Here is a 72,089-nt window from a genome sequence, read left to right as displayed (position 1 = left end):
CTAGGCTGCTGGTATAAACATGAATTTTAGGAGTCAATTTGGCTCCATTTAGTAAAATATCAGTAGATTACTTGTAGGGCCTGTGTGCCTTTTTCCACGGACTTTTGAACAGCTTTATGGTATCAGCTATGAATTCTGTTCAATGGAGCAGACCTCAAATCCAATTAGAAAGCTGTTGATTTCTCCCCCAAATAGCTATTCTACTACTGCACCAGTGGGCACATTTCTGTCTGGCAGGTCAGTATTGTAGCACACAAGGTCCACAGCTGGGGAAGGCTGCTGATTTCTTCTCTTTTCTTCCCTAGTAACCTACTTAGCAACTTCTGGTACTATAAAAGCAAGTCGGCAGAAAGTAACCTGCCAGCTTAGTTCCAGCTTGATTTCTCTATTTAAAGAACTTGAACTGTACTGCAGGATGTGCTGTGGGATAATGTTCTTGTACACTGGTTTAATATAATGCTAATTGGCCAGTAGTCAGGCAGGAAGTGGAGGCGGGATGAGCAGACTAGAAGAATGCTGGGAGGAGGAAGGGTGGAGTGAGGAATCACCAGCCAGACACAGAGGTAGCAAGATGTCAAGGCAGAACTGAGAAAAGATACCAAACCACAGGGCTAAACATAGATAAGAATTGTGGGTTAATTTAAGCGTAAGAGCTAGTCAGTTCTTACTTTAGCCTGAGCTAATGGCTGAGTAGTTATAATTAATTTAAGCCTCTGAATGATTATTTTATAAAGTGGCTGCAGGACTGTGGGGCTGGGTGGGACCAGAGAAACCTTTGACTACATGGGGCTACCCAACATGTTGGCTTGACTTTCGTCCTAAAACTTGAGAGAACTTAAAAAGAGATTCTAAAACTGAGCTAAAAACAGCTTCCTACCATGTCTCATACTGGCTGTGAGACACCGCAGCATTTTGGCTTAAGTGCAGCACAGCCAATTCCTGCCTCGGTACAAAGAGGTCTCTCCAAGCTGCACAGCATGCTACATGGCAGATTTAGCTTTTACTCACAAGGACAAAACAGGTTTGTTGGCTAGCTGTATGCTATCTGATGGCAGCATGGACCCAAGAGTTGGCGGGGTAAATATGACTCTCCTAGGTACCTCTGCCATCTTGGGAAGCTGAGATAGGTGGAGTCAGCAGCCAAGGCTGCTGCTTTTCATTCTAGCCAGGGAATTTAATAGATTCACAAAAGACAGATTCAGATGGAATAAACCTCTAAATGGTTTACAATATATGTAAAAATGTAGGTAGATTTGGAAGAGAGAATAAAAGAATATATGTATTTATATAAAGAAATAGGTAGTTTTAAAAAATAAAGTCTTTATAGAGACAGTAAAAGCAATTTAAAGGTTAAGTAATATAAAAATGAAAATTACAGAGTCTGGATTATATTGTCTTTGTGATTTTTAACTGCAGAAAGATATTTGATTGTAAATGCTACACAGTTAAACCAATATGTATATTTTAAAAGTATCTTGACTTCAAAATTTGTGTTTAAGGATATGTTGCTCTGGAAAAGAGGTTCTGCTTTTGTTTCCACAGAAGATGAGAACCTGTGGATTGCTTCCAGGCTAATGTGGTTTGATCATCAAAGACTCCCTAAAAGGTCTCCAATGACACCATGGTCCATAAGATCCAACATCCAAAATCAGCTTCAAAGCAACTGGCTGAGAAGATCCATTCTCACAGACTATGACAGCCATGATTTAATTATAATTCTTAATTTTTTCAGGATCCCCATAAGATTGCCAGCACCCCCAACCAGCAGGAAGTAGTATGAGAAGCTACTCCCAAATCCCCAAAATATTGTTTATAAATGTTTATTTTTGTTTAAAGGAGGTAGATTATAAATGCAATATAATTCTAAAAAAGAAAAGGGATAATATAGATATGCTAGGATAAAAGGATAGATTATTGAATCTACTTTAAAGAGCAACTTGTTTAAAATGTTTCAGAATGCTATGGATTTTAGTTTACTGATACAAATTTAAAGTTAATTTTGTTATATTGTATGTATATTTCTACTCTTGTTTAAGATATTATTTTTGTACAGCTCATTTGAAATTGTAATGTATAATTAAGAAATACAGATTAATAATTAGTCATCTATGATAAACTTATAGCCATGTTAGTTACATTTTCTAGGTATATATAGATATATTTCAATTAGGTAAGTAATCTTCAAACACTTCAAAAACCTACAGAACCGAAACCTATGGCATTTAAAATATTTTAAAAACTTAGACTTTCTAGACAGTGACACACATCTGCTCCTGGCAGCACTGATTTTCTTCAAAGAAGATGATGGGGATCAAAGAAACTCCATATTGAGTTTGCTTTCTTTACAGCAAAAGTTAGCCATTTGGTCAAGAAACTGCTCTTTCCTGGACTGCTAGACAGTATGTTATATAAACTGGAAATGCAAGACCCATACAAAGGTGACCATTAAATTTTTTCAAAACAAGAAAAGTTGGTCCTTCAGGTTCCTGCTTCACAGAGGAGACCAACAGACATTCTATAGAACACAGGGAGAAGCAACTGAAAGACTCTAAGCCTATAGGCTAAAGATGATGCCTCAATGTTGCAGAGGAACCTCCAGGTAGCCAGCTATCTCTGTTATTTCCAGAATTTTGGAAGTTGTTTACAACACTCCTCCTGTTTGCTTAGGTAATATTATATCCTTCTAGGGTCTTTGATGTAATTGAAAACTATATAATTATAATTTTCCTTGGTTGAAACAAAAGATAAATTAGATATGAAAATTTAGACTCACAAATATATGATAGATAATAGAATATTATCTTTAATTTTGCGAGCAGTTATAATTCATTTAAGCCTCTGAATGATTATTTTATAAGCAGCTGTAGGACTGCAAAGTTGGGTAGGACTGGAGAAACTTTCAACTACAAGGCTGAGGTTACCATACTGAGAAGGTAAAGAAGGGAAGTTCATGAGGTTATATAGTGAAACCCTGTCACACAAAAGAAAGACAAATAAAAATGTGTGTGTGTGTGTGTGTGTGTGTGTGTGTGTGTGTGTGTGTGTGGTTGCGTGGAACATCATCCTATTTTTATGTTTTAAAACATCAGTCTGATATGCCAGATGAACCATCTGCTGTTATACTACATAGTTAAAGAATTAGCATAAAGGGCAGAGAAATAGCACAAATCCCCAAAGTGTAAGTTGTTATATATATATATACATATATATGCAGTAATTTCATTTTCATTATAAATTAATGTCTAGTAGAAATGTTAGTATAGTTTAGAGTAAAAAAAACATTTTTCAGTGCCCATTTGGTCATTCATACTCACCTGTGAATTCAAATGCTATCTAGAAAGGGGTATGTAATATTTTCTTTGTTCAGATATCAAATCCCTTAATTGATATGTGTATTCTTTCTCATAGTAGCATAGCATATTAGTGCTTCCTTAAGCCGCTTTATTGCATATTTTCCTGTCCAAATGTACTTACTGTAAAGAAAGCAAATGCAATCACTCCTGTCTTAACTATTTTAGCAAGGAACCAAGGCACAGTGATTTTTTTTTGTTTTGTTTTGTTTTTTTTGAGACAGGGTTTCTCTGTGTAGCTTTGCGCCTTTCCTGGAACTCGCTTTGGAGACCAGGCTGGCCTTGAACTCACAGAGATCCGCCTGCCTCTGCCTCCCTAGTGCTAGGATTAAAGGCATGTGCCACCATCTCCCGGCGGCACAGTGATTTCAAATGCAGCATGAAGGTTCACAAACAGTAGGATGTCATGATGGTTTTGTTGTTGCTTTTGTTTAATTGTAAGGAGTCTACTGTTTGCTTTTCTTCTGGGCTATTGAAACATCAATCTGAGAAGGTACTGTATTCATTTAATAAACACCATGCTTCAAATTCTATTGAGATGACTCAATTTCTCCTTTTCTATCATGTTTTCTTGTTGACTTTCCTTCACAGCTTCAGCGTTAGCATTATGCCTGTCTCCTAGACTTGACCTTGGTAGAATGAATAAAGTACTATTTAAGTTTCTACACAATGTTTATTAGCACAAACACAATATGAGTCCTCTGTAGAATTCCTAATATCTACTAGCCACACATAAAAAGTGAAAAAAGAGGTAAACATAATTTTCTTAATCTAATACACCTGGGGCTGGAGAGTCAGCTCAGTGGTATAGCATGTCTAGCAAGTGGAAGATCCTGAGTTCAACGCCCAGCTCTAAAAAAACAAATATCAACATATCCAAAATATGATAATTTCTACTTAATAAATAGAAATTTATTTACATAGAAAATACTGTAAGCAATAGTATTACAAATATATAATTAATTACATAAAAATAATAATACAGAAATTATAAAAATTTTACATTTTGATACTAATCTTTAATACTCTATGTATATTTTATGATTATAGGATCCCTCATTTTGGCAGTCTATTTAAAGTACTTGAAGACCCATGGATGGCCATAATGTTGGAGAGTAATTGACACTACTGTGTTTTAATTCTTGGTTTCAGAAAATCTGAAGAATTTCCAGGCTTTAAGTGGACTCTTGGGACTATGTCTGCTTGAAGAATTAACATGAAGGTTCTGCTAATTAACCTCTGTTAACACAATTGCTGTATAATTTTTCCCCACTTGAAATCTGGGTTCCTTTTAACAGACTCTGATTTCTTAATTCCCTGTTCTATTCTGACCTTATTTTACTTTACAATTTTTTTTTGTTAACTGTATGTGTGTTTGTATGTGTGGTAGAGACCTGAATTCTACTTCTGATTCTGGCACTTGAACATCAATTTCTTTGAATCTATTTCCTTCCACAGGAGGCTGTTGAAGACTATGACAGAAATTGAAATTCTTTGTCTTCAAAACATTATTCTTGTATTCTTTGTAAAGAGAAACTCCAATTTTCTTTGATGAATATTTAACAGTTTACTCAAAGAAAAACTATATATTCCATGTTGAGCTAAAAATATAACTTATTAGATTTCTTGACCAATGACAAGATTAGTAATTCATTATTCCTGTTAATATTTTTCTCTCATTTTTGAGATTATAATATAATTTAACCATTTCTCCCTTCAGTTTCATCCCTCTAAACACTTCTATATACCACTCTCCTTGCTCTTTCAAAGTCATGTTCTAATTTTTATTAATTCTTGCTACATGCATATTTGAATATGTATGTCCATGTATCTTTAAATATAACCTGTTTAGTCTGCATAATGTTATTTTATATGTGTTTTCAGGGCTGACTACTTGATATTGGATGACGAATTGGTTTGCACTCCCCTGAGAAAGATGAGTCTTCCCACTTTCAGTATTTTTTGGTTACCTGTAGTGCTTTGTGTGGCACTGAGGCCTCCAGAGCTTCTGCTCATCCATTGGCATGGCTTTTGTTTTTGTTGTTGTTCAGGTAATATTTGGGCATCCATGTAGCCTAAAATTTATGGATGCAGTTTCTGACATTGCTAGGAGACACAGTGTCACAGCAAAATCCCTGATTCTCTGCCTCTTACAATCCTAGATGTGGAAGTCGATTTAGATGTATCCGTTGGGGCTGGGCTCCACAACTCTGCAGTTAGATTGGTTGTAGTTTTTTTGCAATGGCCTCTATCTTTTGCAAAGAGACATTTCCTTGGTGAAGGATGAGGACTATACTTAATCAGTGATTTAGGGTTTCATTATTTATTCGTGTTTCTACATCAGCTTATTAGAGTATTTGGTTCCAGGTACTTTCTTAGGGCCAATAAACAGATCATAGGAAATAGATATACATCTACTGAACTTTCAAGAGTTGTACAGCTGTGTTCTAAGTAGGATGGACTATATCACCATGCAATAATGAATAGAATCAAATTTTTTTATGGCTTATCTGAGGGGGGACTCCTTGATGCCTCATACATCTACTGTCAATCAGTGAGACTTCCATGAAAACTTTTCTTTAGTCAGTAAGTGAGTAAATGAGCATCAAAGGCTGAGGTGTACTTTCTGTTGCTCAGGTTCAGAGAGTATCAGATGAGCAGCACAGAGACTTCAGTAATGTGCTCTATATCTAAAATATACAAATAGTAACTATTGCTGCAGAAGTAGTAACTGTCTGCCTCTGTTAATATGTTCATAGCTTCCTTTTTAGTTCTGTATACTGTTTCCCAATTTCTTGATACATCATGCATCATAAAAATCTTCCTTGAGAATCTTTAAGTGATTACGAATAAGTTGCTTTTGTTTCAAGACACAGAGAACACAATTACTCACACTCTTTCCCTTCAACACTATTTCAGTTCACAAGAAATGGTCATCTCTTAATAGCTTCTCTACAAGCATGTATCAAATCACTGTTTTTTGAAAGCCACCAGTTACAGGCTGTTTTGTCATGGTAGACTCATGGAAGACAAATGCTAGGCAACCTCCTTTGTGAAAACCAGTGTAGAAGCTTTGAGCTTTGTTTTAGTAGGTGGCCACATGCCCATTTGTACATAAGAAAGGTGGAAATAAACTTATATTTCAAGTAAATGACCCACTGATTCTGCAATTAACTGATTGTCATAGGTATTCAATTATCTAATTAGCTGCTAAAATTCTTTGCCAGATGTTCCCTGTGTCCAAATTTCCATCACAGTTCTTTTATTATGAGATCTGCTTTGCTTTGAGTATTTTCACATGAGATACACAAGCTTGAACAAAGTTCTTTCTCTCATCGTTTTCATATTTAATGTCTCATATTTGCAGTTGAAGGTATACTGAATAATACATGGAAGGTATGCATGGATTCAAGCTCCTTTGTCTATAAAATTGTGATGGTTTGTTCTGGTGTAACTGCTTATTATGTGTGCAGATGTAAAATGTGTGTCCCAGATCATTAGTTTGTAATGCAAAATGACAGGTTGACTTCACTTTATGTAGCCAAAATAACTCAGGTATCCACTTTGCTAAATTTGACCAGAAGATGATGAATGTACAGTGACATCTATGGCTAAATTGAAATGCATCTGTGCATTGCAATATCTGAGTATGCATGTGTATATTCATTGCATAGCATTTAAAACACAGAGAATCTTTTCAAAAGCCTCAAATGAAGACTTTTCTACTTAGTATCAAGATAGTATAAACTGTTGTTTTTCTTCATTGCCTCCAAAAATACTGTATCTGTGAGGGATATGTTCAAGATTATGAGATATACTTTAGTAGATGTGAAAAAAGTACTCTTTGAAATTTGGATGGAAACACAAGTTGTCCTTAAGTTCATTCTATAACCAATGCAGACCTCAAACTATGACATTTTGCCTCAGCCACAAAAGTAGCCAGGATGATAGACCCTGCACACTTTTTACAGATCTACCATAAGAATTTATTACTGTTTTATGGCTTACTTATATATTAAATTTTCATCCACCATAAGTATTTATAGCTGGTAATAAAACTCACTTATAAGCCTTTTCATAATACAAACTGTATATTTAACTTTACTCTGTCTTCATAACAATGACTAAGAAAGACACTTAGTAGAGGTAAGTTAGATGTTCATTAAAATTGATTGGATGATTTATTCAACAACTATTTATTGGCCACTTGTTATATACTTTGTGTAGGCCTAAGAATGTTAATATATGAAATCCAGAAAAATAAAATACAATGTGCAAGACAGTAAACAACTCTGTTGGCCAAGAGATATTCTGTTAAATCTCCAAGTTTAACGTGGGAATATTATAAAGGAGGAATTTTAAGTACAAGTAATAGTATTAAAAATATCTTTGCATATGTGATATCTGGGTTAGAGTTTAACATGATTCCAATAATCTCAGAAGTTGGATACAGGCTCCTTTTGTTCTCAAATTCTAAGGCTAACCCTGAAATTTTTTCTGGAATGTTTTCAAAACTTATGTTCAATTATTAGAGAAGGGAAAATCTGAATTCCCCTTCCTGTGGCTGTCCTTTAAGCACAGTAAGAAATATAACTCAGCACTGCCTTGTTTGTTTCTGTAAGGATTATGGGGAAGAATTTGTTGCTTGGTTCTTGGCCTAATACAAAGGAACAATTGAAAACACACTGGTTTAAGTCTTTGACCATGATTGTGTAAATTTGTAATAACTAGGCTAGTGAAACTTTCACTTACCATTCTCTTTCTCTCCCTGCCCCCACCTCACCCCACCCCCACCCCCACGCCACCCCACCCCACCCGTGCACACAAGCAGAGTGAAGCATTGCATTGGGAAACTCATAGATTCCTGATGACACTCTTGATGTAATTAAGCTTAAAGAAATCTGCTTGTGAAGTTGTTAATGGTTCCTGGATGGAAGAGCAGCTCTCTCTAAAATGTCTCAAAGTAGTTTATTTGACAGATATGTAGATGTAACCAACCTTCTTTTTAAATAAGAAACACAGAACCAATGCAAAGAAGAAAGCCAAGAGGTCAAAGCTAAGAGCTAAAAACCTTACCCTTCCTCCTGCAGTGGTCCTACCTCTCCGAACTAACTACCCCTGTGTTAAAATCTTTATATAGTGTTCCTGTTCTGCCTTCTCATTGGTTGTAAACCCAACCACATGACCGCCTCATTACGGCCTGTCTGTATAGTCCTCCAGGTTTTCCTTGCTTGGTATTGAGATTAAAGGCATGTGTCCAATAATGGCTGTATCCCTGACACACAGACTTACCCAGCTCTGCCTACCAAGTGCTGGGATTACAAGTGTATGCCACCACTGCCCAGCTTTCCTATGGCTTGCTAATAGCTCTGACCCCCGGGCAACTTTATTTATTAACATACAAATAACATTTTAATACAAATAAAATATCACCATAGATATATAGCGAGAAAGAATGTCTTAGATAGAGATATTTATAGTTAGATTTATTTTATGTTTTTATTAACAGCTAATTGAGCTTGAGTGGGTTCAAATCTGTATCATGAGACCAATGGATGGGATAAAGTAGAAGAGTAAGAGATTAGAAAATAACTTTGTAAACATCACTGAGCATGTTGAGAGAAAGATCTTAAGGGAGAAGGATAGACTTGAATAGAAGTGTTTTATAATACAATTCTTCAAAGATAATGGGAAGGAAATAACCAGAACATATGTTAGAATAACTGTGCTATATAGGATGCTAGATTTGAAGAGGATTTACAGATATCAAGCCTAAGAGTCCAGAGATCAAATAATAACTTGAAATGACATCAAGATACATGAATGTAAGCAAGCTCTGTTCTGCTAAAATGCAACATATGCTCTTCAGTGGGTGAGTGAGTGACAACTTTCCTTTTCATTGTGGAACAGCTCTCCCTAGAAATGTGATGGAAAAGCTAGGACTTGGATCATGTCTTTTTGGTATAACCACCAGAAGGAGTTGTAACATTATAGCTATCAAAAATTGACTTGAGTTTCTGCCTTGCATGGGGAGATAGTGATGGTATTCTCTGTTGAGACAAATTTTTTTTTAGGGAAAGGAACATAAATTCATCCTTGGACCTGCTTTAGTTTCCATGATCCATAGAGCCTCCAAAGTTCACAATTTTCCACTAGATATGCAAGTTGCAATTAGTCTTAAGAGCATAAAAAATATTTTAAATTGATTTTTTTCAGTATATATGATATGGTACTTCCTTTCTGTCTAACTAGGACACTGGAGGCTTGGGAAGCTTCCTTTGTAAATAGAATTGGAAAAGTGGTTGCCAGTGAAATGTAGCAAAGCACCAGGACAATGAAGCACCATTGCCACATATACTTCTAAGTTGAATTTATAAGAAGCTGAGGCAGGAATAATGTAAGTTCAAGGTTAGCCTCTGCTAAATAGTGAGATTCTCAGTCAATAAATATAATTAAGTAAATAAATAAACTAAAATAAACTAATAGAGAGATAAAGGATTAGTATAGTTAAAAAACTCTAACAATTTTTTTTATCTTATAACTTCTAACTATATTGAAAAAAATGATCTTTGAAAAGCATGTATACACTACATAGAGCTTAGAGGTGGGAAATGAATGTTACTCTTTGTGGGTAAGCTGTGTCTACCTTTGGCTTATAATATAGAATCCTTATGTTACTTTTAGTTTTGAGTCAGACATGGCTGTTATTAACTTCAGCTGAACTTGAAGGTGTAATCTAGATATGGGAAATTTTCAGTGGTCCTTTTATGTTCTCTGAGGTACAAAATTCTACAACTATAATCACTCTATAATTTAAGGTGGCCAAAAATTCAAAGAGTTTGTACTTTTGCTAAAAGAGTATGAGTATTATCTTGGACTCATTAAGACCCCTCAGAGAACATAATTTTTTGAAACCTAAATGCCATTTGAATGTTCATCCCTCTAGCATTCTAACGCCCAATGTTGCTCTGAGCTCTCCCATTTCTTGCACAGTTTCTATACTCTAATCTTGTCATATATGAAGAAAGAGCTGCCCAATGTGTTGGATCGAGTTTCCACCTAAAACCTGAGAGAACTTAATAAAAGATTATAAAACAGAGCCAAAACCAGCTTTATACTTCATGTCTCACACAGTTCGTGAGACACCACAACATTTGGGCTTGATTTCTGCCTCAGTACATAGAGGGGTCTCAGCTGTGCAGCATGCTGCATGGTAGATTTAGTTTTATACATACAGACCAAAAGGGTTTATGGGACAGCTGCATGCTACCTGATGGCACCATGGACTCCACAGTTGGCAGAATAAGCATGACTCTCCTTGGTACCTCCACCATCTTGAAAAGCAGAGGTGGGTGGCATCAGCAGCTAGGGCTGCTTCTTCAATCTTAGCCACACTGCAGTTTGCAATGATCAGAAAAAGTTTATAGATATAGAAAAGACAGATTCAGATGGAATAAACCTCTAAATGGTTTATATTATGTTTAAAAATGTACACAGACTTAGAAGAGAGATGAAAAGGAGGATAGACAGTTACATAAAGAAATAGATAATTTTAAAACATAAAGTCTTTAAAGAGACAGTAAAAGTAATATAAAATATAAGCAACATAAAGATGGAAATCACACAGAGTATGGATTATATTGTCTTTGTGATTTTTAACTGCAGAAAGACATTCGATTGTAAAGGCTACTAAGATAAACCAATATGTATATTTTAAAGGTATCTTGACTTCAAACTTTGTGTCTAAAGTTATGTTGCTTTGGAAAAGAGGTTCTGCTTTTGTTTCCACAGAATATGAAAACCTATTGCTTCCAGGATAATATAGTTCCATCAAGGAAGACCCCTTGAAAGGTCTCCAGATGATGCAACATCCAAAACAACTTCAAGGCAACTGGCTCAGAGAATCCATCCTCACATACTATAGACAAGATTTAACCAAAAATTATTAATTTTCTCAGGATCTCCATAATTTATCAGTTCCTCCAATCAGCAGGAAGTAGCAAGAGAATCTATGCCCAAATTCCAAAAATATTGTTTATAAATATTTATTTTTATTTAAAGGGGGTTGATTATAAATATAGTCTCTAAAGAATTATAATAAAAATAAATTAATAGAAATGGGTTAATTTAAGATATAAGAGCTAACTAGCAAGAGGCCTGCCATAGGGCATACAGTTTGTAAATAATATTAATCCTCTGAGTGATTATTTTAAAAGTGGCTCAGTGATCCTGGACCAGGTGGGACAGGAGGAAGGCAGGACCATGGGACTGGGTGGGACGAGAGAAAATTTCTGACTGCACCCACATGATTTTTGATAAAGGATCCAAAAAAATAATATCTTCAATAAATGATACTGGTCAAACTGGATAGTTGCATGTAAATGAATGAAACTAGATCCATATGTCTTTTGTGCTATACAAAACTCAATTACAATTCAATCAAGGACCTCAACATAAGACATGTGTAAAATATGTGTAAAACATGTGTAAAATGTGAAAATATCCCAAATCTGTTGGAAGAGAAAGTATGGAGTATGCTCGAACTCATGAAGACAAGACAGGGTTTTTTAACAGGATCCTCATAGCACAGACATTAAGACCATATAAACACATTTTACATTATATTTTCAGCTTATAATGTGCTTATGACATTTCATATACCAAGGAATATCTCTGCTGGGAAAAGCATAGTTTTTTTTTTAAGATTAACCATATATTAAAAAACATATTGTCCAATTAAGTATGGGGGTATATTTTGCTTAAGTGGACTTTGATTTCACTGGCCAGTATTGACAGTTTTGGGCCTAAATTGTCCACTACAAGTCACAAATACATTTTCATATTTTACACATAAATAAGACTTTGGGTAGTGCTAGTTAGTGTTTTTAAATATTTGTAACCAGTACTATAAATAAGTCAAATTCTTAGGTTTATCAAAAATGTGGAATAAGAGCATTTTGGCTCCACCCATGCTTTGCCTTTCTATTAATAGTTAAGCTTGTGAACAGATGCTAAGAAGAGCTGAAAAGCACATGAATTACAACTACATTTCTGAAGTTGCTGAAATGAATAAGATAATGCATTTAATGATGCAAAGGTATTTTCCAATGTGTGCTGGTTGAGTCATGGAAGACATAAAAAATGATTTACTGTTCTGTTAATTTCAATTGAAAGCTTTCTTAAAATAAAAGATGCATTTGCTAATTATTGAATAACCAAAGAGAACAGGATTTTTGATTGAGGGTATGGACAGTGTATATAAACAAGCTAAGTTTAAAATTTCATTGTAAAAAATGGTTTTGGAAAGACTAAAAGTGCAATAGAAACTATTTTTAAATTAGTTTTTTAAGTATAGCATAAACATTACTTTTTAAGTATTTTGCTAACATGAGCCAATGCTGTCTAGATTAGTTGAAAAACTACAAGAAAATAATTGAAAGGCTTTACTCATATAGCAAATTTGAAATTTCCTTATATTTATGAGTTTCCTTTTGAATTCAATATCAACAATTCTAAGTTGACTTTAGAGACTTAGAGGATTTACTTTAAATGTGTATATGAGAGGTGCACTCCTGCCAGGGAAGCAGAGAGGCTGATTACAGTACTTTACCATGCCTTTTGCTCTTTCATTTCCAATTCCCTGAGTATCATCCCCAGCTCTGTGTCAGAACACCAGTTGTGGTATCTCTTTCCTCTCTTAACTAATCCCCAATGGATTACAATGATCTTCTTTTCCAATCTTCCTTCTGCCAATTCACTCCATTATGTCATTACCGGAGCCTCCAAGATCATCAGACATTCATTGAAAACACACTAGCTGTGCAGTCCAGGGAAACATAAACTAACTGAAGACCTTCACCACTCCATCCTCTCCTCCAACCCCCAGTCTCATTCCTACCTCTGACACAGAACACCTGAAACAGACTTCCTTTGCCCCTCATCCCCCAACATACCCACATCTTTTGTGGATCCCACATTCTCTTCCTAATCTCCCTCCCACCACATAGTGTTTTATCACAGTGACCAAATCCAAGAGCAGCCACTGATAACCCACAAGTAACTCTTACCAGGGAAGCAGGGAGACTGACTGCAGATCTTCATCTTTCCTTCTATTCCTCTAGACCCAATTCCTTAGTCTTACTACAAGCATTGTAGCAGAACACCAACTGTACCAATCCCTACCCCCCTATGCTCATCTGCTGTGGATCCCACAGATCTTCCATTCCAAAACTCCTTTTTACAACTTATTGTTTTTCCCAGCCCCCTACTCCAGCAGACACACACTGCTAAACCAAAAGCCTCTTCTGCCAGGGAAACAGATAAGTTGACTATAGATATTTACTTCTTCTTTTGCTTCTCCAGTCACAGTCTTAGGAGTCTCACCTTGAGTCCTGTAGTAGAATACCTACTGCAGTCTCTCTTATCTCTCTGACCTCATCCACAAGGGATCACAAAGATCTTCTTGAACCTTCCATCCCCAAACTCATCCTATTATCCTAGTCTCCAAGACTAGCAGGCATCCTCTAGGAATACATGTAGTTGGAAGTTTCCTGTGCCCCGGCTGGCCCGCTGGCCAGCCGGCAGTCTGGACAAATCTCTCACCTACAGTCCCATAGCCTTTAATAAAATAATCACACAGAGGCATAATATTAATTATAACTGCTAGGCCATTGGCTCAGGCTTATTACTGACTAGCCCTTACACTTAAATTAACCCATAATACTTATCTATGTTTAGCCATGTGGCTTAGTGCCTTTTCTGAGTTCTGCCTTATCATCTTACTTCCTCTATGTCTGGCTGGTGACTCCTCACTCAGCCCTTCCTCTTCCCAGAATTCTCCTTGTCCACTTGCCCCACCTATACTTCCTGTCTGGCCAACTGGCCAATCAATGTTTTATTAAACCAGTGTACAAGAGCATTATCCTAAAGCATTTTCCCTTTTCTGTGTAATCAAAGAGGAAAGTTTTAATTTTAACATAGTAAAATTACATATAATCAGACAGTTATCAAGCAATAATTACAGTTACAATATCTAGTCTATTGTATTTGGCAAAATTAAAGAAAATATTCTATCTATCCTATATTAGTGAGTCTAAAGTTTCATATTTATCTTTTATCATAACCATAACTAAGGAAAATTATAACTATCTAATCTTCAACTACATCAAAGACACTAGTAGGATATAATATTACCTAAGTAAACAGGAAGTACATTGTAAACAACTCCCAAAAATCTAGAGTGACAGAGACAGCTGGCTGCCTAAACAGTTACCCAAAGATTGTCTGCAATGTTGGGGCATCATCTTCAGCCTATAGGCCTAGAGTCTCTCAGTTGCTTCTCTCTGTGCCCTGTAGAATGTCTGGCACTTTTTTTCCTGCAAAGCAAGAACCTGCAAGACCATCTTGCCTTGCTATGGGTCCTGTGTGTCCAGTTTATATGACATTTTGTCAAGCAATCCAGGCAAGAAGAGTTTCTTGCCCAAATGGCTAACTTTTGCCATGAAGAAGATAAACTCCATATGGAATGTCTTTGGTGTCCATCATCGTCCTTGTAGCAATTGGGGTTGATAAGAGCAGATGTGTCTCATTGTCCAGAAAAGTCTAAGTTTTTAAAATATTTTAAATGCCATATTCTGTAGATCTTTGAAGTGTTTGAAGATTACCTAATTGAATATCTATGTATACCTAGAAAACTCAACATGACTATTAGTTTGACTATCATAGAAGACTAATTATTAATCTGTATTTCTTAATTATCCATTACAATTTCAAATGAGTTGCACAAACATAATACTTTAAACACGAGTAGAAATATACATACAGTATAATGAAATTAACTTTAAATTTGTATCAATAAACTAAAATCTATAGCAATTTAAAACAAGTTGACCTTTAAAAGCAGATTCAATAATCTATTCTTTAATTCTAACATATCTATATCATATCCCCCTTTTTTCTTTTAGAAAGATATTGACTATGACCAATAACAGTTTGTAAACAATCTCTAACAAAGACAAATAGCTATAATCAATTTTGGGGGAATGTGGGTGTAGTGTTCTAGGCTACTTCCTGCTGATTGTGGGCACTGATAGTTTTATGGGGATCCTGAGAAAATTCAAGATAATGGTCAAGTTCTGGGAAAACCAGTATAACCTTTGTTGATAGGTACCACCTGTTAAAGTTTAGGAGGTCTGGCTTGATCAAATCTGATCCATCTTAACCTGGAACAAACTCATAGCCTCTTGCTTCCTGTGGAAACAAAACAGCCTCCTTTCCAAAGCATCATTAGATATAAATTTTGAAATCAAGACACCTTTAAAATATACATATTGATTTAACTCAGCAGCTTTTCAAATCAAATGTCTCTCTGCAGTTAAATATCCCAAAAACAACACAATCCAGATTCTCTGTATAATATCCATCTTTATGTGGCTTATTTTTATATTACTTTTACTGTCCCTTTAAAGATTTTATTTTTTAAAACTATTTCTTTATATAACCATCTATATTCATTTTCCTCTCTGTTTCAAGCCTATGTATATTTTTATATTATAAACCATTTAGAGGTTTATTTCACCTGAATCTCTTTTATTGTAAATCTATTGCTTAAAACTGTAGAGTAGTTAGGACAGACATGACAGCCTTGGCTGTTGACTCTACCCACCTCAGCTTTTCAACATGGTGGTGATAAATTTACAGCCAGCTCTGGAAGCCAAGAGCTGTACTGTACTGGTAGTGTACTACCAACCCTTGGAAGCAGTGATTCTATGCTTCCATTAAAGTAGCATGTAGCCCAGAAACCTCTTTTTATTTATTTATTTTTGTCTGTACTAGCACAGACTAAATCCACCATGCACCACACTACATGGCTTGGAGATGCCTCTGTATACTGCAGCAGGAATCCACAGCCATGCCACTTAGCTCATGGTGGCTGGCAGCCAACTCCATCTTGCAAGCAGCTGTCAGGAGATGAGTCTGCACTGCTGCTGGCATGAGACTGTGAGACTAAGAAGCCTAGTGTGGCTGCATTTCTGTGTGTTCAGAATCTTTAAGCTTTCTTAGGTCTGTGTGGATCAATGCCCAATGGTGAGGCACTAACTGTAGTTGGATGTTTTACTGTGTGCTAGCCGGCCAGCAGTCTGGACAAATCTCTCACCCATAGTCCTGCAGCCTTTTATAAAATAATCACACAGAGGGTTAATATTAATTACGACTGCTAGGCCATTAGCTTAGGCTTATTACTGACTGGCTCTTACACTTAAATTAGCCCATAATTCTTATCTATGTTTAGCCATGTGGCTTAGTCCCTTTTCTCAGTTTTGCCTTGTCATCTTGCTTCCTCTGTGTCTGGCTAGGGACACCTCACTCAGCCCATCCTCTTCCCAGAATTCTCCTTTTCTACTTGCCCTACCTATGCTTTCTGTCTGGCAATCAGCCAATCAGTGTTTTATTAAACCAGTGTAAAAGGGCATTATCCCACAGCAAATACACCAGCTGAAAAGGTCAGAAAAACAGAGGAAACAGAAACCAAGAAACAAAATACCCATCCAACAAAAACCAAACCTAGACCTGTCATCATCCCAATCCCTGATGCATAGACATCAGAAAAAAAAAATCTGTAACAGCCATGACAATGTATTTCTACTTTAGCTAAGCAGCCTTATCACAGCAGGCTGTGAATATTACAACATAGCTGAAGCAGAAGAAAAAGATCTTAAAACCACATGAGTGAGAATGACAGAGGTCCTCAAAGAGTAAATTAATAAATCACTAAAAAAAAAAATTCAGGAAAATGCAAATGAACAATACAAGGAAATATATAAAATTGTTCAATACCTGAAAAAGGAAGTAGAATCTATAAAGCAAACACAAACTGAGGGAATTCTGAAAATAAAAAAACAAATAATTTGAACAGGAACTACAGAGGCTAGTTTCACCAGCAGAATATAAGACATAGAAGGGAGAATCTGAGGTATTGAAGATACCATAGAAGACATAGATACATCCGTCAATCTAAATCTAAAAAGTTCCTAAAGCAAAACATTCTGAAAACCTGAGATACTATGAAAAGGGAAAATATAAGAATAATAGAAATAGAGGTAGGAGAAGAAACAGGACAAATAACCAGACAATATTTTCAAAAAAAAATCATAGGAAAAAATATTTCTCACCTAAAGAAGGTGATGTCTATAAAGGTACAAGAAATACATAAAAAAGTTAGATAAGAAAGTCCCCTTGACACATAATAATCAAAACATTAAATGTAGAGAAGAACAGAAGAATATGAAAAGTTGCAAGGGGAAAAGATCAAGCAACATATAAAAGTAGAACTATTAGAATTAACTGAATTTTTAATGGAAACTCTAAAATCCAGAAAGACTTAGACAAATGTGTTCCAGATTCTAAGAAACCAAAGATGACAGTCTAGACTACTATACTGAGCAATTACTTCAATCAGCATAGATGGAAAAAAATAAGATATCCCATGATAAAGCAAAATTTAAATAATATCTATTAACAAATCCATCCCTATATGAGATACTAGATGGAAAACTCCAATTTAGCACAAATCTTAAAAAGTCTTATTAATAAAAACAAACTGAGAGTCAGGTATTGGGGTGAATGCTGAAAGATCAGAGAAACAGAACCAGCCACAGCTAACCTCACCTTGCAAATTCCTCAGCTGATCTTGTTTCCTTAAACTGGCAGCCTCTGTGTCCTCATTTGAATGGATATCAGATGAACTCCTGCTAGAAGCCTAAAAGCTTAACTAGACTCTAGTTCCTGGTTCTCACACCTTATATACTTTTCTGCTTCCTGCCATCTCTTCCTGGGATTAAAGGTGTGTGTCACCATGCCTGGCTGTTTCCAGTGCAGCTTTGAACTCACAGAGATCTGAATGGATCTCTGCCTCTGGAATGCTAGGATTAAAGGTGTGTGTGCCACCATTTTGTGTCCTCTAGGTCTATCTAGTGGCTGTTCTGTTCTCTGACCCCAGATAAGTTTATTAGGGTGCACAATATATTGGGGGACACAGTATTACCATACTCCAGCCTAAGGAAGTTCACTACAATTATGAAAATGGAAGAAATAGATAATCTCAAGCCAATGAAATCAAAAGAGGGCAACACATATCTAGATAAAGTTTCCCTTAACAGCTTTCAAAGAGTCAGTGCTTGAGGCAACAGAATTCCATCAGGCTAAGGCTCATGCAGTTCAATCACTGCAGGTAACAACAAAGTGGCAGTCTCTGATTAGGGCAGCAGTTGCTTAAGGGGCAACCACTGTGAAAAAAAAGTTAACAACTTTCAGTGTTCCAAAGCATGGCAAGGATCACAAGGAAGTAGGGATCATGCCAGCTGGCTCTGTTTCATCTGCCATCTGAGCCTCTCCACACTAGCAGTCAGCTGCTGCCTGCCTGGAGATGTCAACAGACTTGGTGAGAGATTTGGGAAAACTTTTAGGAAAGTAGGAGAGAATAAAATAATATTGAAAAGAATATTTTTCTATATGAAAAATGGGAAACATAACAACACAGGGTGCTAGGACTTTGTATACTGCTACCTTAGGGGGCTTGAAATTAGAAACAGAATATAGAAAGATTAATAGTTTAATTGACACTGATAAAATACCAATAATGATTACTATTGGTATAATAATTAATATTTTATCAAAAATAGCCTTGATGTTTCTTTTGGTTCTAAATATGACAAGTGGATTCATAGGATGTAGGCCCTGGAAAGAAATACTAATGTAAAAAGAAAAATGCTCAGGCATAGACAGATGAATTTAGAGCAGAATTTACCACACCATTCCATTGTGAAACTGGAGAGAAACAGCTTAAGGTTATTTGAATAGCAACTTTAATTTATCGTTACTGTTCAAAAGAAACCACCAGATGATATGTATCCCTCAGGCTCTGTACAAGTTAATTAAACTCCTGTAGATATATTAGACTTAAAGAGATTTAAGGAAGTAGTCATTTCATATGGTATGCATTCATCCTTTGTAAGAAAGATGTTAAATTAAATTCATGGGCAACCAGGAATAGAATTATCCCACAAGAATGGAAGGATTTAGTTTCAGCAGTATTAGAAGCTGGTACTCAATTACAATGGAAAACTTGGTGGCTAGAGGAAGTTAGGGCCCTGTAATAATGAGGTAGGCTAAATGTCATGAGATTTCTCAATACCAAATTCTTGGTGAGGATCAGATTTGCAAAGACAATGTATAATGGATGATAACACCCTGATTCTATGTCATATAGCAGGTTTGAATGCTTGGGACTGGGTTGAAGAATCATGGAAGAGAACTGAATAATTTACTAAAATTATACAAGTCCAGAAAGAAGCTCTCACTAATTTTTTTCACAGAATAACATCAGATGTTACTAGAATGGTATCTGATTCAAATGCTAGACAAATTTTAACTGAAACATTGGCGTTTAAAAATGTTAATGCAGAATATAAAAAGTGATTAGGTCTTTAAAGGCAAGAAGAAGGGATCAGAAATATAGTTGATATTGGCTCCTATACTTCTAATGATGACACTTGGATAGGAGCACTGCTTTCTAAAAATATGAAGAAAAATCAATGTATTAGGTGTTTAAATTGTGGTAGAAAATGTCATTTGAAAAGGGAGTATAGGCAAGGTTCTCCAAGAAACAATGTTTATTCTAAAAATAATTTAAACAGAAAGCCCAGCCTTCTGTAATATGCAGAAGGTGTGGCAAAGGCTGGCATTGAACTAATGGAAGTAGATCAAGGGACAGGCAGGATAACTTTTTGCCATCAGAAAATGACCTGTGGGGCCTCTTCCAGTCCCCAGTATCAAATGTAATTAAATCATTCCCTGCCAGCACTGGGGAAAATCCTCAACAAAACAATTAAATGATTTAATGACTGTTGTTAAAAATCATACTGATCTGGATGCCAAAACAGCTTTAGAAGATACAATAAAATTTTCAGGAGAAACCACAAAGCAACTATTTTGGCAAACTTCTATGAATTATTAAAGACTAAAGTTAAAAATAAGAATAAATGGCATAGAAATTGAGGGTTTGGTAGGCACAGGTGCAGATGTAACTATAATTGCACCAACATCATGGTATCCAGGTTGGGCTCTTCAGGAAGAAAATATTCAACTTTTAGGAATTGGTAGTTTGTTTCAAATAAAACAAAATTCAAGATGGGTTGAATGTACAGGGCCAGAAGGACAGAGAGGAAAAATAAAGTCATATGTGGCAAATATAGCAATGAATTTATGAGGACATGATTTGATACAGCAATGGAATACTCAAGTTAACATCTCCCTAATCTCAGAAACAAACAAAAAAAATCAAGAATGCTTCTGAGAGGAATATCAAAGGATACTATCAAGGACAGTCACAGATCATTCAAGCTGAACATAAACAGGGCAAACAGCTACTGGTATTTCAAAGGTACCAATGGCCTTACCTTTAAAATGGCTGACTGACAAACCTCTTTGGGTAGAACAATGGCCTTTGACATCAGAAAAATTTCAGGCCTTAGACCAACTGATAAAAGAGTTGTAAAATGCTCAACATATTGAAGAATCAATTTTTCCTTGGAATTCCCTTGCATTTGTTATTAAAAAGAATGGTATCAGATCTAAGAGCTATTAATAAGGTGATTCAGCCAATGGCAACTTTACAGCCTGATATTCCCTTGCCTTCTCTATTACCTAAAAGATGAGTCTATCATAGTTATTGATTTAAAAGACTGTTTCTTCACTATACCTTTACAAGAAAAGGATAGAGAAAAAATTGCCTTCACATTATCTACTTATAATTTTCAGCCTATTAAGAGATATCAATGAAAGGTTCTCCCACAAGGGATGTTAAACAGCCCTACCCTGTGCCAATAATTTGTGCAACAACAATTGTAAATAATTCAAGTACAGTTTCCTTGATCTATAATCTACCATTATATGGATGGCATCTTATTACCTGATTCAAATATATATACTTTAGAAAAAAATGTTTGAAGAAGTAAAGAAAATTTTGCCTTGCTAGGGATTACAAATTGCTCCTGAAAAAATACAAAGAGGAAATTCTATTAATTACTTAGGTTATAAAATAGATTTACCAAAAATTCAACCCCAAAAAGTACAAATAAGGTGACATCAATTGCAGACTCTTAATGATGTTCAAAAATTGCTGATAGACATTACTTATCTATGGCCCACTATTGGAGTAAAAACTCAAGAACTGAATAATTTGTTTCAAACCTTAAGAGGTGACAGGAAATTAAGTAGTCCTAGAAAATTATCAGCAGAAGCTGAGAGAGAATTGGCTTTGGTGGAAAATAAATTATAGGATGCACATGTGGATCATTGGATCTGGAGCTTGAGTGCATTATGGTTATTTTACCCTCTATGAAATATCCTACAAGGATATTAATGCAGATAGAAGATATTATTTTAGAGTGTATATTTTTATCACACAAACACAGTAAAAAATTAAAGACATATGTGGAAAAGGTTTCTGAGTTGATTCTAAAGTAAAAATTAAGACTTCATCAATTGACAGGAATGGACCCAGCAGAAATTGTAGTACCTTTTACTAATGCTGAAATTGCTTCATTATGGGCAGAAAATGAAAACTGGCAAAGACCTTGCAGTAATTTTTTGAGAGAGATAAGTAACAAATATTCAAAAAGCAAGAGATTTCATTAAAAAAAAGAAAAACTAATTGTATTTTACCTCATATTGTAAAAGGTATCCAAATGTCTGGATCCCCTACACTCTATACTGATGAAAATAAACCAGGAAAGGTGGGTTGTAATTCAGGAAAAATAAGTAAAATGGTACAAAACCCTTATGATTCAGTTCAAAATTAGAATTATATGCTATTTTATGGTATTATTAGATTTTTCAGAACCTCTTACAATATTTACTAACTCAATATGCTGAAAGAGTTATTTTACATATTGAAACTGCTGAACCTAATCCAGATGATTCTGAATTAACTTTGATATTCATTCAACTACAACAAGTAACCAGAAGTAGAAATCATTCCTTGTATATAACACATTATAGATCCCATAGAGGTCTACCAGGCCCTCTGGAACAAGGTAATGATGAAATTGATAAGCTATTGGTAGAAAATGTGATAGAAGCTTCAGAATTGCATAAGAAACATCATGTCAACAGCAAAGGTTTGAAGTAAGATTTTTCTATCACTTTGGCAACAAACCAAAGAAATTATAAGGAAATGTCATACTTGTTCTTTGTATAATAAAACTCCATTACCTGCAGAAAGTAACCCCAAAAATACTCAAAGAAATGAAATTTGGCAAATGGATGTGTTTCACTTTGCAGAGTTTGGAAAATTAAATATGTACACCATACCGTAGACACATATTCAGGATTTCAATGGGCAACTGCTTTAAGTTTGGAAAAGGCTGAATCTGCAATTACACATTTGTTAGAAGTCATGGCTATTGTTAGGATACTTGCACAAATTAAGGCTGCTAATGCTTCAGCATATATGTCTAGTAAAATGAAACATTTTTTTGCATATTATAACATATATTACAGGTATACTGCACAACTCTATAAGACAAGCAATTATAAAAAGATCTAATCAAACTTTAAAAGAAATAATTAATAAACATAAGAGAGTAATAAAGACTCCCAGAGTTATATTACATAATGCTTTATTGACTTTAAATCTCTTAAATACAAGTGAAAAAGGAACAACAACTGCAAAGAGACATTGGACAATAGAAAAAAACTGATGAATTAAATCAACCTATATTTTAAAGGTATACTAAACTCATAATGAAATCCAGGATATGTGTGAAGTTGCGGGAGAAGTTTTGCTTTTGTTTCCACAAGAGAAGAAAAACTATGGATACCATTAAGATTGATAAAGAATAGATTTGAACAGGAGGGCTTTTCTGATGAGGAAAAGACATAGTTAAGAGTCAAATTAGCCTAATGATATAGTATATTTTCAACAGGATATAATTTCATATGTCTTCCTATATATTTGTTTCTGTTATTCTTTACAACTACAAAAGGCATTTGTTTTATAGTCCCAATTTAATAAAATTTAAAGCTGGCTTTAGGATTGGAGTGTGGCTCTCTCCTTCTCTAAATTCAAGCATGTTTGTTAAAGAAAAATCAAAAATCCCTGTCTCATGTCAGAAGAGCAACCTGATGTGGGACAAAAGAAAATCAAAATTTAGAGACTTTTCTATTGCTAATAATCTCATAATTCTTTGGTTATATTTTAACTATTTAAAACTTTTCATAGACACAAATGTTAGCTCTAAATTTATAAGATGTTTCTATGTATAACACTTAAAATGTTTAACTTTTCAGCAGTGAACTGTAACCATTCATAAAAGTGAACTTTGATGTCTCTAATAGAAGATGGGGCCTTGCCACAACAATTCTATAAGGATTGGGGTAATGCCGTTAAGAGAACAAACACAACCCAGAGCACCACTCAGAAAAACTCTAAAGTTTCTTGTTGAGAGGGTCCAGCCTCATAGGATACTTTAGCCAGGATTTTAGATAAGCTCTACGCTTTCTCATTACACAGAGACTAGACAGCTAAGGTTGCAACTGGTTTTCTCAGGACTTGGCCATCATTTCAGTTGTTTCAGGATATCATTGGCCCCAGAAACGGGAAATAATTTGGGGACATTACACAAACATTCCTAAGAGATGGGGAGAATGGTATTTGGTCATTTGGTGGGTTTTGGATGATTGTTATTATTTATGGGGTTGTTTATTAATTGTTACACATATTGGCAAGGGAAGAAATTATATAAATGATATTATATTCAGTGATCTCTTTGAAAATGAAAGATAGGTGATTATAGAATGATAAGATAGAAGGGTAGATTGTTGAATCTACTTTAAATAATAGGGTAGATTATTGAATTTACTATAAACTAAGGGACAACTATTGATCTCAAGTATTTTGTATTTGTAAGGACTTTTGCATATTGACATAAATTTAAGGTAAATTTTGTTTCAACACACCAAATATATGGTTCTACTCTTGCTTAAAGAACTTTTGTATATTGATGCAAATTTAAGGTAATTTTTCTTACAATATACTGTATATATGTTTCTATTCTTATTTAAAGTACTTTTGTATTTTGATACAAATTTAAGGTTATTTTTACTAAGCATATTGTTATATACGTTTTTTGCTCTTGTTTAAGGTATTGTACCTATGCAGTTCATTTAAAATAAAGTTCTACTTTTTGAAAGCTATTGTTATAAACTATATAGGATAATCAAAAAACCTAGGTTAGTAGTTAGTCATTTATAACGATCAAATTTTTAGATAGGTTAGGTATGCTTTATGATCATATAGAGATATGAATTCACTAAGATAGATAGATTATGGAGTATTTTCTTTAAATTTATCAGACACAAATGAATTGGAATTCAGTATATTGTAAATGTAATCCTTACTTAATAATCACTCTTATTGTATACAGTCTTACTATGTTAAAATTAAAACCTTTCATTTTTGTTTAGACATATTATTTTAAATTGTGTTGCATTTTTCCTATTGCTTTTGTTAACAATGCAAAGATGTGTTACATTTGTTTGATTAAATAAAATTGACTTGTAAGCAGGAGCCTGAGGCAGCAAGTAGTGGACATGTAGTGGTAAAGAGGAATCATGTATAGCTGAGGTTCTTAAGTGGAGACTAAGCAGAAGGATGGTTGGGTTTTTTGGAAGATGCCAGCAAAAGGAGGTCAACTACTCGCTATTCAGCTTCTCTGAGTGAGCAGAATTCCACCTTAACCTTTGAATCATGCGTTTTTTAGAAGGATAGAGTTCTAGATTGTGTTTCCCTTAATAACTTTGAAAGAGTCAGTGCCTGAGGGAACAAAAGGCCTTTGTGACTAAACTGCTGCTGGCAATGGCAGGGTATAGTTGAAGTCACTGATTAGGACAGCAGTTGCTTAAGGAGCAGCCACTGTAAATAATAAAAAACAGTTAACAACACTCAATTCCCCAATAAAAAGACACAGAGTAACAGAATGAATGCAAAAACAAGATCCATCCTTCTGCTGCATCCAAGAAACACACGTAAACCTCAAGGATAAACATTACCTCAAGGTAAAGGGTTTGAAAAAGGTATTCCAAACAAGTAGACCTAAGAAGCAAGCTTGTGTAGCCATTTTAATATCTAACAAAATGGATTTCAAACCAAAACTATTCAAAAGAGATAAGGAAGGACACTATATACTCATCAAATGAAGAATCCACCAAATTGGCATTTGAATTATTAATATCTATGCCCAAAACACAAGGGTATCCATGAGTGTAAAACAAACACTATGGAATCTTAAATAATATATTGATTCTTATACAAATTATAGTGGGAAACTTCAATACCCCATTCTCACCAATGAACAGATCACCCAGACAAAACCTAGATAGGAATGCTGGAAATAATAGGTGTTATAAAAGACCTAACAAACAATTACAGAACATTTTACCCTAACACAAACTTCTTCTCTGTACCTCATGCATTTTCTCCAAAACTGACCACATACTCAAACACAAAGCAAGACTTAACGGATACAAACTTTAAAATAACTCCCTGTATCCTCTCAGAACACCATGAATTAAAGATGGATGTCAATAATAATAGAAATAACAAAAAGCTTACAAATCCATGGACAATGAAAAATTTTGTACTGCATGAAAAATAGGTGAAGATAGAAATAAGAAAGAAATTAAAGACTTTTTAGAAGACATAAAATTGAATAAACAATATACCCAAACTTATGGGACACAATGAAGCAATCCTAAGACACAAGTTCATAGCACCAAGAGCCTACATTAAAAAAAAAATAGATCTCATGCTAGCAACTTAACAGTACACATGAAAGCTCTAGAACAAAAGGAAGTAAGCATACCCAATAACAGTACATAGCAAGAAATAATCAAACTCAGGGTGAAAACAATAAAATAGAAACAATAAAAGAATCAATGAAACAAAGAGTTGATCCTTTTAGTAAATTAACAAGATCAGCAAACCCTTCTCCAACTAAACTGAAGGGGAACAGAGACTATCTAAATTAACAAAATCAGAAACAAAAAGGGACACATTACAACAAACACTGAGGAAAAGGACATACTTTAAAAACCTGTACTCCACTGATTTGGAAAATCTAAAAGAAGTAGATAATTTTCTCCACAGCTTCCATTTACCAAAGTTAATCAAGATCAGGAAAACACTTTCAATAGACCTATAACCCCTAAGGAAATAGAAGTAGTCATTAAAAATCTCCTAAACAAACAGACATACACAAGTCCCAGGGCCATATGACTTTAGCACAGCATTCTACCAGTCTTTCAAAGAATAGTTAACACCAATATTTTTAAAATTATTCCACAAAATAGAAACAGAAGGAACAATCCAAAAATTTTTATGAGGCTATAGTCACTCTGATATTCAAACCACACAAAAACTCAATAAAGAAAGAGAATTATAGGCCAATTTTCCTTAAAAACATAGATGCAAAATATTAAATAAAATACTTGCAAAACAAACCTAAGAACACAACACAAACATCACCTAGGTAGGATTCGTACAAACATCAGGTAGGATTCATTCCAGAGATCCATGTGTGGTTCAATGTATGTAAAACAATAAATGTAATTCCATGTATACAAAACCTGAAATGAAAAAAAAGCATATGATCATCTCACTAGATTCAGAAAAGGACTTTGACAAAATGCAAAAATCTCTTTATGATTAAAGTCTTGGAAAGATTAGGGATACGAAGGACATACCGAACATAATAAAGGCCGTTTTCAGTAAGCCCATAGCCAACATCTACTTAAATGGAGAGAAACCAAAAGCAATTTCTTTAAAATCAAGAACAAGTCAAGACTGTCTTCTCCCTCCATACATATTCAATATAGTACTTGAAATCCTAACTAGAGCAATAAGACAACCGAAGGAGATCAAGGGGATATAAATAGGAAGTGAAAAAGTCAAAATATCTTTATTTCCAGATGAAGTGTATATACGTAAGTGACCCTAAAAATTTCACCAATGACCTCCTACAGCTGATAAACATTTTCAGCAAGGTAGCTGGGTACAAAATTAACCTACAAAATTCAGTAACGTTTCTATATACAAATTACAAATAGACTGAGAAAGAAATCAGAAAATCAAATCCTTTCACAATAGCCTCAAATAATATAAAATAAGTTGGGGTATCTCTAAACAAGCAATTAAAAGACTTGTATGAGAAAAACTTCAAGTCTTTGAAGAAAGAAATGGAAGATAATTTCAGAAGATGGAGAAATCTCCCATCTTCATGGATCAGTAGGATTAGCATAGTAAAAGTGAGCATCCAGCAAAAGCAATCTACTACTGAGTGCAATCCCCATCAAACTTCCAACACAATTTTTTACATACCTTGAAAGGACAATTCTCAACTACATATGGAAAAACAAAAACCCAGGATAGCTTAAAACAATCCTGAAGAACAAATAAATGTTACATGTCTCACTATTCCTGATTTCGAATTGTACTACACAGCTATAGTAATAAAAAACATAAGGTATTGACATTCACACACACACATCAACATGCACACACACACACACACACACACACACACACACACACACACACACACATATATATATATATATATATATATATATATATATATATATATATAGAGAGAGAGAGAGAGAGAGAGAGAGAGAGAGTTGTTCTGTGGAACTGAATTGAAGACTCAGACATATACCCACACACCTATAAACAACTGATAATTTTATTCTTTATTTGTATATTATAAAATGAGTATAATTTTAGCTCTCCCCACTCCTCCAAACTCCCCCCACACCTCCTTTCTCCACCAGATCTACTCCTCCTCCTTTTCCCTTCAGAAAAGAGAAGGCATCCCAGGGATATCATCTGAACAAGCCATAACAGGTCACATAAGATTGGGCACATACCTTCATATCAAGGCTGGACAAGTCAACCTAGCAGGAAGGGAAGGGTCCTAAGAGCAGGAATAAGACAGAGACAAAACCCCCACTCCCACTGTTAGGAGTCTACAAGAACACCAAGCTACACAACCAAAACATATAGGCAGAGGACCTAGGTCAGACTCATGCAGGTTCTCTGATTATAGCTTCAGTCTCTGTGAGTCCCTATGAGCCATGATGAGTTGATTCTGTGGACCTTGTTCTTGGGGTGTCCTTGACCCCTCTGGCTCCTATAATCCTTCCTCTTTTTCTAGAAGGTTCCCCAAGCTCCACCTAATGTTTTACTGTGGGTTTCTCTATCTGTTCTCATTATTTGCTGGATGAAGCTTCTGTGATGAGGATTGGGGTAGGCTGCAGTCTATGAGTGTAGCAGAATATCATTAGGAATCATTTCATTGACTTTTTCTTTTTTTAATCAGTCATGTTTGGTTCTATTCTAAGTCTCTGGGTTATGCAGCCTCTATTTCCTGGCCATCCAGGCAGCGTCAGGCATGGACTCCCTCTTGTCATGTGGGCTTCCAGTTGGACCAATTATTGATTGTCCACTCCCACAAGTTCTGTGCCACCATTACACCAGCATATCCTGCAGGCAGGAAAAAATGTAGGTCAAAGGTTTTGTGGCTGGGCTGATGTCCCATTCCCATCACTGGAAGCCTTGCCTGGTTACAGAAGATGGCTAGTTTGGACAACTGACTTTTGATAAAGAAGACAGAAATCCACACTGGAAAAAAGAAAGCATCTTCAACAAACAGAGCTGGTCCAACTGGATGGCAGCATGTAGAAGAATACAAATAGATCCATAGTTATCACTCTGCAACAAACTCAACTTCCAGTGGATCAAAAAACCTCAACACAAAAACAGATATACTGTATCTGATAGAAGAGGGAGTGAGAAATAGCCTTGATCTTACTGTCAGAGAGGAGACTTCCTGAACAGAACACCAGTAGGATAGGCACTAAAATCAATGATTAATAAATAGGACCTCATGAAATAGAAAATATCCTGTAAGGCAGAGGACACTGTATTTTGAACAAAGTTGCAGCATGCAGAATGGAAAATGATTTTTACAAATTCTATATCCTATAGAATGAAAATATTCAAAATATGTTTTAAAATTTCTGGAAGCTAGATACTAAAATCCCAAATAACCCAATCAAAAATCTAATACAGATCTAAACAGAGAATTATTAGAAGAGGAAACTCAAATAGCTAGGAAACACTTAAAGAAATGTTCAACATCCTTAGCCAGCTTAGAAATATAAATCAGACTATTTTTAGATTCAATTTTATACATGTCAGAATGTAATATCAGTAATCCAAGTAAAAGCTCATGCTGGTGAGCATGTGGAATAAGTGGAACACTTGTCCATTGCTGGTGGGAGTGCAAACTTGTACAGCCACTACAGAAATCAATACGGCAGTTTCTCAGAAAATTGGGAATAGATCTATCTCAAAACCTATCTATACCATTCTTGATCTTATACCCCAAATACACTTATACTGTGACAAGAACCCTTGTTCAACTGTGTTCATTACTGCTCTATACATAATATCCAGAGACTGGAAACAATCTAGATGTCCCTCAACAGAAGAATGAATAAAGAAAATGTGATACATTTACACAACGTATTATTATGCAGCTGTTATAAAATGATATCATAAAATTTGCAGGCAGATGGATGGAACTAGAAAATAATCATCCTTTGTAAGGTAACCCAGACTCAGAAAGATAAATATGGTATGTATTTGTTTGAATCTAGATATTAGCTAGTGAATAAATGACAACCAAGCTACAATCCATAAACTCAGCAAGGTTGGGTATAGAGGAAGAGACTGGGGGGACATTTGTATCTGCCTGGTAAGGAAAAATAGAACAGATTTCACGGGTGGCCTGGTGGCAGGTGGGTATAAGTTCTCTAGCGTTAGCTGGGGAGGGGGAGAGAACACAGGGTTGAGAGAAGGAATGTGGAAGGACACAGCTGGAATTGAGGGACATTTGAGGGATGGTATTAAAACAGAGTAGTGAAAACTTCCTTAAATATATAACAGAGATCCGAACAAAGTTGCCTAATAATTAGGGAGATGAAATCCCAACTGGCCACCTCTGGTTAACAAATGAGGCTGTCAATACCAGGACTGGGTTATATCCAATTGAATTCTTGTCTAAAGGGATCCTATAGAAACCCTCAAACAACCCAGGCTGTTGCCAAGACAGTAAGCTGCTGGCCACAAACTGACACTGAAGCCCCATTGCTGAAGATAACACCCACACAACTCATTAAGTATGGAGAAGTCCAGCTGGTGCCTACATAAAACCTCCACTCCTATGTTCTAGTGTCTTTGGTATGGGAAGGTGACTGCAGACCACCAAAAAAGAGGCATAAATGCCAAACCACCCACAAAACTTTTGATCTGCAATCTGTCCTCGCTGCAAAATATGCTAAGGTGATGGTGGCACAAATCTTGTGGGAAAAACAAACCAATATTAGATTTGACATAAAGCATACTCCACAAGATGGAAGCTGTTGATGTTCATTGACCTATGCAGCTCTTGTTTTTTGGACTTGAGATCTGAGGACCTGAAAGAATGGAGTAGACTATTGCTGTAGACAATCTGACTTCAGTTTCAGTGTACTTTATACACAAATGAAATACAGAAAGCAATGATCCAAGAAGGTTGTTTGAGTTCAGAAAAATAACATGATCAGAAAAGCATGTAAATAAACTGCAGTAAGCCCATACTAAATTTTAACAGAGTAGCCCTTTCCCAGAATGTTCTCAAGACAGACCAAATTGAACACAATTGCCTGGAACATACTATAGATTATATCATGAATACAAGGCAAAAGACCATATCCAGATTCGGGGCACACTGACCAAATTGGGTTCTATAGCTGTATTCTGACATCCAACAATTACAAACATGTCTTATAAATTGAATGTGAATATTTGCCACAGGGATTTGAAATCACATCTAAGAGTAATCTAAGGAAGAAAATGCACCTGATGTAAAGGCCCTCTGCCTTTTTTTTCCTGGAGCCTCTCTCATAGCTTCCCAAGGCATTGTTCACCATAGGTCATTCTTTTGAAAGTGTTCAGACAGAAGCTATATCTAATACTGTTTGGATGACCAAAAGCAAGAGACTAGATAGCTCAGAGACCTAAGGTAAAACAAAGTGGTATTTGCCAAAGAAAGAAAGAAAGAAAGAAAGAAAGAAAGAAAGAAAGAAAGAAAGAAAGAAAGAAAGAAAGAAAAGAAAGAAAAGGGAGAAGTAATAAAAAATATTTCCTACTGACAGTCTTCTCTACTCATAGATCAGTGTCATATTCAGACAGCATCAGAGAAGTTTACTCCTGCAGTAGATAGAACCAATACAGGTACACACAGTCGGAGATTAAGCAGGAGGAGAGACCTGAGAACACACAGCTCTAAATGGAATGTCTCTATCAAGTCTCCCCTCAGAGCTGAGGAAACACTGTGGAAGGTGAGATAGGAAGGATATATGAGCCAGAGCAGATGGAGGACACCAGGAGTACAAGGTCCTCTAAATTAGCCGAGGAAAGCTCATATGAACTCACAAAGACTAAAGCAGCAGGCACAGGACCTGCTTGGCTCTACCCCAGGTTCTCCGTGTATATATATTGGACCTTTCCTTTCTGTTTAGTAGTTTTATGGGACTCCTGAATGTGTGAATGAGTGGGTATCTCATTATTGTGCCCTCTCTTGGGATCTTTTCCTTCTGTTGGTTTGCCTCACCCAACTTTAATGTGATGATTTTTGCTTTATTTTGTTATATTTTAAGTGGATACTTTTGGTTGCTATCTTTTAGAAGTTAATTCTTTTCTAATGAGTGATAGAAAGGGCGATCCTGATGATAGGCAAGTTTGGGAGGAACTGGAAGGCATAGAGCAAGGGGAAACTGTAATCAGGATATATTATATGAGAAAAAATCTGTTTTTAATAAAAAATTATTTTTGAAAATATATTTTTAACAAAAAACAGCTTTTTAAGGGATAATAGTAAAAATACAGTAAATTATAGTTATATAAAATAAAAACTAGCATATCATAATGAGATAAGGCAAGCAATAGGAAGGAAAAGAGTTCAAGGAAATGTACAAAAAGCAGAGAGATCTTTGAACTCTGAATATTTGGTTTCATTTTTTGTGTTTATTTTCAGACCTTATGCCCCTGAGCTAATTAACTCATCCTCATTGGCAAAAAGCTTATATCCTCTATTGTCCAATAAAACTTGTTTATTATTTCTAGAGAGGAAAACATGGGTATGTGAACTTGCAATAATTTTTAAATTTTTTATGCCTCTGTGTATGTGTGTGTTCATGTGCATGTGTATGTACTTGCATCTACTTTCTTTTTTGTAAGAATTTTTATTTGTTTTACAAATAAACACAGATCCTCCTGTCATAACTCCTCCTGCTTTGCCCCAACCTTCCCCTCCCTCCTCTGCCACCTCTCATCCCCTCTTCCAAAAAAGTTCTCCCATGGGGAGTCAGCAAAGCCTGGTACATTCAGCTGAGGCAGGATCAAGCCCCTCCCCCATATCAAGGCCTAGCAGGACGTCCCACCATAGGTAATGGGTTCCAGAAAGCCGGCTTATGCATCCACTTTCACATAAATCGCAGTTTGTGCATGTGGAGGTCAGAAAACAGGTATCAGGAGTAGGTTCTCTCTTTCTACCATGTGGGCCCCAGGGATTGAACTTATACTGTCAGGCTTGGCAGAGCATGCCTTTGCCAGCCCTGGCACCTCACTAACAAAAAATACTGGTTTTGCTTAAAAGTCAAACCAATTTCATAAATAATGAATACTTTTTCAAAAAAAGTGAATGTTAACTGAACAATCTCTGGCACTCACTTCCCTTATTATTAAACTTTTAATTAGATTAGAAAAGCCTGTATGATATAAATCTTATCTTTCAGCTAAAAATTATAATGAACTGCCAATAGAGAACAATATACCCTATGACAATTTAATATCTGAATTAAGATGAACCAGAAATATATAAAATAATACTAGACTTTAAAAAAAGATCTCAACTTTTATACTAGACACCTCTTGAAACAAAATTTTAGCTATTGTTAAATAATATATGCTTATTTATAGTTAGTAAATTATAGATAATTATATTAATAAATACAAGTTAATATTGCTTGTTCCTATATACCTTGCCTTTATTGAAATATCAGTTAAGTCGCATACAAGTAAACATAATTCAGCTTTATATATACATTTATTTACGTTGGGATATTGCAAGACAAAATAAAAGAAAAAACACCAAAATGCAATGTCCAGAACCAAAACTTAGCTAAAACCCATCTATGCTTGATAAGGTAGTTTCATATGAGTAGAACTTAGAGAAAAATAATAAACAGAAAAAAGGTGAATTGTTCCAGTCACAAAATACAAATTTAAAGAGAAATGGAGAGCAAAGAAGCATGAAACAGAGGCTAGAAACAGTCCAGAGAAATTGCAAAAAGACTAAAAAAGCTATCTACCAATAATGAATATTTTGGTGTCTTCAATTTCAGTGTTTAACCTGAGTGCACACATCTAGCATTTCAAAAGCCTCAGTGCATTCACACATACTGATGTTTTATGTGAATTGTACATTGCTGGGAATTTTCAGGTTAACTTGTTCTGAATCGGAACCTCAGCAATACATAACTGAGGTAGCTTAAGTGAAATCCTTGGGACAGGGAATGTTTTTCTCCCTAATTTAGTGTGCGGCATAGACTGAACTAGGAAAAACATACACACCATTCATTTTCTCTTTAATATTAAATGTCTAGAAATATTTGTTGTTCTGAAAACTATGGAATCACCAGCAAAGACAGTCTGGGTTCACAAAATCTTGTTTGATTTTAAGAAAACCACAGTAACACATCTGCTTTGTGCTATCCATTTTTAGCTATTTTTTCCACTCCAAAATATATACTCAAATTATGTATATTTTAAATGACATTTGCTGTTTTTATCCAATAGCTAAAATTACTTAACAATATATTCCTATTTTATTAATAAATTGTGGTTTCAGGGAGAACCATTGGCCTACAGCTACTGGGCAACACCTTTTAAACGCTTTTCCTATGTGTATACAGTAGTACATTCCTATGCAGCATTTTCTAAGGTCTTTACTATTAGTGATTCTTTCTTCCTCCAATCCACGTTCATTTTATCCCATTTCCCTTGAAATTGCCCCTTATGGCCCCTCACTACTTTCTTGACTTCTAAACATGCAGATTTGAAGATTCAAAGTTAACATCTGTATATGAGAGAAAATATGCAGCCTTTGTCTGGTGTGGAATTCAGCATGCTTACATGCTTATTTTTAGCTCCATCCATTAACCTGTAAATTTCCTAATTTCAGGGTTTTTATTTGTTTTTTTTTCCATCTGAATAATCATTGTGTACATGTTTCATATTGTTATTATTCATTCATCAGTTGATGGCCATCAAGGTTATTTCTAAGGCTATTGTGAATAAAGAAAATAAAAATGGATGAAGAAGTATTCCTCTAGTAAGATACAGTCCTCAGGTATATGTCCAGGAGTGGTAGAGCTGGGTCAGGTGTGAGATCTCATTCTAGCTTTTTGAGAAATCTCCACAGCAATTTCCATAGTGGCTGTACAAATTTGAACCCACTGAGAGCAAATACTTGTCCTTTCCATGCCAGCATTTGTTATCATATTTTTCTTTTTTTAATTTTATCTAATTCATTCTGACTGGTTGGATAAAATGAAACCTCAAAGTAGTTCTAATTTGCATTTCCCTGCTGAGTAATAAACAGGGGAATATTTGTCAACCATTTGTATTTCTACTTTTGAGAACTCTTTAGTTCCATACCCCAGTTTTAATGGGTTTCACTCTTGGCACTTAGTCTTCTGAAGTAATTTGTATATTTACATTCTAGACATTTACTCTCTGCCAGATGCAACATATATATTCATGTACACATGCACACACACAAAACACAGAAACACACACATACACACTTATAGATCCCATTTATTTTTACTCAAATGCATAAACTGGACTGAATTGCTACTGTATGCTCATATCCTTGAAGTATAATACTCAGAACCCATGTAAAATATCTGGATGTTGTAACATGCGTCTATATAATTCCAGCACTTTTACAGGGGCTAGGAGTTGGATACAAGATTACCTACGGTGGCTTCTGTACAAGCTAGCCTGGTATATGCTGCAGTAGACTACAAGAGGCCCTGTCACAAACAAGGTGTGAAGTGAGGACTGACATCTAAGGTTCTGACCTCAATGTTAGTGCTATTGTACATGTGCACCCATATTTATACACATTAATATGCTCATACACACATTTATACATCACATACATACAGAGCATACACACTTAGGATTCGAAAAAAAGAAGATACTTCCTGAATGTCTGCTGTGGGATAGGACCTGTTCTAAGTACCAAGAATACACTAGTAAATAAGAGTAAAAAATCCCTGCCTTCATGGTACTTATCTTCTATCATTGAAAGGTATATAATAATTTGCTGATAGGCAAATGGAATGAAATGTTGAGAGATGATGAATGCAATAAAGAAATAGCAAAGAATGAAAATAAAGATTCAGATTTGGAGAGTGGATATTGAAATATTTAAACATTAAATATAAGGTATCAACAACTTAGAAGACCTAAAATAAACGGAAGCATGAGCCATGAATAGTCTCCAAATGAAGCAACCAGAAGAAAGGCTCCAAGGAGGGAGGCACTTGATGCTTCAAAGTGTTACTGTTGCTGCTTCTGCATAAGTAAGAATGTGGTGGTATTGTGTTCCCCAAAATATTGTGCACCCTAATAAACTTATCTGGGGTCAGAGAACAGAACGGCCACTGGATATAGAGATCAGAAAATAGTGGCACACATGCCTTTAATCCTAGCATTCCAGAGGCAGAGATCCACCTAGATCTCTGTGAGTTCAAGGCCACACTGGAAACATCTAGGTATGGTGACTCATGCCTTTAATCCCTGGAACTGATGGCAGGAGGCAGAAAGGTATTTAAGGCATGAGGACCAGGAACTAGAGCTGGTTAAGCTTTCAGGCTTTTGAGCAGCACTGTTCAGCTGAGAGGCATCCAGTCTGAGGAAACAGGATCAGCAGAGGAATTGGCAAGGTAAGGTAGCTGTGGCTTGTTCTGATCTTCCAGTGTTGGCCCTAGTACCTGGCTCTGGCTTTGTTTTTATTAATAAGACCCATTAAGATTCGTGCTAAATAAGAGAGGAGAGGGGAGAGGCAGCAGGGGGCTGCAGAGCAGGGACCTCACAGGCATTGAAGGGTATTATTCTGAGTGACATGAGAAATCATTAAATGATTTAGTTAGAATAATGATATGTTTTTAAGAAAATGATTCTAGGTGTCATCTTAAGTGGAGGTGTCAGACAAGGCAATTATTGGTCCCAATTCTCCTGGTTGGAAGGATTTCTGAGACATGGGACTGTCAATGACAAAACCAGGAAAGTCCCAAGAAAAATGGGATGTTTATTCACACTCACAATACATGAGAAGTATGAAAACCAGTTAGGTGACTCTTATAAGCTTCTCCAGCTGTGATGATGATGATTATGTTGATGATGATTATGATGATGACAATGATGATGATGGTAGCCGTGGTAGTTGTAGGGCTGGCCAATATGGCAGCCATGGAGTTGGCAAGGTTGATCATGTTCTAGTTTATTTTGAAGCTAGAGACAGAGAGATGGGGCATTATGAGGTGAGAGGAGTCTGGAATTCCTGCAAGTGGAAAATTAAACTGCCATTAGCTAAGTATAGAAAGCCTATATATAGTGTTGAACTTTCAAAGTAAAACATCTACTTTTTTTTCCCTGGAGTTCAACAGGTGCATCAGACAGAGGGAAAATACTCAGTAGTCAGTTATCTTTGCAAATATGCAGTAGACTTGAAAGGTCTGGGTTTGGGAGATACCAGCAAGCGAATTCTAATAGAATGTGTGAGACCAAGTGAATATTGAGCCTGGTAAAAGCAAAGGAAGTCTAAGGATCAAATGAAATCATACAGTTAAAGTGTGAGCAATGCTATGATTGCCAAGAGTGAAGCATTTGCTATTTATGTAAGAAGTTCTGGTAGCATACAAAACTCCATAAGAGGAAATTAAAGGCATGGAAAGAATGTGAGCAGAAGAGACCAAGGGAGAAATGAAAAAGTGAGTTCACTCCTGTAATCAGGTAAAATATTAATTGTTCTTTGGCTACAGTTCAAATTTGGAAGAATGATTTCCAGACTGGTTTTAATCAACCTCAGTTGGTCTGTGATAACACACATGGCTACAACACACAGTTTTGAAGTTCAGCTAGTCAGGAAAGCTATATTCCAAGCAGCAGTTCTCTGAAGCTCAAGTACAGCCTGTGCTTAAACTTGCTCTCATTTGAAACTTTGCCATTCTCTGGACTGCAAGTCTTTCCAAAGTTTTCCCATTGTCAAGAAGGGCTGTGCGTTTCCTCTGACAGTGTGTTTAATAATGGAAAGGATGATCAGAGATATTCAATATGACTGTGGAGTCAGGCAAGATAAAGACAAATGGTAAGAACTGCATTTACCAACATAAACATCATAGATAGGATAGTAATCTGTGCTTTGAATGCTCATAAGCTAAGTAATGAGTGGGAATGGAAATGGAGACAATGAAAAAAACATTATGTCCTATCTGCCTAAAAACAGACATTTTATTTTAGAATTCAGAATTATTTTAGATTTATAGCAAATTTGCAAATACAGTAGCAACAGATACAAATGTATGAACAAAAACAGAGATGAGTAAGTATGCAGAGGGGAAACTGAAGCAAAGGAATTTTGCTGTTGGAAACCTTTGGTTCCCTTCACTTGTTTTGTTTGTCTTTGAATTTCAAATAGGACAGACCTCATGGGTAAGTGATATTTATGGTTATCATGAAGACAGAAAAGGATGAGGATAGATATCAGGAGAGTTCTTAGACTTTTTATTTATCTTATTTTTAGCCTATATTCATTGTATAAAACAGCTTAGTCATGGCATGTTCATCCAGGTCAACAGTGAGAACAACAAAAACATTCAGTTTGGTAAGAAAGGTTCGTGAACAAATTTAAATTTGCAGAGAAGCAAAGTGAAGGAGACAAAGCCCACTGTAACCACTACAGAAATGTGAACTACTAAGCGAGGTCAGGGCACACGTTCCTGAAAGGGGAGCCCACCTGCCAGAGGCTCTAACTTGTGTAAATCCAAATTCATTCCAAAGGCCTGAGTTTAAATGGAGGAGGTCATCCCAGGGGTTCCCTACTCCAAAGAGCACTGAATGAGTTATGAAGGGTCAAATGAGGCAAAGCTCAGTCCTGAGCTGGCAAAAGAACCTAGCAGCAGCGTCTCTGCAGTGCTGGTTTTATAGGGACAAAGATGGAGGATTGACAAGATTTGTGGTGTCTTGAGTCTTAATTCCACAGAATCATGAGGTCAGGCAGGCCACTGCATGAAATTATAAAGGTGAAGCCTAAGGTAAAATGGAGGCCCCCATGTGTCTGAAAGACCAGGATCATGAGGTGTCCACTGAGAAAAGCTACGCTTGTCAAGTTCAATTTGTACAAACTCTCTGGAGGCCAGATAATTTCATCATGAGTTCTAGATATTAGACAGGGAGCTATAAGGTTTTTTGTTGTTGTTGTTTTCCTGCTCTTTTTGTATGTTTTAATTGAGAGAAAGGATGTCTTTATTAAAATTTAGTTTTATTTTATATGTGTGAGTGTTTTGCTTGCATGCATGCATGTTTGTGTACCGCATGCGCGCAATGCGAAGGTACTGACCACCGAGATATTATGACCAGCTGCATCTTCAAGTTCCTGTCACCATGCCTTCTCACCATGACAAATTGTATCCTCAAATTTTGAACCAAAATGAATTCTTTCTTTCTTGAGATGTTTTCTCGGGCATTTGTCACAATACCAAGGAAAATAAAGAATGCACTCCTCTATCTGTTCACCAATTCTCTCTAATTTTTTAAATAGTCCTCAGATTATTATGCTCTGTGTATTGTATATTCATTATACTCATGTGCATTAAAACAAGATTCCACATATAGAGACAATATTTATATTTCCCAGTCTTCCTCATTTCACATATTACTACAATGATCTACCATTCCATTTATTTTTTCCTGCAAATGAGAGAATTTCATTCTTCTTCGTGGCTGAATATAGCTTCATTGTGTATGTACCCTGTGATTCTTTCATCTATTCTGTTGATGGACATCTAGGTTAATTCTTTAACTTGACTGTTGTGAATAATACAACAATAAAAAAGGAGGTACAGCTATTTCTGTTATATGATTTAAAATTCTCATTTATATCTTCAGACAGATCTTTTATGAATGATTTATTTGGTTTAACTTGCATTTTACTATCAACAATATCCCAAAGGAATTCTATAGTGCTCTTCCTACCCAACCACTGTCAGAACAGTTATCATCAAGAAAGAAACAAATATTGTTGACCAGGGTGTGGGGCGTTTATCCACCACCCCCACAGTTTCCCAGAGTTTTCTTGAGTGCAGGGCAGCAGGAAATATTAGATAGAAGGATTTATTGCAGAGAATCTTGTGGAGATAAACAGATAGAAAATAAAGGATAGCCTTGAGAGGGCCTGGAATCTATTCCAACAGCCCCGACTGTCTCTGCCCCAGGGTTTTTATAGAGACGCCAAGGGGTGGAGCAAAAGACTTCCTCCCCCAGCACAGCCAAGTGAAGACCATCTCAGACTCCTGCACTCAGGCCCGTGGTCTTAATCATCCTCTATGCGGACCTGCTGGGTAAAGCCATGAGGAACCCGAGAATGGGCTCCCACACCAGGGTATAGAAAAAATGAACCTTATGCACAGATGTTGGGAATATAAACTGGTGCAACCACTATAGGAATCACCATAGATATTCTTCCAAAGACTAAAAATAAAACTACCATGTGATCCAGATTTGCTTTTTCTAGGTATATGACTGAAGGAATCTAAGTCAGCACTTCGCAGAGATACTTCCATGTCATTATTACAGCACTATTCACAAAAGCTAAGATTTGGATTGGCAGGAAATACACTAGTAAGTAAGTATTTTTTTATTACAGATTAAAAAATAGAGTTAACTCATTAAAGGATGTGATTTTAATCAATAGTAAAATAAATATAAATTTTCCTTCAGAAAATATGCAAGTCAAAAGTGAAGATTTTATAGAGAAATGTGTTTATGAAAAGAAATGACACTGCAATGAAACACTTCAGAACAGGCTCAGTCAAACATAAGCAAGGCAAAGCACAGCCAATGCCACCAATAGCAGGTGTCAAGAACAAAGCACAGTGGTAGGCAGACACCCCCCCTCCCCCTTGCATTCAATACAGCCATTTCTTTCCTGTTGGGGGCTAGCAGCACCCTCTCGTTGATGACAATGATCCTGTGATACTTTCCCTCTTTTTGTCTAAAATCAATTTTATGTAGGATACCAACACAGCCCACCCCCCCAATTGTGAGAGCTATAGTACTAGAAAAAGCACCCTTATATGTACCAGAAGGCCCCATATTGTTGGAACAGACAGCTTATAAATGTAGAAAATTGGGGCCAAATAACATGGCAATGACCTTATTTTCTGCTTCACTGGTGTTCTTTCATTAGAACCCATTTCCACATAGCTTTTTTCTTTTCTTTTCTACCTTGTACCTGTTTTGTTGAACACTGATGAAGTGTGACTTGGGTCAGCTCCAGTCCCCTTGTTTTCCAGTAATCTGTAAAGACACCTAAACGCTGACTAAAACTGTAAGAAAATGGGTAAGCCAATGCCGACCTTATGAATGTGGAGAAGGGATGGTATCCATGAGTATGGAGTAGTTCTACAAATGTCAGTTGGAAAAAATATAATGGGAGCCTCTGGATGACAAGACATAGTCTAATAGTAGGGCAACACTCTAGTTGAGCATCATGACATTCAAGTTCAACTTAGAAAATAGTGAGAGCTTCTGCCAACAACTGGCCTAAAATTTCAGGCATGCTTGTTGTTTAGGAATCTGTTGTGCTCTCCTCCATGTGCTTCTACTTTAAGACTACAGGTAGATCCACTTCAATGGAAAAGCGATATCAGCACACATGAAGCACAAAACATTACTCAGTGTGTCGCCAGCAATCCTAAACAGCTATAGGACACTGCACACTGTAAAAGTTTCTTCAGATGGCTTCTGAGTTCTTTCCCATGCTGTCTACTATCTCAGAGCAAGGCCCTATCACTGCTCATATCCTAACAGAATAGTGTGAGCCAGTGGTGGGATCACCAGAGGATTAGTCTTGAGGATATAGGGTGTTTGTTTTGTCTGGCTTCTCCACTTAACAAATACATAAGCCTGAGTAAGGTGGGCAGCAACAACCCTAAAGTTGGAACGAAGCATTAAACCACTAAAATATTATTATGGTTTCAGAATGAAACATCCTTCAAAGACTCTTATAATGGTGGTTTGGTTGCTGGGAGGTTACCTTATAGGAAGAGATTAGAGTCTGAGGGCTTTGATGCAACCAAAAGATGAATCTGTTTATCTGTTTATAATGTGCTTGTGGTGGTATTTTACTTGTACTGAAACGTGATTTTAATTGTATGTTAATAAATAAAGTTGCCTGGGGGTCAGAGCTATTAGAGCCAAAGCAAGAGCGTGGCGGTGGTGGTGCACACCTTTAAACCAGAGTCAAAGTAAATGTCCACCTTTCTAAGTTGTTTTGTCAGGTGTTTTATCACATTGATGAGAAGTCTGATAAACAATGTTCTGTAGTTACTTCTCTCTTAATTTTGTTTGTTTTGTCTTGCTTTTTAAAGAAAAACTCAGACCTCCATTGATTAGCATTTATTAAAATCAGCATAGGTAAGGAATGATTATAAACAATATGAAAATTTATTTTTTTGAAATTAGAATAAATTTGTTGTGAAGGTTAATTTCAGTTGTAACTGTAATGAGATTTAGGATCATCTAGGAAGTTGGTCTCTGGGGATGCCTATGGGAATTACTTTAATTAGTTTAACTGACAGGTAATATATACCCACTGTGGGTAGCACCATGCCTTAGGCTTCAATCCCAGAGTATATAAAAAGGAAAAAGTCATCTGAGCACAAGCATCTTGACCCAGATGCAATGTGAACAGATGTCTCAAGTTCCTGCCACTATAAAAGATTGTAGCCTTGAAATGTGAGCCAAAATTAGCCCTTCAATTGCTTTCTTTAGAGTATTTTATCACAGCAAATGTAAAAGTAACTAAGAGGGCAGGCTTCATCTATTTCACTCAGTTTTCTAGGGGGTGTGTGAGACAATATCTGTGAACTGTAAAGCACTATGCAAAAGTAAATGGGACAAATCTGTTCAGTATTAAAAGGAGAAATGTCTGCACCCAGAAAAAATGAAATCAACAAAAACAGAGCCTACTGTTCATTCAGAATTTCTCCATCTGTTCATATTGTGCTCGGCTGCACGGAGCTGTATCTTTAACAGTAGCACCCCTTCTTTTGAATTAACTTTTTTTATTTTTCGAGAATTTCATTCATGAGAATAGTGCATTTGCAATTAAATTATTTCCAACTATCCCTCTCCCCATCAAACTCTTCACATAGTTTTTAAACTATATACCATATATGTGGAAAATTACTATGTATTGTCTTTAAGAATCAGTACTTCCTGGTATGTTAGGAATCCCAGGAAATAAAGTCCACAAATATCTTTCCACTGAACGAGGTACATTATGGACCTTTAACTTATTATTTCCTGAGTTGAGATGCTCACTGTGCCCTTCTCCAAGATGCTATAGACCCTACAAACAATAGTGGGATGTCTCTTGCATTTGAGGACTTGGCTGCTCATCACAATTGAAAAACAAACATGTAGAGTCAAATTGTACTTTAGTTCTGGTTCCCTCTTCTGGGCACAATTATCCTATACTGGGTTGTATCATCTATTAATATTGAATGTGGTAATAAACCATGTGTCAGATTAAATTGTTTCCAATTGAGCACCAGACCATTAGGCTAGAAGACAAAATTCAGAAGATTTTCAGAATCCAAGAAAGCAGAAGCTTATGCCAAACACAGTGTACAACAGGCACCAAGTGAAAGCCACTGCCCTAAGTTAAGCAGGATGCTTCAAGTGGAGAGTGGTCCGGGGGAAGAGGAATGGAAGACAATAAGGGAGGAACAGTATAGTTAATATGGAAGGACATTAAAAGAGCTTCTGGTTGCTGCAATGAACTCAAATGGAGGATGAGGACTGAATTTAGTCTTCTTAATCTCTGTATATGTTATTACAAATCCCCTAATCCCTATAAGTTACATTTTTCTTACCTATGAATGAGGATGAGGTTTATTTACCTTGCAAAGATCTAGTGGGACAATAAAGGAAACACTTGGTAAATAGTCAAGCACAATGTGTGTGTGTGTGTGCGTGTGTGTGTGTGTGTGTGTGTGTGTGTGTGTGTGTGTGGTGTGTGTGGTGTGTGTGTGTGTGTGTGTGTGGTGTGTGTGTGTGTGTGTGTGTGTGTGTGTGTGTGTGTGTTTATAAGATTGGACTAAATGACACTTTCCTATGTATAAAATTTCATTCAAATCAAGCATTCAGCAAAATAGACTATAGGAAATGTGGGTTTTAGTAATTCCTTGAGAAAATTAAAACCTAGAGACTCTGGGCTAGTGGTACTCTAGGTTGCACATTTGGAGTCTGTAACCTCTGATAATAGAGTCATGTCTCTACTTTGCTCAAGTTCCAGAGTCAACAGCCCAGGGTGTAATTAATCAGCCTGCAGGAAGCAATTGTCCATGTCAGGGAGCACCTGGCAAAAATCTTCACAACTGAAGGAAGGAAACAGTGAAAAGCCCAGTCAGTGGGGCATGGACATATAACAGCATCCAGACTTGGCCTGGGATGTGGGCTGCACAGTGATGTAGAACAGCCCACTGAAGGTGCAGCCTAGGTGCCCCAGTGCAGGCAGCAGGAGAGCAGTTGGAAAGAATAAAAAGCTAGCTTCCCTCACAAGCTCTGCCTGGAGAGAAACAGCATTTTGAGTCCTTCCAATTTTTTTTTAACAAAGTATTACATTCTTATGCAAATTTCTCCTCTTCTCCAGGAGATCACTAGAGTGGGTAATCAGTATAGTTCTGTGTGGAAAGATCTCAATGCCCTTTTTTTTTTTTTTTTAAATTTTAGTTCTCATTTTTCTTTGACCAATCCAGAATGTGCCTGACTCTCAGAACACTTTTATCACAAAGCTGTTTCTGTTCCTGGAGCTCCTAACATATCAGGAACTACTAATTCTTGGATCCCCTTTGCAGTAATTTTCCACATATGTGGTACCTGCATTGAAAAACTAGAAACTGGAAACTTCATACACTCTAGTCCGGATGAAGATCACTTGTGGGAAGAAATGGATGTTTCTCATCAGCCACCATAAAACACATCTCTAATATCTTCATAAATTTCTGTTCTGTCTGACTCTATAAAAACCTCTATGACAATGTTGTCAATAATGTCTGAAACAACCTTCAAGATGGAATTTAGGATTTCAGTCTATTAGAAGTGGGAATTGCCACATAGACAAAACACAGTTAATGTAGAATCTAGGATTTAAGTTAGACCATCTACTCAAGAGGGGTTCTATGGTGCAGGCTCTGCAAGGAAGATTATTTTTTTTCTTTAGGATGAAAAGGTACCATTTTATATTTTATCATGGATCCAAAATATGTGCATGAAAAGGCAAACTTTCACAAATAATTCTCAATTTATTTCTAAAAGACAGCTCTGAAGTTACCGTCTTAAATCATAGCCATCTGCAGCTTCAAAAATAAACAGAGCATACCCCACAAGAAATTCAAGAACAACAAAAATTCAGAGAGCCCTTGATCATCAGAATAGAAATTTCTGGCAGCAGAGGATCAGCATTTTGTGAGGATGGCTTCTATAGCACTGAGTATAGACAGTGCATGCAGTTCTCCTGGATAGAGAATTCCTTCTTCTTTCACTTTCTGAACTTGCTGAGTCATCAGGAAAAACAAGAAGCAATACAAACAACAACAACAAAACCCTATGCTCAACTGGAGAGCAGGTAGTTCTAGAGGAACAATTGCCTGGGATGGGATATTGTCTTTTACAGTAAGAGAAAGTATGGAAGATGTGACCACAACCCAGTTTATTGACACAAAAAACAAACACACAAACAAACAAAATCATATCTCCTTCCTCATAATATAATGTGAGGCTCAAGGCTAAGCTTGACAGACTTGACATTGGTAATAATTTTTGTCATCCAGTGGGTATTCCTCCAATAGCTTCCTTTAATCGGTCTTATAAAATGGGTAATTTTAGTTTTAAAGTTCAAATTTTAAGAAAATTTAAAAATTACAAACATGAAGTTGCATCTCTTTCTCAGAGTAACCTAGATGCACACATTTGCTTCTTTACTCAAAATGTCTTGGAGAGCAACTCATATTCTCAACACTGTGCTACATAATAGGACTAACACATGTGAGCTTATCAAATAAATAAAATAATAATGTCCACAAGTACTTTACTAGATCACTTCCATTAAATGCTTAGATAAAATGCTAGAGAATATGCTGAGGATTCACACACCTTTTTTTTTTTTAACTAAATTCCCACACTTAAAGGTGTATTAGTTTCATGGATGAAAGAACTAAAACATAAGAGCCTTTCCTCCAATCTCAAAGACAGAAAACAATGAATCCAGTTTAAAGGAAAGTGGGTGGAGAGTAGAGAAACAGACTGTCATTGCTCAATCTCACCTTGAAATGTTCAGCTGTTGCACATTGAGGACAGTTCAGGTTACTGCTTTCTGATGGGCAGAGCCTTGGTTGGATGCATTATATTTAATATGGAGACACTATCAGAGGCAATGGCACACAGCCTGAGTCTCTCCATGGCTCCCTTACAGTAAATGAAGTCGGACCACACCAGAGCAGAATGTCTAGTGTGAGCTCAAGCAGAGAGTAATAAGCTATGGCTGCACAGAGCATAAAAATACAGTTGGTCTGAGCATTGTTCACATAGTTAGCATTAAAACTACTATTTTACGTTAGACTACACACATTTGCTGATAGTGTCGCATAGCACTTATCTTTCCAGAGGAGCTCATAAATGTTTGAGCAGAAATCACCTATAGAATGTGTTCCTGTTGCAGCCTTCTCAACTACAGACTGCCTTCACATGTTTAATTATACTTGTGGGTGGATAGTATTCTGTCTTATATTTTTATTGAAAATAGATTGTTTTCTCCTATAATATGTCCTTATTAGAGCTCTTATTTAGTACCCCCATTTCCTACCCACCTCCCTACAGTCCAGATCTCTTACTCTCTGTCTCTCTTTAGAAAAAAACAGGTTTCTAAGAGATAACAACAAAACATGACAAAATGAAATATAATAAGATAAAACAATGAAAACTATCACATTGTGCCTGGGCCAAGCAGCCATCAGAAGGAAAACAGCTTCAGTATCAGGCACAAGAATACAGGACACACTTATTCTCACACTCAGGGTTCCTATAAAAACACTAAGCTGAAAGCTATAATATACATAATATAATATATATACTGCCGGGAGCAGTCCCTGTGTAGACCCTGTGCTTGTTGCTTTAGTCTGTGAGTTTCTATGATCCTTGCTTACTTGATTTAGAGGGATATGCTCTCCTGATGTCCTTCATCTTTTCTGACTTTTACACTATTTCCAGTTTATCTTCAATGGGGTTCCCTAAGCATAAGAATAATTTTTTGAAATAAAATTTTCAAAATTAAGCATTATGTTTCAAAAGGTTAATCACAGAGTGACCATATGAGTCATCAATATTATTCAGAGATACCCAAGAGAATTAAAATATATGTGTGTGTGTGTATTTACACATAAATTGCTTTTGATAACATAATTAACATTAGTCTAAAGCAGAGGTTCTCAATCCTTTGGGAGTTGCATGTCAGATATCTTGCATGTTCAATATTTACATTACCGTTTATGACAGTAGCAAAATTATAGTAATGAAGTAGCAATGAAATAATTTTATGGTTGGGGGTCACCACAGCATGAGGAACTGTGTTTAAAGGGTTGCAGCATTGGGGAGGTTGAGAACCAATAGTCTAAAGTGAAAAAGACTCAAACAAATTTTTATTAAGTGATGAATAAGTAAATTAAATGTTTTCATATAAGGGAATATTATTCAGTAACAAAAAAAAAGATATTGTTAATACATGTTGAAACATGGATGGCCCCTGTGTACTGGATGGTTTTATGTCAAGCTCAGTTATCTGAAAGCAGGTGAGAAACTGCCTCCATAAGATCTGCTGTAGAACATTTTCTTTATTTGTGATTGATAGGAAATGGCCTAGCCCATTGTGGGTGGTACCCTCTCTGGGCTGGTGGTCATGGGATTTTTAAAAAGTCAAACCGAGCAAGCCACAAGGAGCAAACCAGTAAGCAGCATCCCTTCATGGCTTCTGCATCAGCTCCTGCCATTAGGTTCCTGTCCTATTTGAATTCCTATCCTGACTTCCTTTGATGCAGAACAGTGATATAAAAGTAGGCCAACTTACTTTCTGGTCATGGTGTTTCATCACAGCCATAGAAACCTGAACTAAGACAAGTTGGTACCAGGATTGTAGAGTATTGCTGTGCCAGGCCTGACCATGATGTTTTGGGGAGGATTATGGAAAGATGCTGGAACTTTATGCAAGAATAGCCATAGAGGTTTCAATGCTTGGTGACATGTAGGATCTTGGAAGACAACAATGTTAAGGGCAACATTGGAGGCCAGGCTAGGGAGACATGGCTTCTGAAGTTTCAAAGTGAAATTTATGTACTCTATCAGGTTCAATTTGAAGTAAGTTTCTGAGGTTTTGGTTAGCTGGGGCTGAAGAATCAGCTGTTAATAAGATACCAGAACTACTGACTTATTGCTGGAATACTTGATACTGGTTGGCTGGAGTTGAGAAATTAATGGTGATTAAGAAGAGACAAAAAAAGAGAGGAGAACAGTATTGTTGAGGTATAATCTCTGGGAGGTGTTTCCTGAGAGCACACAGAAGCTGTGTTCCAGAGAGGGCCAAGGTTGTACCTTATACTGGTAGCCAAACTTGGTAGTATAAGAATCACCCAGGTAGTACTGGTTTTGAAGCCATGAAGAGTCATGTAAAGTAGTTGAGGCTTGGCATTGTGAAAGTCAGGAGAAGCTGTGGATGAAGGTGAAGACTCAGCAGCAGTTGAAAGCCCAGGATTGAAGGGGTTATGCAGAGAAGCTGAGGCTTGGCACCATGAAGAGAGGCTATGTGAGAGGTGAATGATAAATGTGCATCCCAGTCGTCAGCATTTTGGAGATGCCAGTTCCATAGGAAGACCACCAAGAACAGCAGCAACAATAGAGTGGAGCAAGCTGGAGCCTAAAAGACAATCTATGTGTGTTACAGAGGGTAGAGCCAGAGAAGAGACCCAAGCCCCTTTGAGGAGCATAGAAGACTGTGAGTGAATCCCAGACAGTGGATGTTGAGTTATTTATATTTTTGGAGTTTGGTGGGTTTTGTTTTTGTTTTTTGTCTTGATTATAACTGTGCCATGGTATGTCCCTCTTGAAGTAAGTATTTAGCTTATTTTTTATTTCATAGGAGCACACAGTGAGAGACTGAATTTTTAAATGGATATTATGTTTTAAAAGAGACTTTGAATTATTAAAGAGATTGAATTTTAAAGTGTTTAAATTTATAAAGGCTGTGAAATTTTTAACTTTGTAAAATATTTTACATTTTGGTGTTTTAAATGTGTGGTCTTAGTGATGAGCAAGAAAAGGAAGGTTATGGCTTAACATGAAGTGTTTGTGTCTCAAGTTCATAAGGGCTCAATTGTACTGGCTAATTTTATGTCAACTTGACAGAAACTAAAGTCATCTGAGAAGAGAGAGCCTAAACTGAAGAAAAAGCTTCCATAAGATCCAGCTATAGGGCATTTTTTTTAATTTTAATTTATTCTTCTCTCACATAATACAGCCCAATAGCAGCCTCCCCTCCCTCTACTCCTCTCAGTGCCCTCCATCTCTTCCCCAAATCCACAGCTCCTCTGTTTCATTTCAGAAAAGAGCAGGCTTCCCAGTGATAGCAACTGAAGATGGCATTACAAGATGTAATAAAACTAGGGAAATATCAAGGCCAAACAAGGCAAGCCAGTAGGAGAAAAAATGGTCCCAAGAGCAGACAAAAGAGTCAGAAACATCCTCTCTCCCACTGTTAGGAGTCCAACAAACAACTCAAGCTAAACAATCACAGCAAGTATGCAGAGGATTTCCTAGCACAGACCCACACAGACTCAGTGATTCCCACTTCAGTCTCTGTGAGCCCCTCTGAACTCTGCATTGTTGATTTTGTAGGCTGTGTTTTCCTGGTCTCCTCAATACCTCTGCTTCCTACACTCCTTCCTCCCCTCTTCTGCAGGGTTCACACAAGTTTCATCTAAGGTTTGGGGGTGGGTTTCTCCGTATTTTCTCATCAATCACTGAAGGGGGAAGTCTGTCTGAAGATAACTGTATTAGGCACTAATCTATGAGTATATCAGAATATCAGAATATCATTTGGAATCATTTCATTGCCTCTTTTTCCCTTTCTTCATTTCTTCCTTCCTTCCTTCCCCCCCCCCTGTCTCTCTGTCTCTCTCTGTCTCTCTGTCTCTGTTTCTGTCTCTCTGTCTCTGTTTCTGTCTCTCTGTCTCTCTCTGTCTCTGTCTCTCTCTGTATCTGTCTCTCTTTCTCTTTCCTGGTCAGTTGTGTTTGGTCCTATCCTAGGTCTCTGAGCTATCAAAATTTTGGTTCCTGGCCATCTAGGCAGTGTTGGGCATGGGCTCCCTCTCACGGCTTGGGCCTTAAGTTAGACCAGTCATTGGTTGGCCAGTCTCACAATTCCTGAGTCACCATTGCTGCAGCACATCTTGCAGGCTAGACAAGTATGGATTGAAGGTTTTATGGCTGGGTTGGTGTCTCAGTTCCACCACTGGAGCCTTGCCAGGTTACCGAAGATGGACAGTTTCCAGTCATCTGTCCCTGCACTCTATCCCTCTGTCCTTGCTTTCCCAACCTGATTCCTCCTGTTTCCATCCCCACTTACAAAATTGATTCTATTTCCCCTTCACAAGGAGATCCAAGTGTTGCCCCTAGAGTCCTCCTTGTTACTTGGTCTGTAGATTATAGTGTGATTATCCTTAATAGCTAATATCCACTTTCAAGTGTGTACATATCATTTTTGTCTTTCTGGGTCTGAGTTACCTTGATCAGGATATTTTTTTTCTAGTTCTGTCCATTTGTCTGCAAATTTCATGATGTCTTTTTTTTTCCTAACAGCTGGATCCATTGTGTAAATACACCACATTTTCTTTATCCATTATTTGGTTGAGGGACATCTAGGTTGTTTCCAGTTTCTGGCTATTATGAATAAAGCTGCATTGAGCAAAGTTGAGCAAATATCCTTGTGGTAGTATGGGAATTTTTTTGGACATATGCCCTAGAGTGGAATAGCTGAGTCTTGAGGCACATCTATTCCCAATTTCCTGAGGAACTGCCATATTGATTTCCAAAGTGACTGTACAAGATTGCACACACACCAACAACGGAGGAGTGTTTCCCTTGTTCCATATCCTCACCAGCATTTGCTGTCACTTGTGTTATTGATCTCAGTCATTTTGACAGATGTCAGAGGGAATCTCAAGGTAGTTTTGATTTTCATTTCCTTGGTGGGTAAGGACATTGAACATTTCTTTAAGTGTTTCTCTGGCATTTGAGGTTCTTCTGTTAAGAATTCTTTGTTTAGATCTGTTCCCCATTTTTAAATTGAATATTTGTTTTTTGACATCTAGCTTCATAAATTCTTTATATATTTTTGAGATCACCTGTCTGTCAGATATGGAATTGATTAAAGTATTTTCTCATTTTACAGGCTGCTCTTTTTGTCCTATTGACAATGTCTGTGGCCTTACAGAAGCATTTCCATTTCAGGAGGTCCCATTTATTAATTGTCAACCTTGCTATTGACATTCTATTTAGGAAGTTGTCTCCTGTACAGATGTATTCAAAGCTATTTATAGGGCATTTTTTGGAGTTATGAGGGGAGGTCGCAGCCCATTGTGGGTGCTGCCATACTGGTCTGGTGGTCATGGGTTCTATAATAAATTAGAATGGCAAAGCCATGGGGAGCAAGTCAATAAGTAGTACTGCTCCATGGTTTCTGCATCATTTCCTGCCTCCATATTCTTGTCCTGTTTGAGTTCCTATCCTGATTTTCTTCAATGCTTATAAACTCTTTTCTACCCAATTTGCTTTTTGGTCATTATGTTTTATCACAGCAATAGAAACCTGAACTAAGACATGCTGACAATATGTTAACTAAAAAGACCTAGGCAAAAAAATATCATTTGTATAATTCTGGTTATAGAAAATACCTAGAATTCACAAGTCTGCACAGTGGGAATATATAGCAAGAAATCAAGGGAGTTTGCTTTAGGGGTACAGGGAGTTTTTAGGACATAAATTGGAGAAAACCACTCACTAAACAAATAAGGCAAAATCATCACAGAGTTGTAGAAGGCTGAAGTCCTGTCCCATTATGCTCCTGCCACCTGAGTTAGTCCACATCATCCAAGTCCATGAAGGAGAGAAGAGAGTGAGAGTATGTGCCCCTCAGGTCCTAAACTAGCCTTGAGGCCATACCCTATGGGCTGGTTATCAAGGTCATAGGTGGAACAGGTACCCGCTACATCTCTCCTTTTTGTTTAAATAACAAAGTTCTAACCTAATGTAAAACTATATACAATAGGAATGATTATCAAGTATTGTTTGGGAGAAGGGAAAGGTAATAATGTAAACAAAAGTAGAAATATAACCAATAAAAAAGTCATCAAACAAGAAACACATATTAAATTTCCAGAAATGTCCAGACCATAGGTAAATGGCAAGTTACAGAGATTACTACAATAGCTGTCCTATCCTGCAGATTCTAATTTTAGTACCTAAAATGTTCTTAACTAAGATATGGAAACATTATAACTGTAACTATTTAGTCTTCAACTCCATCAAAGACCTGTGAAGAAAAATAACATTCCCTGAGTAAACAGGAAGTGCAAGCAAGCAGCTTTTGAAAATTACAAGGATTGACAGAGACAGCTGGCATCCTGGAGAGTCACCTAATGTTTCTCAGCATCACTGGGGCATCTATTGTGGCTACAGGCCTAGAATATCTGACAGACCTTTTTCAGAAGCAGGACTTTTGAAAGAGCATCTTACTTTGTCTTGGCAAGGTTCAGTAGTCACTTTTCCTTGGGTCTTTCTCATCTGGAGAGGACAGCATGCATACTGTCAGCAGGTGAGGCAAGGGCAGTTCTTTGCCAAGTAGGCCATTTTTTGACAAAAAGAAAACAAATGGAGTATCTTAGAAACCCAACATTCTTTAGTAGATTGGTGCTGCCAGGAGCAACTGTGTCTCATGTCAAAATAATTCTAAGTTATCAAAACATTTAAATGCCATATTCTCTAGTTCCATGAAGTGTTTGAAGATTACCTATCTACCTGACATACATTTCTGTATATCTGGAAACCTAGTCATGACTATGATTATTACAAGCTTGAGTAACTATAAACCTGTATTTCTTAACAACTTAAATAACTTAAGGACTAAGGCTTCCCATATAACACTAAGCAATCTGTAAACAGATGTGAAGTATAACAACAATGACCTCAAAATTGTAACATTACACAAAATATCTTAATCAGAGGTAGAAATGTATAGTGCAATATTATTACAATATCTTTAATATTTATCAATATATAAAATATCCTAAACAGAGGTAGAACATACATACAGTATGAAAATTATAATTTTACATTTGTATCAGTATATAAAATATTTTAAACAGGAGTAGAAACATATGTATAATATGACAATTATAGTTTTGAATTTATATTGATATATAAATTATCTTAAATAGGAATAGAAAAATAGTTTACATTTGTATCAATATACAAGAATCCATACCAGTGCAAATTATCTAAGGCTGATAGTTTGCTAAATTGGTTTATAAGTAGATACAATAATCTACCTTAATATCCTATCCTTGCTCTTCCCATTTTTCTTTTCCAAAAGAGAATCCTGAGTCTAAACTTTATTGTTTCACCACAAGCCTACTACAACTTATAACCAACCCCTAATAGATGACAATTAGGCATAATCCTGAAAATGTAACACTTTTTGGGAGAGGAGGCATTGTTTTCTTAAAATTGCTTCCCGCTGTCTATGGAACAAAGAAAGCTAAAACAGTGGTTAAGTCTTATAATGACTACCTGTAACATTTGTATCCAGTTTCAAAGGAATGGGTAAGGTATGTCTGGAGTTCTGGCTAGAAGTGTAACATTATTTACCATCTCATCTTGGAAATGTCCTGAAGAGTTTGTATTTCAAAGCTGATCATTGAGTGACATTTATGAGCTCAATGACATCATTGTAGACTAGGTAGAGTCATTGTTGTGGGTCCCCATCTTCCTTCTGGCTACTTCAGAGATTGCTATTGGAAAGATTTATATTTTACTGTGGAAAACTTGAACACTATTAATATTAAAACATAAAGTTTAGACTTTTAGATGACATTACATGTGAAGAAGGATTCCAAGGAATCAAGAATAATCATGGAGAGAAATAAAATTGTGACAACAATGGTCCCTAGATTATTGGCTTTCTCTGTCCCACAATAGTTGGCTCTTCTGATATAGGACAGAATATCCTAGTTTTTTTAGCAACACGCTTGAGTTTAGAGAAAGAAAGAACCACATTCTAACTCCAAGGTCAGCTGGATTTATAATTGAGTCAGGACCACAACTTTTTTAGAGTTAAAGAGATATTGATGTTAGGTAGTGAGATATTACCTTGTAGAGTGTATTGGTATCAATAGGCCCTTCCCTTCTGCTTTAGATGTCTAGGTGTCCAAGGCCTTTTGATTTCTTGAAGATGGGTATTTCTATTATCCTGTAAAGACATAAAATAGAACCTTGTCCTGACCCTTGTTTAGTGAGTTTTCCTTACAAGTTGTGGAACTGTCACATTGGTGGATGAGCTATCACTTCTCCTCATCAAGGAATTTCTCCTGTTTAAATCAAATTTTTATTAATTTTGTTGGTATCTATAGCTTTTTTTCTCCTGCAGAAACAAAAGCAAAACTCCTTCCCCAATGTAGAACATACACTGATTTTCCATTATGAAGTCAACACATCTTTGAAGTAAACAGGTTGATTTAGCTTAAGAGTCTTTGTGTTTGTTTGTTTGTTTGTTGTTATCCATTGCTTCTCCATAGCTGTTGTCCATTTCTCATCAGCATTGAGAACGTTCAAGGTTGATACAGCATTATGAAATCTAATTCTAGGGGTCATTGTTACCTTTCTGTTTTGTTTACCATATACCTTAAAGTTCAATTAGCTCTCTCTATGACTGCTTGACCTGTAGGACTGTGTGGTATACCTGTAATATACTTTATTGTAATACGAAAAAACCTGTTCCATTTTATTAGAGACATATCCTGGATCATTTTCAGTCGTAATTTGACAGGTATTCCCATGATGGCCATAACCTCTAATAGATGCATAATTACAGAATCAGCCTTTGCAGAACTCATAGGAATTGTCCATTGAGATCCTGAATAGGTATCAATGGTGTGGAGTACAGATTTTAATTTTCCAAATTTTGTAAAATGCAAGATATTCATCTGCCAAATTTTATTTTTTGTATACCTTTAGGATTACTTCCTGCAGGTAATGGAATTTGATTATAGATGGAGTAAGTAAAACATTTTTTATGATTTTCTTGTCTTGTTGCCAAGTGATGGAAAAGTCCTTTTTCAAACCTTTGTTATTTACATGGTGTTTCTTATGAAATTCCAAGGCTATATATATATATATATATATATATATATATATATATATATATATATATGATGTTCCCTATTTTTGATGGTTTTCTGTAATTGTATAAATAGTGAGGTTAACTTTGTTTTATCAGGAATAAATTCAGCAGTTCCAATATGTTAAAAAAAAATCTCTCTCTACAAATTCAGTGTCAGTAACTATATTGAGATCTTTTTTCATGTATGTCTTTAACTTGTTTGGTTCATGTTGTAGAAATATCCACTCCAATATAACATTTTCCCTCTGTATCAAAATCTCTATAGGGGAACATCTGGAGGGTAATATGACTGTTAAGCTCTGGATTCACATGACCCATATGTGCCTCTTGAATTTTCTTTTCTATTAGAACCAATTCCTTCTTAGCTTCTGCTGATAAATTTGGACAGTTTAGGTCCTTGTCCTCTTTTAGGATATTGGTCCAATTTACTTGTCCATTTTTAGGTATTCAAATGATATTCTGTAAGTTGGAAATGCTTTCTAACAATTTTTAAAAATCATTAAGAGTCCTCAATCAATCTCTCCTGAGCTGTACCTCTTGGGGTCTAATTTTTTTTGTAGTTCTGTTCTATATTTTAAGTAATTAATATAATCTCCTCTTTGTATTTTTTCAGGAGCAATTTGTAATCCCTAGTGAGGCAAAACATTCTTTATTTCTATAAATATATTTTCTAGAGTATCTAATTTTGGACCAGCTAATAAGATATCATCCATTTAATGGTAAATTATAGTTTGTGGAAATTGGATATGAATTGTTTCCAATGTTTTTCTCATGAAATATTGGCACAGATTGGGACTATTTAACATTTCCTGTAGGAGGACCTTGCATTAATATCTCTTGACAGGCTGAGAATTATTATAAGTAAGTACTACAAAGGTAAATTTTTCTCTATCTTTTTGTTGTAGAGGTATGGTAAAAACAGTGTTTTAAGTCAGTAACTATAATAGGCCATTCTTTAGGTAACAGAGAGGGTAGGGGCTTACCATTCAGTAAGAAGCCTATAGGCTGAATTATTTTATTAATGACTCTCAGATCTGTCAACATTCTCCAGTTTCCAGATTTCTTTTTAATAACAAATACAGAAGAATTCCAAAGGCTGGTCATTTTTCAATATGTTGAGCATTTAACTGTTCTTGAAACAGCTGTTCTAAAGCTTGTAGTTTTTCTTATGTCATAAGCCATTGCCCAACCCAGACAGGTTTATCAGCTAGTCATTTTCAAAGTAGGGCTGTTGTTATCTCTGAGAGTTCAACAGCTGTTGTGCTCTGCTTATGTACAGCCTAAATGCTTGGTATTTTTTTTTATAGTGTCTTATAATACTATTCCCAGAAACATGAATTAGCCTATGGTTCAATTCTGAGATTGGAAGAATATTAATCTGTATATTTCATTGCTGTAACAGATCACAGCCCCATAGATTAACTGCTATATTAGCCATATATGGCCTCAGACTTCCTCTCTGATCTTCTTGTCCTATGCAGTCAACCCATCTCACGCATTGTTTTACCTGAGATAGGGTTCCAATCCCTAGAAACTAAACATCTATTGTCTGAAGAGGCCAATTCAGATGCCATGATTCTGGCTTAATTATAGTCTCATCTGCACCTGTGTCCATTAAGCCTTCAAGTATAAGATTATTCATTCATACTATAAGCTTTGGTCTTTATTTATTTATGGAAGTCTGCCAAAATATTCATTTTATGGTATTTCTTGGAATTTTTGATTCATCTATCAAAGCTGTTCTATCATCCAATGTAGTATGTTTTGTTTTTTGGGGTTTTTTTTTTTAATGTGAGGCATTGGATTATTTAGTTGTTCTGGGGAGGAGTTTCCTCCACAGTGACTGGAAATGACTAGACCATGTTTGATTGGGGGGTCTCTCACAGGAAATGCATTTCCTGATTGTAAAGTGTTGCCTTGTATGTCCTTGTTGTTCTGCATTCATTGGTCCAATGTCAGCCTTTGCCAAATCTTTTGCATAATCCAGAATGTTGGGGTCTCTTGTTTGGATCATTTCTAAAAGAAGCATTGCTTCTAAGAGTGCCACATGTACAATTTTATTTTGCATGGCTGGTTTTACCACACTTAAAACATTTCATACTTTGATGTCTTTTTATATCTTTGGAAATCTTTCCTATTCAAGACTCATCATTATAGTTAAGAGACTCAACAATGATTGTGTGTTGGATCCATTCTTCTTTGGGTGCCAATCTGATTTTTAATGGTCCAATTATTTTTTTGCATTCTAAATTATCATTTTCAAAAGCCAAAGACTGAATTAGTATTCTAACCTCTTGATCTGATATTGTCATGTTCATAGTTTTTGGTCAATCTTTGTAAAAAGCCAGTAGAGGGTCCTTTCAAATCCTGTATGATGTTTGTATATAGCTCAGTTAGTTTTCCTAGCTCTAGAATCTTTTCACAAGTACTTAAGGCTGCTCTATGGTATATAGATAATGTATGCTCATCAAAGGTAGATTGTGGATCTATATCAGTGAAACAGCCCTCACCAAGATTTGATCTTGGAAAATCTTAAAACCTCAGAGGGCCAGGCCAATCCTGACTCGCACAAGCATTATGTTTACCATAATCATTCTCACTAGGCCCTTATCTTGAGCATTGTCTCTAAGTCAATAAAAACTATCTTATGGATGAAGCCATATATACTTTATAAAGAATCTCAGTGTAAACATGTGTTATTAAATTGTTGCACACTTGGGACTAAGTTAATTGTTATCTGAATACTTTTTTTCCAAATTTATGCTGTGCTTAAATATGAATAAATTTCAGACTCTAGAAGTCCTGGTCTAGTGCTGGTCACAATAAAATCTGGCTGAGTCAGTTTCATTCTTCCTCACCCTAATTGTTTTTCTCTGCCTGCTGTGAAGCCTGCAGGGAAATTACCATAAAAACTTTCACTTTTTTGTTAATTCATTAAAAACTGTAAAATCACCTATTTTTTTAAGTGATCATTTTAGATTTATTTTATTTTTTATATATTGGAGTTTTGTCTGAAAGCATACTATGTGTACCACATGTGTGCACATTCCGCTCATAGGCTAGAGAAACATGTTATATTCTGTCATATTCCCTGGATCTGGAGTTAGAGGTGCTTGTGAGCTAAGACAGGGGTGCTAAAAGTAGAACATGGGTCCTCTACATGAGCAACAAGTGTTTTAAAACACTGAGCCATCTCTCCAGCCCTAAATTAGTTACGTTTGCAATTGAATAATTTTCTGTTTCAGCCTCTGCTAACATACATATACACACAGACACACATAGACACACACACACACACACACAGACACCAAAAAACATATACACAGACAGACACATACACCATAATGTAATTCATTATTATCACAGTCTAAATTTTCTAATTCATTAGTTCTTCTAATTAAATAATAATTATATATAAGCTTTCATAATTTCTAAATACATATTTAAGAATTTGGAATCAAAACTGATTAAATGAGTGAACAATGTGGTGAGTGTCTCAGTTGGTACAGGTCCTAGCCATCAAGTGTAACATCCTAACTTCTATCACATCACCCACATGGGGGAAGAAGAGAACTAACTTCCATAAGTTGTCTTCTAACACTTCCCCACTTACACATGTATGTGCCAGCACACATGCACATGACTAAATAAATTAATTAATAAAACTTAATTTTAATGTTTACATGAGCAAAATCATTTGGGAAGTGATTTTTTTTCTAAAAGATTTCACCTACTGGGTAAGATTTTTGCCACATATTGTCCTTGTCTTTACAATTTGTCTTTCTTTTATATCATTGAAATACACAAAGTTTATGCTTCTCATTCATAAATAAGATTATTTTACATGTGTTATATTTGATAACCCTTCCATACCAGACAGTATATTTTAGAAACCCTGGGCTCTAAATTGAGTGTATCATCATTTATTTGTCTGGAACTTATAGAAAAACACTTGGATTTAGAAATCTGAAGTATTAGAGGCAATATATCAGTAAGTTTCCTCAAAGATATGTGATATTGTAGGAATAATAATAATTCTGTAGCATGTCTCTGTCTATTTGTATACATCTTAGCAACAGAATGTTACATTCAAAAGTACACAGGTAGACGTATCTCCCTTTTTTTCCCCAAAATGTTCTTTGCTGTTTTTACATTTTTTCCATTTCTATTTGAACTTTAGAATCAGTTTTTCAGTTCTACGGCATTCATTTACAGTATGATTGGAAGTTCCAAACACCTCATTAAAATCACAGTGTGTTAGCAGAAGGATGACACTGAAAGACATTTTAGATACAGATTATGACATGGCAGCAAAGCAGATGATGAAATTTTTCAATGAGAGAAATAAATGATTATGTGTCAGTCTACCCAGAGGCAACTGTGCTGAACCGTCACTCTTGATTATCACTGGTTGATAGAAATGTTTTTTTTTTTTTATTTTTTAGCATTGTAGAACATTCCTCTATATTTAACATAATGAACAATGCTATGACACAGGATTTATTTTTTTTTCAGAACATTAAATGCAACTTGTTAACATGATGAATGAAGCTCAAAAACTGTCCGATAGGGACAGAGTTAAGCTCAGAGTCTCTTCAGCTTTCATGAAGAAAGATATTATGAATATGGCCTGCCCTATTTTATCACCAAGTTTTCACATAAAAGAAATTTTGTGTTCACCACTCAAAGAAATTATTTTGAATATCAGTAAACAAGAATAGATGAAGTAAAGATTTATTGTGCCTCATTTTATGAAAAACCTAATAACAAATCACATATAAAAATTCTAAAGGTCTCTCTTTAAATTTATTTTCTCTGGTAGCCAGTCATGGATGTCAACCTCAATGAATCTGGTACCAACTAAGAGACATGTTTTGGAGTGGGTCAGTGAAGATTTTTCCTGGAAGGATTAACCATATGGTAAAAAAACGTCTCCTAGAGAGAGATATTTCAGGGGAAAGTGGTGCTGTTTGCTTGCCTATATCTCTCCTTCCTTACTAGTGTGCTCACCATGTACTCCATTGATACTAACACTACTGTCATCTTTTTGCTGATGTTGGAACCCAACTTCTTCGGATTTCCAGTGTGGAAAAAGAGAACAGTAGCTTTCTAGGACTTCTCTAGGTTTTCATTGCCAGATAGGACTTGAAAAGCACCCAGCCTCTTAGAATGAGCAGTTATGGTTATCTAAACCTCTCCAACAGGCCTGGATTATCCAGCTGATATCCTGTAAGTCAGTCTAATGAATTCCCTTTGCAATATCTATTCATTTGAATTTTCTTTCAAATTTAATTATTATTCTTTGAGAATTTTGTACAATATATTTTGATCATATCCATCCACTCCCCAAGCACCTCCCAGATCCACTTACCCTTCTTCCAAACCAACTTTGTGTTCTTCTTTGATTTCTATCCATCCGGTACAATTTGTGCTTCCTATAGATTCTTGGGTATGTGGCTTTCCAGTGGAATTTGGGTGACTTACCAATGGCAACATTCCTAAAAAAAATGACATTCTCTTTCTCTGTCTCAGCATGTATCAGTTGCCAAATAACAAGAAGTTATTAGGTGTCAGATTAATAGTATGCCCATTAGCAGAATAATTTCATGACCTGCCTTGCCAGTGATTCTTAGCCCAACAATGGTGCCAGATGTAGAGTGGGACTTAAATCCAATCAGAAAACAGTTGGATATTCCCATGACGTCCATGCCACTATTGTACCAGTGGAGGTGTCTTGCCATATCAGGTTATTACTGTAGCTCACAGAGTTTAGAGTTTATTTCTTTTCTACTCTTGTAGCAAGCATAACACTTTCCAATTCTATGAAAGCTATCCAGTAATGATGAAGATCCCAGTTTAGTACTAGACCATGATTTCTCCATGGTCTGTGACTTGAGTACTTGGTGTCGTCAGCAATAGAGTCTTACCATCAAGTTCTGAGTGATAACCAATAGGATTGGGAAAAATCCATAAAATTTTGAGTCTATGACATCTCACTGGCCAACAACTTCAAAAGAGGAAAGCTATTTCTGTCATTTGGGCTTTTTAATTATTAGCCTGTGGTATCTAGTCATTGCTATCTCATTATAAATTTTAATTATTTTTCTATATGTAGATATGCATGGATGCACATTTAGAAAGCTTCTACAGTACTGGATAGATTTTGAAGTGTCTTTAGAGTTGTTTATCTCTCTCTCTCTATTCCTTTCTTTACTTTGCCTTCTTAGACCCCACTCCAGTGTAAGCCTTTATGTTCCTTTAGGCTTTACACATTTTGCTGGTTTAGTTCCCCAAGAGTGCCATAACTAATACACTAACATTTGGCTCTCAGGCTCCCTCTACCTTACTTGCTGTTTCCCCGATCACTTGACTCCTCTCTTGGGAATTTTCTTCTTGTTTTACTGAGAACACTATCATAAGGGATTATTCCTGTTTGCCCTGGACTTTTCCACCTTCCTGTCAGGATGGATGAAGTCTCTGCAACTCTAAAGTCAGCCCACCACAATTTCAATTCCAGCATCGATTTCCTTCCCTTTTCCCAATCCATTACAAAATGCTGTGCACATGTAATGTGTAAACAATCTCAATATAGATACATTTTAGCTACAGTTGTAGTTTTAGTCTAGAGAAATACATTTTGAACATTTACCATGAAAATAAAAACAGAGCAAACATTTGTCCATTGAAGAGATCCAGAAATAAACATGGGAAACTCAATGTTGCTGGCCTCTTCCCCACTAACAGGAACTCAGTTTAAGGTAATATCCTTTGTCTGCTGTGCCCCAGATCTACCCCACCGACAAGAATTTAGTTTTAATAACTCATGTCTCTTAAGTTTCCGTCTTGTGCTTTCTAGTACATGTACTCAATTTTCCTAGTGGAGGCATTCAATGAGTTGTTAAATTGACACAGGGTATGGAAACCTCTTCTGCCAAAGCATTGTTAAAACATTGTTTAAAAAAAACAGTTGAAGCTGCTGTTATGATTAGTGAGACATTCTTTAAGTTTATAATGTAAGCAAGTCTTCTGTTTTCCCTGTAAATAATAGCAAACACACTCTGGACACAGCTATTGATTTCCATTATAGAAACTCTTGTACTCTCTCTTTTGCTTCCTTAGCTGCCTTGCAGGACTGTCTGTGAAGTAGTCAGGCAGAACACACTCATGCATCTACCAGCCATGCTGAAAACTCCATGGATTTCCCAAGACACTGTGCCAAGGATGGCATACTTGTTGCCTGGCTCCTGAAGGCTCTCCCAATGAGATCTCTCTGAAATATCCCAGAAAAGACATTTTGCCATCATCAGTCTGAATGAATATTTCCACAGTGGACACAGGATGAGCACTTAATTTGGAGTACAGACTTCTAGGTGACTAGTAGCAAAGCCATAATTGGTCCCAATTTAATGCATAGGATTCATTTAAAAATGATTGGCTGAGATTGGCCCATCTTCCTCTTCAAGGGCTACAGAAGCAGATTGTGTCACTCAGTGAGTCAGCAGAAGGCACTGTGCTCTGTGGCATCGCTTGTGTTGGAATATTAAGCTCCATCTGGGCTCATCTCAAGTGGTCCTTTCTTGCTTACTTTATTATTGTACAATGAACTGCTACTATGTTGCAGCAGAAACTGCAGAGAGCTATGTTTGATGGGACAGTTGATAGTAGAAGCTTGGCAGCTGGTCAAGCCTTGCCTCGCTGAGTGGATCCTACAGATTTTTTAAACCCAACTTCATGGATAGTTTGCACACTATCAGGTGTCTTCGCACACGAACAAGTAACTATCATCTCAGACAGTAGCACTGCACTCCCAGGAGGTGGAGGGATTAGAACTCACAGCTCTTGGGTAGTCCACTGAGTGCTGTGTGTGGCTACTGAGTGGTGGCAATGTTCAGCAGCCGAGTACATGGCAGTTGAGGAACCACTGAAGTTCAGGAGCAGTCACAGCAGAAAGAAGGGGAGGAGAAGTACAATCAAAGTTAACAGGAGAGAGCAGAGAGCCGACTAAATAGGAAGAAAGGCTTCACGGCATCAGAGATGAGAACCTGCACACTGGTCACCAGCCATGCAGTCTTCAGGGCTAAGTGTCTCAGGATCCAGGAGGATAGGTGCAACACTGGCAGCCGTCAGGGCCAGGATCCACATACCCAAGGACAGTACATGGACTATGACACTGGATGAGCTGCCTACAGCTCTTTCCACCTGTCTGCTTTCCCATGTCTGCAGTCAGACTCTGTTGGAAGACAGCTACTCCAGTCCAGCATTTGAAGAGCTCCTGGCCTACCTACATTTTCTACATAGAGGAAAGGGCTTCAGATGATGATGAGTGACGAAAGCTATGTGAGTATCTAAATCATTAACTCCATGAGTTTTCACTATGACCCCATGAATCCATTGCCCCTTTGATTGGAAAGTTTCATTCTATCATTCTCGTCAATATCAAAACATGAGATACTGTGCTCCATCCTACACCCTCCATCCAAAGAATGTTGTTTTTCATCTAAAGTTGCCACCCCATTATCTAATTCTTCATTTAGGAAGTCTTAAAAGAAAATGTCTCTGTATTGTTACAATACCTCTCTTGAATACTCGCTAAGGATTGTGTATTCACCGTGGGCTAAGGAGATGTCCTGGCATTTAAGGGCAGTTGCTGCTTTGCAAAGGGCCAGAGTTCAGTTACCACAGCACATGGCAACACACGTTCAACTCAAAAAAAGTCTGCAACTCCAGCTTCAGAGCACTAACATACATGTACTGACTTTGTGGGCAAATGAACTCCTTTGCTTACACACACACAAAAAAAAATAATAATCACTTTAAAATAAAATAAAACCATTCCCATCCAGCCAGGGAAGTAAGTAGGTGAATGTCATCTTCCCTTCTCACCTCCAAATCCATTCCCCAGGCCTCATCCCAAGCTCTTTAGCAGATCACGGGCTGTGGTCTTCCCTTCCTCTTCCCCTCATGTCTAGAAGATGACATAGATATTCTCTAACAGACTTCCTCATATCCTTTTTTTTTGTCTCAGCCTCAAACTCCTACAGGTACTTCCTGGGAAACAGACACGCCACCAGCCAGAGAAGCTTCAATCTACCTCCTCTCCTCCAAATTCAATCCCTCAGTCTCATTTCTAGCTGTGTATCAAACCGCTTGCTGTGGCTTCTCATCTCCTATGCCTCATTTCCCAGGGGACTAGGCAGATCTTGGGGGTACACTCAGTTTACTTCCTTCTGTTGGCCCCACCAACAGTCTCCTAGCCCCACCCATTATCATTTCTTAGTGTCAGCTCTCAAAATCTAAAAGCAAATTCTACACAGAACCCATAGTGGCCACATGTGTCAGGATATCAGAATTTCTTATTGGGCAATACACAGCCACCACACCTCCCTAGGAACCAGAGAAGGCAGAAGAAACCAAGGAACAAAGTATCCACTCAACAAAGAACCAGCTAGCAGCACCTAGAATTACAGTCTTATCAATTCCATATGCCTATATGCCAGTGTAAAAACATAATCAATAACAGCCAGAAAAGTACTTCTCCACTAGAACCTACAATAGGTCCTGAGAAATACAATATGGCTGAAGCACAAAACAAGGATTTGAAAAGAGCTTTTATAAATTTGTTGAAGGTTGATAAATAGATTGAATAAATTCATTAAGGAAAACACACACACGCACACGCACACACACGCACACGCACACACACACACACACACAAAAAAAAAGAGTAGTAAGAAATAAATGAAAATCTTTGGAGACCTGAAAGCAGAAATTAATAAAAAAAAATCCAAAGGGAAATTTATAAGGGAAAAAATTTAGGAACTCAAATGGGAAGCTCAGAACAAATCTTACCAATAGATTTGTAGTTTTTGTTTGTTTGTTTTCTTTTTAAATTTTGTTTTATGGAGCAGTTACAAGGGCAGATGATGGAAGCAAGGGGATGGGGAAATGAGTGGGATTGAGATGCACAGTGTTAATTCTGCAAAGAATCAATAAAAAGTAAAAAAAAAAAAAGAAAGAAATTGAAGAGAGAATCTCAGGCATTAATGACAAGATATAAAAAATGGATACCCCAGTCAGAGAAAGTATTACAACTTAAAAAAATTCCTGGAACAAAATCTCCAGGAAATCTGGGATATTATGGAAAGACAAAATCTATAAATGGCAGGAATGGAGGAAGAAGAAGAAGAAATCCTGGTCAAAGCGTGGAAAATATTTTTCAAGCAAATCATAAAAAAATTCCCTTAGCCAAAAGAAGAAATACTATCAAGGTACAAGAAGTATATTGAAAACCCAAAAGACAGGACTAGGAAAGAAATTTCTATCAATACACAATAATAATAACAATAATAATAACCTAAATTATAGAACAAAAAATGAATTATAAAAATTGCAAAGGAAAAGGTCAAAGTAACATATAAAGGCAGAACTATTAGAGAAACACATGATTTTTCAATGGAGAGTCTAAAAGCCAGAGGGCTTGGAAAGATGTTTGACAAACTCTAAGAGACCACAAATGTCAGACCAGACTATGCTCAACAAAACTTTCAATAATAACAGATGGAAAAACTAAGTCATCCCATGATAAAACCAAATTTAAGCAGCATCTGTCTACATAACCTGTGCAGAAGGTGCCACAAGGAAATTTTCAACCTGAAGAGGTTAACCACACCCAAGAAAATGCAAGAATAAACAATATTATAATCAGAAAACAAAAGGGGATCACACCACACAACAACAAAATAAAGGGAATCAAAACAACTGCCCATTGATGGTAACTCTCAACATCAATGATCTCAATTCTCCAATAAAAAAACACAGACTAACAAAATGAATGTGAAAACAGGAACTATCCTTCTGCTGTATACAAAAAACAAAAACAAAACAAAACAATAACCCCACACATTATAACATAAGAGATAGATATTACCTCAGGCTAAAAAGATGGAAAAATATTCCAAGCAAATGTACCTAAGACAAAAGTTGGTGTTGCCATTTTGATATATGATAAAATAAACTTCAAACCAAAACCCATCAGAAGAGATGGGGAAAGGTATTACATACTCATCAAAGGAAAAATCTACCAAAAGAACATTGCAATTCTTAACATCTATGTACCAGAAATAGATCACTCAAGTTCATAAAAGAAACTCTACTAGAGCTTAAATCACATATTGATCCTCACATCAAGCTACTAGATGACTTCAATACCCTACTTTCACAAAGAGACAGGTCTTCCAGACAAAAACTAAACAGAGAAATAACTGATAGCATAAACCAAATGGACTTAACATATATTTACAGAACAGCCTACTCAAGCACAGAAGAATATACCTTCTTCTCAGTACCTCACTGAATTTTCTCTAAATTGACAACATACTCAATACAAAACAAGTCTCAATAGATATGAAAAAAATCGAAATACCCTGCATCCTATGTGACCACCATGAATTAAAACTGAATATCTTTGGGGGCCCACAGAGACGTCATAGTGTAGCCTTATTCCATTTTGACTCAAGATCAGAGATTATGAGCTTGTTTTGCCCTGCAAGGCTACATAATAGGATGTTTTGGCCTAAGGCATAGCTATCAGATGTCTTTTACTTCAAGGCCTAATTACAGGATGTTTTGCCATAAGGCATGGCTTCTAGATTTCTGAGAATTAAGGAAGTGTTTACACTTCTCTGTACTTTGTACCTTGAGCCATGGTGTCCTTAAGAGTGAGAGATCTTTGCCTCTCCCCTTGCTGGTGTATAAAAAGGAATAAACTTGGGATGACTGTAGTATTGACCCAGAGCTCTTCTGATGCTATTCTGTGTATCTGTCTTTTTCTTTTACATCTATGTCTCTACTTTTTGTAGCCAGAAGTTTTCCTGGTCCTACCTGGCTCACAGCCTCTCAGACCCAAATAAACACACAGGCACTTATATTATTTAAAATGTTTGGCCTAATGGCTCAGGCTTCTTGCTATTTAGATCTTACACTTAAATTAACCCATAATTTTTATTTATGTTTAGCCATGTGGCTTGGTACCTTTTCCCAGTTCTGCCTTCACATCTTGCTTCTCATGGCGGTGGCAGCTGGCAGCATCTCCTGACTCAGCCTTCTTCCACCCAGAATTCTCTTCTCTGCTTGTCCTGCCTATACTTCCTGCATGGCTACTGGACAATCAGCATTTCATTTATCAACCAATCAGAGCAATACATTCACAGCATACAGAACATATCCACAGCAATTTTTCATATCTATTATTTCTCAGTCCATATACCCCTATACTCCAAAAGTCAGGCTGGATTCAGCAGTTACAAAAAAAAAAAGCTTACAAAGTCATGGAAAATGGAAAACTCAACTACTGATTGAAAAATCAAGTCAAGACAGAAACAGAAAGAAATTAAAAACTTTTTAAGATTGAATGACAATAAAAATACTACATAGCCAAACTTATGGGATGCATCAGATGGGGTTCTAAGAGAGAATTCATAGCACTAAATGAATATATAGACATTGGAGAGAGTACATATTAGTAGCTGATCAGCATACCTGAAAGACCTAGAACTGAAAGAAGAATTAACAGCACTCAAGAGGATTAGATGGCTAGAAATAATCAAATTCAAGCCTGAAATCAATAAAATAGAAACAGTCAACCAAAATAAATGCAAAGAATCAAAAAACAAAAAATTGGTTGAGAAAAATAAATTTGACAAGCCCTTAGCCAATTTAACTCAAAGGCAGACAGAGATTATTCAAATTAACAAAATTAGAGATAAAAAGGAGTCATAAAAATAAACATTGAGGAAATGCAGATAATCATAAGAGCATGCTTTAAAACCCTATACTCCTCCAAATTGGTAAATCTAAAAGAATTAGGTTATTTTCTAATATACCACCTACCAAAGTTAAATCAATATAAGATAAGCAATTTAAATAGACCTATAACACATGATTTAATAGACACAGTAATTAAAAGTCTGCCCACCAAAGGAAACCTAGAGGTAGATGGTTTTAGTGCAGAATTATACCAGATTATACTATACTCAAATTATTATACACATACCACACACACACACACACTAATCAGTAGCCTTCCTATATACAAATGACCACTGAGAAAGAAATCAGGGAATATAAAATTTCTTTGAATAACTCTAACCAAGCAAATGAAAGACTTGTATGATAAAACCCTTAAGATATTGAAGCAATTGAAGAACATATCAGAGGATAGAAGAATCTCCTATACTCTTGTACTGGTAGGATTAATATAGTAAAATTGGCCATCTTACCAAAAGAAATCTACAGGTTCAATTCAATTCCCTTCAAAATTCCAACACAATTCTTCATAGATCTTGAAAGGATAATCTTCAGCTTCAGATGGCAAAACAAAAAAACCCCGAGTAACTAAAAAAAAAAAAAAAAAAAAAAAAAAAAAAAAAAAAACCTGAGTAATAAAAGAACTGTAGGAGGTATTGATTCTTGATCTCAAATTGTACTATAAAGCAAAAGTAATAAAGCCAGCATGGTACTGGTACAAACACAAACATGTCAATCAATAGAATAAAATTGAAGACCCAAAATTTTAGTGCACACACCTAAGGACACCTGGTTATTAATAAATATGAATTTGCACACACTGCAAATGGTTTTGAATAACTAGATAGATGCATGTAGAAGAATCCAAATATATTCAGAGTTATCATCCTGCATAAAATTCAACTCCCAATGGATCTAAAACCTCAACATAAAACCAGATACTCTGAACCATATAGAAGAGAAAGTGACAACTACCCTCAAACTCGTTGGCACAGGAAAGAACTTTCTGAACAGAACACCATTATCACAGGCACTAAAATAAAACAAAAATTAATATATGGGACCTCATAAAACTGAGAAGTTTGTACATGGCAAAGTACACCATCAGTTGAACAAAGTGGCAGCCTACAGAATTGGAAAATACTTTTTTTTTTACCAACTACACATCATGTAGATGGCTAAATGTCCAAAATATATGAAGAATTCAAAAAATAGATATCAAGAAAACAAATAATCCAATTAAAAAATGGGTTACAGATTGAAACAGAATTTTTATTAGAGGAGATTCAAATGGCAGAGAAATGCTTTAAAAAATGATCAACAGCCATCAGGGAAATGCAAATCAAAACTACTTTGAGATTTCAGTTTTCTCTGTTAGAATAGTTAAGAAAAATAGAATAAGTAACAGCTCATTCTGGCAGGAATGTGGAGTAAGTTACTGGTAGGAGTGCAAACTTGTACAACAATTGTGTAAACCAATGTGACAGTTCTTCATCAAGAAGGAAATTGCCCTTCCTTAAGATCCTGCTGTACTACTCTTGGGCATATATCCAATGGATGTTTCATCCAATCAAAAAGACTTTTGCTTAATAATTTTCATTATTACTTTATTCATAAGCAGGTAGCACATATGCTCCTGTAGTCATGCCCAGAATTATGCAGTGAACTGTCCATAGGCTTTGTCAAAACTGGTCAGGGTCTCCAGGGCCTTGCCATAAGGAGATCTTATTCCTGTTCTTCTCAGGCCTTGTCTCCAAGAGAAGTCACATGGCTCCCTATATCACCTCCTGGAAAGATCTATCCTGAAAATTGTACATGAAGATTATAAATTCCCAAACCTTGTTTTACTGTTGTTTCCAAAGCTTATTTTGCACTATTCTTTTGCATATATTGCCACTAGCCTTGGATTATGTACTCATTTACTCTGTACCTTCCTAGACTATAGGGCCCATTAAGATAAGATATTTAGTTTGTGGATATGTGGCTGGATTACTAATGTCTAGAGCAGTGTCTAGCAGATAGTGTTCAATTAACATGTATTTGTTGGGTGGTAGATGAGATAAATCATGTACTTGGTGTCATTTAAATTCTCAGTCACAAACTCTCAGTCACTTAAACTGTAAATTCGGTGATTTTATAGCTAGGGATGGCTTTCACACTTATTTACAGCATTCAAGAATCCCAAGGCCATGGTAACAAGGCATCAAGACCTTTAAGGACATATTTTTATACATATAATCCATCACAAAGATGGAGAAAATAGATTAATGTTTGAAAAATCAATGTTTCCCCCAGAGGCTCTCTCTGCTCAGTGTTTTGAGCTGGCAATAATACGTCCCTGGTCCATTCAAGAGAGATTTTTTTCCCCCAAGGTATCCAATCTCTTGGCAGACCAGTTATCATTTTGTTTGAACAAAATCCCAGGACTCTGGATGCTTGATTCTGTTTCTCAGATCTGCTAATGACTGACAGTGTGATGTTAGCTGTGTGGTTCAGACCCTCCGCTGACTTAGGATTTCTCACCTGTAAAGCCAATTTAATTATCTTGGCACTACTTTCTAAAGATGCTACTTGGTACTGTTAATGATAACAATCACTAAAGAATTATTTCAATATATATTGACTGTTAATTAAGTGACACTATGTGCAAAGTTCTGCCAGGTCTGTAAAGAGCAAAGTAATAGATTCAAGTGAGTAAGAAAGCAAGTGATTTGTCAGCATTCATTTTCTGCCTAAGGAGTTCCAGTTAGAAAGAATGCAAGAAAGCAATCAAACTATGCTCCTAAAAGAAAACACATAAACAAAAAACATCGCCCTCTATGTGACTACAGTTTCCTGTTGTCTTTGCTCTGTGTCTAAACGTCACTCTCTCAGCTGTGACATGTTGGGAGGAGAAGCTCAAAGCATTTGGGTCTCAGAAGATCTCAATTCTGATCCACACTACACTTTAGAGATACAGTAATTGACAGCAAGAGAAATGGGAGTTTTCAGAATCCTCTGACAGGTGTCTGATCTCCTAATCCCATGTGTTGTGCTTGCTGGGACACCATTCTGCATGGTGTCCCAGAACTCCATTTCAGAAGTCTTGAATGGTTCCCTCTCTCAAGGAGGATGCCAGTACCTTGAAGCTAGTAGTTTCCATGTTGACTTTGTTCTCAGGACAAAATTGTCCTAGAAAATTCCTATATTCTCATAAAAGTTACATTTTTTAAGCCTGCTACCACATTGTATATAAAACTTCATCTAGGTTCTTTATAGCCATTTTAATTTTTCCTCACCCTAACTATGGATTTCACTTATTTTACAATTATAATGTTTAATAAAGGACTATCAAGAATCCTAAAATTACACAGTTATCAATCAGTAGAGTTCAGATTTGAAACTAAATTTTATCTAGTTTCCAAATTCTTTTTTTATTTTTTTTCTTACCATGTAGCCCAGGTTGGGTTCGAACAGTTTTTTAAGGAGTTAAAATATTTAATTAAATAAAACAATGTTTTATCAATACTATGGGAAAGAATGTTATGGAAAAACATATAAAAATCATTTTCAAGTGTTCACTATATAATATATTATAATATAATATAATATATAATGAAAGAAAGAGAATACTAAGTTAAATGTAATACAGTCTCAACTAGAAGTAAATACCACTAATAATAAATGCCTCTTAGTGTTACTCAGTTTTGACTCTTGCCTCAGCATCCTGAGTGTTGGGATTAGAGGCAAGCTCTACCACACCTCAAATTGCTTTCTTACCCTTGCACAGTGTAAGAAGAAAAATGTGTCTAAATAGAAAAGCATTGCCATTGCCTACAGGAGACGTCAGAAGTTTTCCTTCATGGGGTTCCAGGGGATTATTATTTAAAAGTGTGGTTTATCATTTCATTTTTCTGAGACGGGGTCTTGTTAT

The sequence above is a fragment of the Peromyscus eremicus genome, chromosome 9, assembly GCF_949786415.1.
Source record: "Peromyscus eremicus chromosome 9, PerEre_H2_v1, whole genome shotgun sequence".
In the NCBI taxonomy this organism is placed as follows: domain Eukaryota; kingdom Metazoa; phylum Chordata; class Mammalia; order Rodentia; family Cricetidae; genus Peromyscus; species Peromyscus eremicus.
Note: the sequence above shows the minus strand (reverse complement) of the source record.